This window comes from the organism of the source record quoted next, unplaced genomic scaffold (assembly GCF_019419815.1).
Source record: "Pyrus x bretschneideri cultivar Hongxiangsu unplaced genomic scaffold, Pyrus_bretschneideri_v1 Contig17, whole genome shotgun sequence".
Lineage (NCBI taxonomy): Eukaryota > Viridiplantae > Streptophyta > Magnoliopsida > Rosales > Rosaceae > Pyrus > Pyrus x bretschneideri.
The window spans coordinates 4,767,021-4,839,109 of NW_025999468.1; the positions used below are offsets into that span (position 1 = coordinate 4,767,021).

At 37.5% G+C, this 72,089-nt stretch overlaps 2 protein-coding genes and 1 non-coding gene across 6 annotated transcripts; all 3 read right to left on the reverse strand.

Annotated features, from left to right (window-relative positions):
• Positions 1-39,671: 39,671 nt before the first annotated feature.
• Positions 39,672-39,755, reverse strand: TRNAL-CAA. The gene has a single exon. It is a non-coding gene; the product is annotated as a tRNA-Leu (tRNA).
• A 4,892-nt stretch (positions 39,756-44,647) lies between these two features.
• On the reverse strand, positions 44,648-46,901 carry LOC103928204 (protein DETOXIFICATION 48-like). The gene is made up of 2 exons (XM_009337213.3): positions 46,574-46,901; positions 44,648-46,351 (listed from the first exon to the last, which is right to left on the reverse strand). Exons 1-2 carry the CDS (start codon positions 46,730-46,732, stop codon positions 44,867-44,869), a joined length of 1,644 nt encoding a protein of 547 aa, XP_009335488.2. The 5' UTR covers positions 46,733-46,901; the 3' UTR covers positions 44,648-44,866.
• Positions 46,902-50,114: 3,213 nt separating this feature from the next.
• On the reverse strand, positions 50,115-57,297 carry LOC103928205 (sucrose transport protein SUC4). Of its 4 annotated transcripts, none has more exons than XM_048581545.1 (6): positions 56,742-57,297; positions 55,443-56,188; positions 54,870-54,933; positions 54,732-54,775; positions 53,621-53,780; positions 50,115-50,629 (listed from the first exon to the last, which is right to left on the reverse strand). In XM_048581545.1, exons 1-5 carry the CDS (start codon positions 57,226-57,228, stop codon positions 53,622-53,624), a joined length of 1,500 nt encoding a protein of 499 aa, XP_048437502.1. In that variant the 5' UTR covers positions 57,229-57,297; the 3' UTR covers positions 50,115-50,629; position 53,621. The 4 variants fall into 4 exon arrangements, with proteins under 4 accessions (XP_048437502.1, XP_048437503.1, XP_048437501.1 ...); XM_048581546.1 differs by having other exon boundaries at positions 50,115-50,633; XM_048581544.1 differs by having other exon boundaries at positions 50,115-50,638.
• Between the last annotated feature and the right edge of the window lie 14,792 nt (positions 57,298-72,089).

The window sequence follows — 72,089 nt, forward strand, 5'->3', positions numbered from 1 at the left end:
AATAGGATACCTCGAGAATTCTCGTTGTCATTTATTCTCAATGTTAAACAAATATAAAAAACATAAAAAGGAGGAAAATGGAATCAAATATATTGTATGACGAGTTGTTGTTTGACAGACATTAAAGCCGTTCTTTTGCATGCCTTGCTTTGGCTAGAGCAGAAGGTCTTCATTCCTCAATACTCGTTATCACAAAGGCATGCATCAATGCACGTAGTGGCCACCAACTGCATCGTATATTCACTCGTCTGTCACCATGGAAGAGATAAGGGCCACCATTACCAAATACCAACTCCAATGCATTGCACCCCCCCCCCCCCCTCTCTCTCTCTCTCTCTCTCTCTCTCTCTCTCTCTTCTATCTTTCTGTTTATGGGAGCTAGTGTGGTTTTGACAAGACGTTTATAGGGAAGGGAAAAGGTTCGATGCAAAATATGGCATCGGCCAATTTGCCACATTTAGTCATGCTTCTGCCCTCTATGGCTGGAAACTTAAGCGAATTATATTTCTTTAATTAATCTTTTTTTATACCAAGTTTTTGGTGTTATTTTTTTTTAGATTAATTCTTTTGGTGTAACGAAAACCCTACCACTAATTCACTAATTGGGGCGGTATGATTTTGGCATGTTTGTCAAGTCTTTTTAAAACTTCTTTTGGCACGTAATGTGATGCCATTGGTGGTGGACGACGTACTTAAGTTAACTAAAGTAGTCACAGATGCCACGCACGTGTCAAATGTGCAACGGTGGACGACACGTGGCATGAATTTGTTCGAGTGTTGATTTTATTGAGGAACACCATAAAAGCTTCATTGAAGATAAATATTAGTTTAAGGAAAGCACAACTAATATTAAACAATCACTTAATCCTTCTGTTTTGTCCATTGCTAACTTATAATTTATGCGGTAAACTTAACTCGAGAGAAGGGTCTGCGTTCCATTTGGACTGAGAGTCACTCATCCTTGGTTGTTCTATTTATTTTTGCTTCTTATTATCGTGTTCCTTTTCGTTTGAAGGTTCATTGGCTGAATTGTCAAGCTTTGCTCTCTTCTATGTACATCAGAGCTACACATATTTTTTGCGAAGGTAATCATGTGGTTTATTGTTTGGCAAACTTGGAGTGGACCATCTTGAAGTTTATTGGTGGGACTCTTGTCCTTCTTATGCTATTGCTGTGTATCATCATAATCTTAATTTTTCTTCGCCCCCAATTTTTTATTTTTAGGGGATTAAGTTTTTTTCCGTTTAAGATGTTATCCTTCTTATTTGTTATTTATATTGTATAATCTTACGAGGAGGGATATATATTGAATTTTCACTTTTACTCTCACGCATCAAGGAGGTGGGATTAAATCAATTTTAGAATAAAATATAATTTTTGTAGCTTCTATATGTGTGGATTCCACCTTTAACTTCAGTGTTATACCTAAAATAAAAATGTTTAAACTAGATTCTTCAGCATCTCCTTATTCATTATATAGGTTACAACTTTAATGCAACCAACATGAGATAATAGGAATATGAAAAAATGATAAAATTAATATATAGTCTACAATAAATATGAGTGTTGCTTAATTATTTGGAGCATTACTTTAGAAAAAAAAAATTAAAATAAGTGGTAGTTTTTATACATTAACGAAAAACTTCTTTCTTGCTGCAATTATCGGCTCTTAAAAAATGTCATCAAGCATTATTTTTGCATGACAAATTAGTTTTTTTTTTTCTTAGAGAAAATATGTAACAGCCCATCTTTAATTTTATGATATTATTAATTTTAAAAGAGTGAATTGACAAAAATACCCCTAGAGGCAAGATTGTTGACCTTTTTTGACCAGTAATGTATGGTGAGACGTATGAAACATTCTTTTAGCATATCTTTGTAATACTTGACGGCGCAATCTCATGGACTCAAGTAGAACCAAATTCAAAGTCTTAGTTACACTTCCTTTTAGAAGAAATAAATTTGAAATTTGCATTTTTCTACCTATTGCTATAATTGAGTGGTGAGCCCCACTTTTAATTTTTATATGGGATTGGAAATCCAAATTGTGATTTCCCTCTCTGAATGTTGCAGACTTTTCTTGTTTTTTTAATCATCATATTCATTTCTTTTGTTATTTTAACCATCACATCCATTTCTTTTGTTTTCTTTAATCTCCACTTCCCCATCTTTTCTATTCTCTTCTCTCTTTCAGGCACTATCCCTCACTCAATCTCTGTCATTATCACTCATTTGCCTCAACACTCTAACTCCCGTACTTTCTCTCTCTTTTCACTCTATCTCTGTAAATACAGAGACCCGCCATCACCACTACACCTCTGGCGAGCTTCACTGAACCACCACTTTAAGGCCATTACTTGTCATCATTTTCAAAACTCAAATTGAAGGGGATCAAACTCCCTCACATCTCCCTTGGACTCCTTACCTCTTTCACTCACTATGTGCTCACTACACAGAAGTAGCCATGGCGATCGCCGACGCCCTGTTTCACGACCACCATCATCCTTGTCTCCAACCACCACGTCCCTCTCCTCTGTCACTCTCCCTCTATCTCAATCTTTTGTCCTCCTCACTTTCTATGTGCTCATGGTGTAAAGGCACCGAAATCATCGTCGACGTCATGTCCTCCGGCAACTCCTCGTCGTTTTCGATGAAGGTAAGTTTTGAAAACCGCCCAAATCTTCGTGGATCGTATTTTACCATACATTTCTAGTGTTTCTTAAGGATTTTGGTGACATATGAATAGAGAGATACCTCAAGGAGTCTTCCCCAGTTTTTTCAATGGTGTATGCCATAAGTTACAGGCCTGTTCAGGCCAACTCCGACCATGGCTGACTTAGGGAAAGGTATAATCCTAAACTACTCTCATTTATCTTCATTTAATTTGGTAGGAAAAGTATGAAAAATGGTTAAGTTTTGAGCTCGTTTAGAGCTCTGGAATTCCTAGATTCCGGCAACTGAACCTGCGACAGGGACCAATCGACCCGAATAGAGAAAAAAAGAAGAGAAGAAAGCCCAAACCGGGAACTGGCCCAAGCCCACAACCTATTTAACCTAACCCGGATCCGATCCGTGTCCATTTAAGATTTTGGAGGGAATATTCTGTTAACCTCCTAGTTAACTTTAACAGAATATTTCATATGAGAATGGAATATTCCGTTAAGTTAACTGTGACTATTAGTTGACTTTTGTTGACTTTTTTAAAATTTTCTCAGAAACCTTCCTAGGCTAATTTCAAGGTCCTGAGTCCGTTTTTGAAATCCATTTAGTGAAATTACTAGGTTTTGATGTATTTGACCGCCAGGCCGTTTGGCTTTACTTTTTTAGGGTTGATTGTTGACTTTTCGTTGACCTTTTACAAAAATTGCCCAAGACCCCTCTTAATGTATTTGGACGCTCTGATTTCGAATTCGCACTCCGTTTTCCCAAATTTAGTCATTTAAGTTAAGTTTTACTAATGGGTCCCAATATTATGCTTAGGTGCGATTGCTATTGGAGACTCCGGCTTTCCCAGCTCGAATGGATGTGACATCGCATGTACCTATGAGTGGGTATTTTCGTTTTTAAGTATATGCGTGTATATGTGATTTTTCCCAACAACTGCTTTTATATATTATGATGTGATTGTAGACATCGAAATTTCAATGAAATAAATGTTAACTAAGGTATTAAAATTACAACATTTATTTATTTCACCTACATCACACACTCATTTCACCTACAACTTCCATTTACTTCACCAACCTCACACACTTACTTCACCCTACCAACTCCATTTACTTCACCTACCAACTCTATTTACTTCACCTACAACATCCACTTACTTCACCCACCAACTCCATTTACTTCACCCTACCAACTCCATTTACTTCACCAACCTCACACACTTACTTCACCCTACCAACTCCATTTACTTCACCCTACCAACTCCATTTACTTCACCCTACCAACTCCATTTACTTCACCCTACCAACTCCATTTACTTCACCTACAACATCCACTCACTTCACCAAAAAAATGGATGGTGGTGATTCACTCTCAAAGCCTATAAATAGGCTTCTCCATCAAGAGGAAGAAACACCAATTCACAAATACATTTCTCTACTCCCAAAATGGAAGAGAATACTCCCCACACATCCAAAATCCTTGAAGCTTTGAAACTTTAAAGCTCTCAAGCATCCAACCCCCAAATTCCCAAGAATCCCGAAGAATGGAGAAAGCACTATTCATTCTTCGTCAAATCCTCTTTCAAGATCAAGCCCCGACGGCCCTTGAAGAACTTCCACCAACTCAAGATTAAGCCCAAAAGCCCTTGAAGAAATCCACACAACCATTATTCAAGATTAAGCCCCAACGGCCCTTGAAGAACTCCCACCAACTCAAGATCAAGCCCCGACGGCCCTTGAAGAAAGTGTTCATCATTCATCATCCGTTCATCCTAAGATCAAGTCCCAACGACCCTTTGGATCAACAACACCATCCAATCGTTCTTCAAGATTAAGCCCAAAAGCCCTTGAAGATCCGCTCATCCATCAACATTCAAGATCAAGCCCTGAAGGCCCTTGAAGAACTTCCACCAACTCAAGATCAAGCCCTGCCGGCCCTTGAAGAAAGTGTTCATCACATGTTCATCCGAAGATCAAGCCCCAACGGCCCTTTGGATCAACAGCACAAACAAATCCACACATCCAATCGTTCTTCAAGATTAAGCCCAAAAGCCCTTGAAGATCCGCTCATCCATCAACCTTCAAGATCAAGCCCAAAAGCCCTTGAAGAAATCCACACAACCATTATTCAAGATCAAGCCCCAACGGCCCTTGAAGAAAGTGTTCATCATTCATCATCCGTTCATCCTAAGATCAAGCCCCAACGGCCATTTGGATCAACAACCTCAACAAACCCACACACCAAAACCTTGAAGCCTTAAAGTTCTAAAGCTCTCAAGAAAATCCCGAAGGATCAAGAAAGCACTCTTCGTTCTTTGTCAAATCCTCCTTCAAGATCAAGCCCCGACGGCCCTTGAAGAAAGTGTTCATCACCTGTTCATCCGAAGATCAAGCCCCAACGACCCTTTGGATCAACAACACAAACAAATCCACACATCCAATCGTTCTTCAAGATTAAGCCCAAAAGCCCTTGAAGAAATCCACACAACCATTATTCAAGATCAAGCCCCGACGGCCCTTGAAGAAAGTGTTCATCATTCATCATCCGTTCATCCTAAGATCAAGCCCCAACGACCCTTTGGATCAACAACCTCAACAAACCCACACACCAAAACCTTGAAGCCTTAAAGTTCTAAAGCTCTCAAGAAAATCCCGAAGGATCAAGAAAGCACTCTTCGTTCTTCGTCAAATCCTCCTTCAAGATCAAGCCCCAATGGCCCTTGAAGAACTCCCACCAACTCAAGATCAAGCCCCGACGGCCCCTTGAAGAAAGTGTTCATCATTCATCATTCGTTCATCCTAAGATCAAGCCCCAACGGCCCTTTGGATCAACAACCTCAACAAACCTATACACTCATTCTGCAAGATCAAGCGCAACGCCCCTTGAAGATTCATTCATCATCCGTTCATCCTAAGATCAAGCCCCAACGGCCCTTTGGATCAACGACCTCAACAAACCTATACACCCATTCTTCAAGAACAAGCCCAACCCCCCTTGAAGATCCGTTCACCCAAGATCAAGCCCCAACGGCCCTTGGATCAACAAACAAATCCACACATCTATTCTTCAAGATCAAGCCTAAAAGCCCTTGAAGAAAACCAACTGTTCATTCAAGATTAAGCATCGACGGCCCTTGAAGAAAATCAACCGTTCTTCAAGATCAAGCCCAAAAGCCCTTGAAGATCCGCTCATCCATCAACCTTCAAGATCAAGCCCCGAAGGCCCTTGAAGAAACTTCCATCAACCTTCAAGATTAAAGCCACGAAGGCCCTTGAAGAAACTTACAACTGTTCATCCAAGATCAAGCCTCAACGGCCCTTGGATCAACAAATCTACATCTTACGGAGATCGAATCAGAGGACCAAATTTGAGAGATTGTAACCCCAAAATCATTAAACACAAAAATATTATTTTGTACACGTATTCCTGTCTCTTGTTTTTTTCAGGAATCTTTCGTGCTCACAGTGATATGCCATGTTTAGCTTTACAAATAAACTTTGTGTATACTTTATATATATAATATTATTTGTGAGTATAAACTTGTGGCATGACATCCTTGCGTTTTATCTGCTCATTATTACATGTTTGCACAGTGTCTCTTAGTTATTTGTACTGTCCTCGGCCAGGGACCAGCTTCACGTGTAGTTCACATGCACCGTTTACATTCACTTTGGATCTAGAGTTAGGCGTTAGCCTGTCTTTTTGTGTGATGTTTTGGACTCATATATGATGCGACTAGCGCGGCTCATGTGATGTAGTACTAGAATGTAAAACCTACACCCAGCTTGTTCCATAGTTTGAATATCTCTGCAATGGACTTATGTGCCTACATAAATTAATGAGCATTGATTTCTTATAATAATGAATTGAGACTTGATGCTGAGATACCTTGTTGTTGTGCCTACATCCTTTAGCTCACTTGTCTTGCAGGGTACCTATTACATATTATTATTATAATATTTTTGGGAAACCATATACTTGTTTTACCGCGAGAGGTTACACTTTTCGAAAATGTTTTACAAAACTTTATTTTTTTCAGGCCCACTCACCCCTTATTTTTCGCCCCTTCAGGATTTTAGTAGCAGAGGTTTCTTAACAATGAGGATTGTTGGTAAAATTTGTTATGCAAGAGACTTCTCTCAGTATAAATCTCTTTACTCTTCTTTTACTGCAATTTATCTCTGCTCTGACATCACTTGTGTGATATGGGTTCAATCCCGCTCATATGCGCACTCTAAATTAGTCACTTTTAGGTTTTAATTTATTCACATTTTTCACATCACTACATTTTATGGCTTCGTCACCTTCCAAGTGTCGGCCAGGATATCACGATTCGGGTGTCTACGTGGACATTCCGGATTAGGGTGCGTCAGTTTGGTATCAAAGCATAGGTTAGGCAACATCGTAATCATCACACATGTGATGTAAGCAATCTCGGTTCTTGAATTCTAACCTTATAATTATGCCAGCTCATCGAACACGAGATGTAACAGCTTTTCATGCCTTTGGGCCAACTTGGAATGACTATCGCTGACATTTTTTTGACGACTTATTGACCTTCTAGAAGAACACTTTGGTGACCACCACTAGACTTTACGTGAAAAACCTCTTTGCTAAAGAAATACCTAAAATGAAGATGTTTTTTTTTTTACCCTGAAGCAGGGTAGACGTATCGATAATTGTGTACCACTGAAAATTTATCGATCAATCACAACTACAATCCAACCATCGTTACCAACCCTTATTTGTTGGGAAACCGCAAGTGCTTTCATCCTTGGCAATCTTTATTTTTGGTGCCACCTCCTAAAATTTCCTCGAGGTTTTGCTTCACCTCAAAGTTTCTAAAAATGTCCCAAGTGACTATGTTAATGCTGAAGAGGTTGTACTCAATGGAAGAACATCTGGGGGGACAGCCATATTTGGTCCCCAACAACGTCAATTTTTCAAACATATCAGTTATGATTTCAGATCTTCATGAGGAAGATCAAATTTCGATAATTCCCATTCTTGAGCTTAAAGCAGTTTCACAAACACTAGTTTCCATAATTACATACCAAAGGCAGTAGTCAGTGTTCCCAAAAGCGACAAAATCACCTTACAGGCAGCCTTCCTAGAAATCTTACTCATTCTTCCGACCATGCCCTAGGTAGTAGCCAACCTAGGTGATGTTAATTGCCACCAGAACGAGATTGGCTTGTATCCGGGAGTTGTGAACTAGTATCCAGGCAGTATGGTTTCTTTATATTAAAAATACAATGCAGTATATGAGTATCATACCATTGCCAAGACACCGGTTCACGATTCCATGGAGACAAACATTACTAGAATACCATAGAGACATTAGGTAATGGCACAACCGATATACACACATATCAAGACAAGCAGGGCCAACGGAACCACAATCATGGAAACTTAGGTAACCCAACACCTCTTCAACCAATCACTTCCATAGACAAACATTAGAATTGATGCACAAGCTAAATTTCCCACTGTTAGTACGATTTAAGTTTTGAGAAAGTTGTGTGACTTATTAGTGTGTATTGTGGAGAAAGAAAGTAGTATAGTAGATTTTGAGGATGTATACCTCTGACGTCATTTCCAAAATTACCTGAGATATCACTAAATTATGAAGTGAAGTACATAATCGATTCATTTTTCTAATATCACATCTATTCTTCTTTCATCTTATCGAACGACTTCTTTAACCTTGAGGAACCTAGTTGTAAAAGCTTATTGACTAGGAATTTACAAAACCAAACACTTTATCTAGGGAACCTCAAATCTAACCGTAAAGGCGAAAGACTGAACCTTAGGATCAAACCTAGATTTTAGCAACTTAGTTGGGTGGCGATTAAAACAGTTAACCCATACTTCGAATTAATGGTCTCTCTGACCAACTTTTAGAGCTGAGTTTCTACCCTAACCTGACAAATTTGTAGTAGTCTTGTCGACGACTTTCTCAACTACTCGAGCAAGGAGATCAAATTTTCTAAACATCGACAATCAGCTTTATACCAAATTCCTCAAATGGTAGCTTTGTTTAGATTGGTATTCTTCTTAGGAGACGTGATCTCAGCAGACGACCTTCTTGTCAATTTCCAAAAAGGTTGCAAATGTAGAAAATTGGACATTCTCACAAATCGTTGTGAAATATAAGACATCCTTGGCCTTGTTGATTTTATCAGCAGTTTGTTAGTGACTTTTCAACGGTGGCGTTTTTCCTTCCATGTTGGCCAAGCAAAATCAGTTTAGTTGAGACGTGGAATATGATTAAAGTTGTGACAACTGAGGTGTTGTCTATTTTCTACCCTTGTTCGTACACTTTTCAATAACATCGATAATTTAAAAATCCATGATGACGTTTCTTTGAATGATTTGGCTGCGTACCAATGCAGCATGACGAAGTATCGCTTATGCTTCCCAACGGTTGGAATGGTACGAAATGAACCATCTTACTCATGACATAGAGTCAACAGTTATCATCTTTACTTGAAAACCGGATGACATTTCTTTGTGGAGAAACATGTCCAAAATCTTTACCAACCTCGCAAACTTCTCAAATACATCTTCCTTTGAAAGAAACTAAATTTCTAACAGCGATGATAGAAGAACTAGATCAACGCCTATGATTGCACCATCATGTACCACCCTAATTGTCCAAACGTAATTACCGATTACCGCAACAAAAGACATACCTACTATTGAACATTTTAACCTGTCCTATCCCATTTTAGCTAGAATTCACGAGTATTATTATGACGTTACTTACAAATCCTTAAGAAATCGTTCGAGTGGTTATAATCACTTACTGTATTTGAATAGAAATGGGAAATTTCACCATAAGCTCCCAGTACGAGGTACCTTGTAAATGTGGAGACCATGATGATGTTTCAATGATTATCGACCAACTTGACAAGTCATCTTACTTTCCGTTGGTCCAGGGGGACTACATTTTAGACCATTTGGTGAAATTCCTTATTCTTTAATTTTTCAGATTTTCTGGCATTTCGATTAACATCTACTTTGACCGTGATCCCATATTCACCTCTTGTGTTGGAAGATATTCCAATCAACTTTAGGCACGTGTCTACCTTACTGGATTTTTTGTATTATTTCCCTAGAAGACAGATTGTCTAGGAAAATTGCTCGGACCTTGAAATTTTAGTTAAGACCATCAATTCCTCAATCACCTGCTAAACGAATCTTTACCGTTGGTGACTGAATATTCTGGAAGCTACCATTATAGCGAGATGTTAATGCAATCGAGTTATCTTGTACTCTAGATTTGATGGACTAGTTTTGACCCTCAAATTCTTGAGTGTTCTTTTAGCCTTCTCGTCATAGTTTTTCGCTAAATCCGAGATAAATTCATAATGATCTTCTTGTTGAGGCATGCATGAACCATATTGTTCGACTACATGGTGTGTATGTCACTACCGTATCTCACTGTGATGCGCATTTCACTTCCAAGTCTTAGGAAGTCTTCTTGTAAGACATGGGTACTAAGTTGTTATCCAATACCACATTTACCCTCAGACTAATGGCCAGTCTGAACGAACTATCTAGATTTCTGTGGACATGTTGTGTTTTATTCGTTCTGTAAGTTTAGCATGATTATGACTGACACCTATCCCTATTAGAGTTGCATGTAACTACGTTTACAACTTTCAGTTTTGGGAATGGCACCGTTTGAGACATTGTATAGAGTCTATGCACAGTACATGATTGAAATAATAGTATTGCGAACAGGTGTTCGAATGATTGAGATTACAATTTAGGAAATTGTATGCTATTGGCGTTGTCGCCTGAGTGGGTAATACGTGAGCGCAATCAAGGCTTTGATCAGATGATGTATATGTGTTTCCTAATGAGGGGCAAGATGGTAATATTGCACCCTCAGGAATTCTTTACTCACTTATCGGGACAACAGTGAGTTATCGATATTACGGGCTCCAGATTGTAGTGTCGATAACTTATTCGTCAGATTCGTTGAGCAAGTGGACAAGTAGGCCCATCTACGTTAGTATTTTTATTTAATCATTTAGTTATTTATTTATGGTTTAGGCTTAACCTGAAGGTACTGCACACTTATTCTCGGAGTACATGACGTTACGAGTACCTAGGTGAAATTTTTCCATGTTCAGTTTTGATTTTAGTATAACCATTTTAATTTTACATTATTATATACATATTTGGAGTTATGTTACTTTATACCTATTTTTTATTTTATGTTTTTATAAAGGTACTATTTTATAGTTTTGTACTGAATGAGAAGGAAGTATTGGTTTGGAGGCACGAAAGAAGAATCAGCGAAATCTGTGGAGCCAAAAATAATCACAAGGCGACATGTGGAATTTTGGATAGAAGAGGGCCAAAATACCCTTGAGACATACCGGGATTCCTACGCGCGAGCAGCGGGCAATTATCCCTCAACCAAGTCAAAAGTGTCTAAAATAGGTAACAAATTCAAAACTATTTCATCCACCCTCATCCTATATTCTCCACAAGGTAATTATTCCATAACTCCCAAAACATTTCTTTTAAATTATGTTAATTAGTTAATTAATGGATTTATTACCTAATTAATCTATTAATGGCTAATTAACTACAAATTACACCCAAAAAATACCACAAATGGCCGGTCCATATTCTCCTAATAAGGTCGGCCATATCCCTATAAATAGTTCTCCGTTCTCTCTAAAAACGATTCCAAGTCTCATGCAAAACTCTACAAAATTCTCCAAACACTCTTCCCTCAAAATTCTAACTTTGGCATTGGAGGTCCTTCAGCCAAAGCCCCCCCTAGTTCATCGTGGGCGCGTGAGGCTTTTTGGCCTTGACCAAAGGTGTGATTGGTTTTTTAGGGGCAATTTTGTCCAAGAAGGAAAAGGCGGAAATTTGCATCCACAAATTGATGCTTTCATTGAGAGTTGAGTCTCATACTCGTAGAAGACTCTCGCATCCAAGGTTTTCTATTTTCTTGTCCATTTGTAGATTTCTCGTACGTTCTTATTATTAGAATTTTTTATTTGCAAAAATTCTTTGATAAAACGTAAAAGAGAAGTATAATGGTTAGAAATTTAGAAAATTCAACAAATGAAAATTTCAACACTTAAGAGATGGGACCACGGAGATCCATGAGGTTAAATGTCACAATAAGTGGAGCGGCACCACCACCGCGGTGAGGTCCATGGTGTCACCACCATGGCTCGAGTCGTGCCATCCAAGGCGGCTCATGGCACTAAGGCCACGGCCCAAGCCATGTCACTCCACGCCCAACGCGTGGCCAAGCCAAGCCCAAACCTCGCACCCGCGTGCATCATACGTCAAGCAGCCCACTCCCGTGGCCTATCCTGCTCCAGCCGAGCAGCCCACTCTTGTGGCCCAGCCTACTCTAGCCTAGTAGCCTGCTCCCATGGCCCAACCTGCTCCCGTGGCATTCCAAGCAGCCCAAATCGCCCCAAAACTATCTCAACCATTCAGACCAACCATTGAGCCAGGGGCATTTTCACCACGTTTCTTCGCAGATTTGACATTTCCCAATTTAAATCTCGTGCCTGGAGCCTACCATACTTCCACTGCTCAAGGAGGCATATTCCTTGTAAGCTCGTCTAATCCAAACGGCGAACAACACTTGTCTCGACAAGTCATAGAGTTGACGAGTGCCCTTGCACAACAGACAACTTTGGTGAATCAACTCTTGCAACGCACCAAGATCCAACGTGCACTGGACGAGGTGTCCCGAAGAAAGATAAGGGCAGACAAATCTCTCTACTAGCGTCCCGACAAGTAGCCACTTGACTAGTTATGAACTGAGCTTTCTAACGGAGTACACTCCCAACTGGACCCCCGAAATAGCGTATACTCTCGTTTTAGCACGTGGATGAGCGTGCACTCTTAGTTAGGCCCACAGACAAACATACACTCAAGGTTGAGGCCACACTCCGATAATCAACATGAGCAACCTTCCAGGCGAAGTGTTCATTCACAGCAAGGCCCACAAGGAGCATTATTCACCTCACATCAAAGTAGGCAACACAGCGGATAGAGAGAAGCAGTCAATCAATCCAGCTCAAGTTCAACCAGCATCCTGGGGGTTATCCGCTTGCCTGCTAGGAACATACCACACCCACCGCAGCCGTGGAATAGACGAGCCGAACACATGGAAGAGCAGCCTAGACCAGCAGGTCATGACCGGGGGCAGCCGAGAGCTCTGCCACCCCTAACAAAAACAAATTCAGGAAGAAGTAGAAAGGCTCATGACCGAGCGATTACACAATTTCCCACGCAATGAAGCCATTAACAAGGTGCTCCGATGAGTCATAACCAACATAAGCGAGTTATCTTTCAATGACAAGATTGAGCAGACGGGACTACCCTATATAGATTGCTGGATATAAAGACTACTGATAGGAGCATATTTATGCGCCTTAGTTAGCTAGTTCTTATGCATTTTTTGTTATGTTTTATTCGTTAAAGTAGTCTTTTAAGCTACTTTCATGTGTTTTCAGGTTTAAAGGACATATTACATGAAATGATGCAATTGGGAGCTTTTGGAGCAAAACTGAGCTGGAATGTGGTGTATGCAAATGGAGCACGAGGAATGAACGAGGTTGAAGGTCAAAGGAGCTTAAGAAATGAAGAAATGAAAGTGAAGAGCAAGGAAGTCGGAATTGGTAACCAAAGTTTCTAAAGTTGGAAGTTTCTATTCTTGGAGGTTTCCATTGTCGTGAGTTTCTATTCTTGGCTTTGGGCTTTTAGATGACCTAAACCCTAACCTTAGCCCATTTTAGAGCCATTGCCATGGGCTTTAGCCCAAGTCCTTTCCCTTGCCATGCAAGGGGAGGCATTTTAGGCCCAAATCCATGCATTAAGCCCTTCACCCTAATTGGCCCAAATCCATGCATTAAGCCCTTCACCCTAATTCTTCCTCCTAATTAGTGCATCCCACCATTCCATTCCATAATTTCCATTAGTGCATCCCACCATTCCATTTCATAATTTCCATTAGTGCATCCCACCATTCCATTCACACTTAAATGCCCATTATCCCATTTTTTTTAGCTTTTAATTCCACACCATCCCATTATCCTTTACATCCACTAAACCATGCATCCACATTCACCTAAATAAACCCTAAATTACATCCACTAAACCATCCATCCACCATAATTCCCACCATCCACACCTTTTCCCATCCACCAAATACCTTAAACAAACATCCATTAACACCCATTCTCTTCCTATAAATACCCATTCATTCCATTCACCAAATCATCTCATTCTCCATTGTAATACACAAACACTTCCCCTTCTCCATCTTCTCCATTTCCACTCCATTCCACACTTCCATCCCCCCAACCAACCTATCCTTAAACCTTGTGCTACAACAACGAGGAAGAGAAGAGTGCCTAAACGTTCATACAATTCAAGTTTGAGTTGTTGGAATGTTTAGGTGTTTCTTTGATTTCAAAGTTTCATTTTAATTCTCTTTGTTTTATGGAAGAGAAGAGTGCCTAAACGTTCATACAATTCAAGTTTTGAGTTGTTGGAATTTTTAGGTGTTTCTTTGATTTCAAAGGTATGAGGAACTAATCCCCCTTTAGCTAGGGGGTGATTCGAAACTATGTTTATATTTGCAATATGAATTGATTAACTTTCGTTGGAATTTCATAAGTTGTGGATTCAATTTGTTTAACCGTTTGATTGATAACTTATTTATGAATGTTTATTAAGAATGCACGCTTAATTTTCATGCATAAATATGATGCTAGAATATAAGTGATTTTCACCTAATCGTTATGAACTTATATTCACAAGTAGTGGAGGTTGCTTATAAACAATCGCGTTAAATGAATTCTTGGCACGAGTTTCATGCTCATCATAGTAACGAATGCCTCGTCAACACTTATAGTTTTCATAATACTTAATGATCTTTGATTGTATCTTTATTGTGCTGTTCACGTAAAGGACTTTTGGAGAATGTTGTGAATTGCGTTGCGCAAACCCATCCAATTCATTAACTTAAGGAAAACTTGACGGTTAATTTAAGCGGACCTAATTAATCCGGAGTGTTGAGTTTCATAATTTATCGAAAGACCAACTGAGAATCAATCTTGTATACAAGTATAACATGTGTGGAGAAGAACCCCTTAGCTAGCATTCATTCCATATTTCATCACATTCATATTTAAATTCTACCTTTAAATTACAATTTGTGCATTTAATTTATTTTCGTCAAAATCTCAATCCCCCTTTACTTTAGTGTCCAATTTAGTTAGAAAGTGTCTTAGTTTGTGTTTATAAGTGTTTTGTATTCTTTGAGTCTTTTGATTTTTTTTAGTGTTTTAATGTTTGTTTTACATTTTTGAGTCAGTTTCCAAGTGATTTAGTAATCCCTCCTAATCCCCGGTTTAGAACGATCCCTACTTATACTTATACTACAATTGACAAAAAGAGGGTTTAATTTGTGTGCTTACTTAGTTCGCATCAAATTTTGGCGCCGTTGCCGGGGATTAGCAACTTTGCTAATCTCTTGGATTGTTGTATTTTCTTTTGTTTTTATTTTATTCTAGATTCTTAATCTTGTTTTGTTTCTTGTTTTAGGTACTAGTTTATGACTCGGAGTTCTCATCCGATTCGTGAACCTATCTCGGTCTTTGACGCCGATTTCGAGCGAGAATTGAGACGAAAGAGAAAGAACCCAGAACCTAGCGAATCAAGTGAAAGCTCCGAGTCCGTTGCTGAATCTGAAGAAGAGAAACCCAGGAGAACAGAGGGTGAAGTAGACATGGCAGCAGACAACCGAACAATCAAAGAACTTTCCGCTTCGGGATTGGACAATGCCGCACCCCTATGTATTCAATATCCTAGGGCGGCTCTAGGCAAGACCGATGAGTTCGAATTGAAGTCAAGCTTGCTGCATCATATTCCTAAGTACCATGGGCTGTCCATGGAAGATCCAAACAAGCATTTGAAGGAGTTTGAAGTTGTATGCTCAAGCATGACACCCATTAATGTTGATGGGAATATTTTGAAGATGAAAGCTTTTCCATTCTCTCTTGTGGAAAAGGCTAAGGATTGGCTTTATGAATTGGCACCCGGGACAGTGACTTCTTGGGAAAGCATGAAGAGAGCGTTCTTGGAGAAGTTTTTCCCTACTTCAAGAGTCATTCTCTTGAGGAAGAAAATTAGCGGAATCCAACAAAGTCAAGGAGAATCTTTTCCGGCATACTATGAGCGTTTTAAAGCCCTTGTTGCATCATGTCCTCAACATCAAATGAAGGAGGAGCTTCTTCTTCAATACTTCTATGAGGGCCTTCTTCCCATTGAAAGGCAAATGCTCGATGCTTCGGCGGGAGGTGCATTGGTGGATAAAACTCCTATGGCAGCCAAGACCCTAATTGCAAACCGTGCTCTAAATGCACAACAATATGAAGGACTTGGACAAAGAGACCCCCCACGGCAACACCAAGTCAATGAGGTAAGTGCCATAACCGAACTTCAAAATCAAATGGCTAACCTTACTACGTTGCTTTCTCAGGTGGTGGAAGGTCCAAAAGTCAAAACCGTAGCTTCTTGTGGAGTATGCTCCATGCAAGGACACCCTACGGACACGTGCCCACAATTGATCGAGAATGGAGGGTGGGAGACACTCAATGCCGTGGGATATGGCAACCAATACCAATCACGTGGTGATCCGTTTTCTAATACTTACAATCCCGGTTGGCGTGATCATCCGAATTTCAAATGGCGAGATCCCCAACAAGGTCAACAACAAAGCGGATTTAGGCCAAACCCCCCTGGTTTTTATTCCAAGCCGTATGCACCCCAACAATCCCAACAACCTTCGACATCATCTCATTCAGGTACGTCCTTGGAAAGTAATCAAGCGATGCAATTACTAACCTCTATTTCGCAGGGGTTGCAAAATCAAAACAACCGGATAGAAAATAACGAGAAGGAGATGATGGATATGAAGAAACAAATAGGGCAGATTTCTGAGTTCCTTGGACAGATTAGAGATAAAGGAAAGCTTCCTAGCTCAACCACAGTCAATCCAAAGGGAGGATTCGAATCTGCCAAGGCCATCACCCTAAGGGGTGGAAAAGAAGTTGGGACCGAGCCAAACAATCCCAAATCTGCCCAGGAAGTAGATGAAGAGACGACACAACCTAAGGAAATGTCTAGCTCACCCACGGAAAGAGTGAAAAACCCAATGCCGCAGGCCCCCAATCACCCTAACTCGGCCAAATCAGGTAATTTAAGTTCAAATTCATGTACTTCACGTCCTAATCTGCCCAATGTACCTTTTCCTCGCAGGTTCATGCAAGAAAAAAAGGAAGAAAGCGAGAAGGACATTCTTGAAACGTTCCGGAAGGTGCAAGTGAACATACCACTTCTCGATGCAATCAAACAGGTTCCAAAGTATGCTAAATTCCTCAAGGACCTATGCAATACAAAGAGAAGAAGGGCAAACAAAGAGGTAGTGAAGGTAAGCGAGAATGTGTCCGCTGTTTTGCAACGTAAACTACCTACCAAGTGCAAAGACCCCGGTAGTTTCACGATTCCTTGTTTGATTGGACATAATCGTTTTGAACATGCCATGCTTGATTTAGGTGCATCCATAAATGTCATGCCTTATTCCATTTATGCATCAATGAACCTTGGTGAGTTAAAATAAGATGGCGTTATAATTCAATTGGCCGATCGTTCTAACGCTTATCCCAAGGGAGTCCTTGAGGATGTTTTAGTGCAGGTCAATCACCTTATTTTCCCCGCAGATTTCTATGTTTTAGACATGGAGGATTCAAGCCATGCTCCATCATTGCCAATCTTGCTAGGCCGTCCCTTCATGAAAACAGCAAGAACAAAGATTGATGTGTATACGGGAACAATGACCATGGAGTTTGATGGGGACATTATTCATTTTAATCTTTCTGAAACCATTAAACATCCAATTGAGGACCATTCTTGTTTTGCTATTGATATTGTTGATTCTTTGGCACAGGTGCATTTGGATCAAATGAACGAAGATGCACTTGAGGTAGCCTTAGTCCACGGCATAGGAACAAGAAATAAGTGTGAGGGAGTCTTGGCAACCCACGGCATGCAATCTGACCATATTGCCGTACCCCCTTGTGATGAAGTACTTGAAATGGTCGCTGCCCTCGAGTCATTGCCCTTCCACTCTGGTAAGTCTCCAATCTCACTTTTAGATTCGGTTTTGACTAACAAGTTACTTCCATCAACTGTGCAGCCACCTACACTTGAGTTAAAGCCATTACCTAGTCACTTGAAGTATGTGTTCTTGGGCCAAGATCAAACGCTACCCGTCATCATTTCAAACTTACTCACGGCTCAAGAAGAAGACAAGTTGATAAGGGTGTTAAAAGAGCACAAATCTGCCATTGGATGGACTTTGGCGGATATCAAAGGCATTAGTCCCACCACGTGCATGCATCGCATCCTTTTGGAGGAGGAAGCCAAGCCATCTCGTGAAGCTCAACGTCGCCTTAATCCACCTATGATGGAAGTAGTGAAAAAGGAGGTTATAAAATTACTTGATTGTGGTGTTATATATCCTATTTCTGATAGTCGTTGGGTGTCACCTGTGCAGGTTGTTCCAAAGAAGTCTGGCGTCACAGTGGTGAAGAATGAAGAACAAGAGCTTGTCCCCACTCGTGTTGTGACTGGTTGGCGTGTTTGCATTGATTACAGGAAGTTAAATGCCATGACAAGGAAGGATCACTTTCCATTACCATTCCTCGACCAAATGTTGGAAAGGTTAGCCGGTCATGAATTTTATTGCTTTCTTGATGGATATTCCGGTTATAATCAAATTGTCATAGCGCCGGATGATCAAGAAAAGACCACCTTTACTTGTCCATTTGGTACTTTCGCATATCGTCGTATGCCATTTGGTTTATGCAATGCACCGGCCACTTTCCAACGATGCATGGTAAGTATCTTCTCTGATTATGTTGAAAAGATAATTGAAGTATTTATGGACGATTTTAGTGTGTTTGGAGACTCATTTGATGCTTGTTTGCATAATCTCACTTTAATCTTGAAAAGATGCATGGAAACTAACCTTGTTTTGAATTGGGAAAAATGTCATTTTATGGTTAAACAAGGTATAGTTTTGGGTCATATCATCTCAGAAAAAGGGATTGAAGTTGATAAGTCTAAAATAGATCTTGTACGTCACTTACCCTCTCCTACTTCGGTTAGAGAGGTCCGTTCTTTTCTTGGCCATGCAGGATTCTATAGGCGATTTATCAAAGATTTCTCAAAAGTTGCACAACCTCTTTGCCGCCTCCTACAAAAAGACGTGGCATTTGAATTCACTAAGGAGTGCACGGCATCATTCAACCAACTCAAGGAGTTGTTGACCACGGCACCCATTATTGTTCCCCCAGAATGGAGCCTCCCGTTCGAGCTTATGTGTGATGCGTCCGATTATGCTTTAAGGGCTGTTTTGGGACAAAGAAAGGACAAGAGGCCGCATGTCATCTACTATGCCTCACGGATGTTGAACGATGCCCAGTTGAACTACTCCACTACGGAGAAAGAACTTCTTGCCGTTGTCTTTGCATTAGATAAGTTCCGATCTTACTTACTTGGTACTAAAGTTGTTATTTTTACTGATCATGCAGCTCTCAAATATTTGCTCACGAAAAAGGAAGCTAAGCCTAGATTGATTCGATGGATGTTGCTTCTACAAGAGTTTGACATTGAGATTCGGGATAAGAAGGGCGTGGAGAATGTGGTGGCTGACCACCTAAGCCGAATGGTGCATGAGGAAGCAATGCCAATTTCTGAAACCTTTCCCGATGAACAATTAATGTCTATCCAGGTAAGTGAGCCTTGGTACGCAGATTTGGTGAACTTTTTGGTGTCTAAACATACCCCTAGCACACTTAATAGGAATCAATGTGATAAGCTTAGAAAGGATGCTAGGTTTTATGTTTGGGATGACCCATACCTTTGGAAATTTTGTCCCGATCAGATTGTCCGACGTTGTGTGAATGAATCTGAGTTTCAATCTATTTTAACATTTTGTCATTCATATGCATGTGGGGGACATTTTGGCACCCAACGCACTGCCCTTAAAGTCTTAGAATGTGGGTTTTATTGGCCAACCATCTTTAGGGATGCTAGGACGTTTTGCCTTACATGTGATCGGTGTCAAAGAATGGGTAATATAAATGCTAAGGATCAAATGCCACAAACCCCTATACTTTCTGTTGAAATATTTGATGTGTGGGGCATTGATTTTATGGGTCCTTTTCCTTCATCACATGGTTTTCTCTATATCTTGTTGGCGGTGGATTATGTTTCCAAATGGGTGGAAGCAAAAGCCACCCGTACTAACGATTCCAAGGTAGTTGCAGATTTTGTGAAGTCTAACATTTTTGCTAGGTTCGGAATGCCTCGAGTTCTTATAAGTGATGGAGGCTCACATTTCTGTAATCGTACAATTGAGGCCTTGCTCAAGAAGTACAACGTTACACATAGGGTGTCCACACCCTATCATCCTCAAACAAGCGGGCAAGCCGAGGTGTCTAATCGGGAGATAAAACAAATTCTTGAGAAGACAGTGGGTCCAACAAGAAAAGATTGGAGCTTAAGGCTAGAAGATGCATTGTGGGCTTATAGGACCGCCTACAAAACACCCATAGGAATGTCCCCCTTTCGGCTTGTTTATGGCAAGCCATGTCACTTACCTGTGGAGTTGGAGCACAAGGCTCATTGGGCCGTGAGGAAGTTCAACATGGATGTAGATGCAGCGGGAATTCATCGTAAGCTTCAATTGAATGAACTTGAGGAGATACGGAATGAAGCTTATGAGAATGCTCGCCTTTACAAGGAAAAGACGAAGGCCTTTCATGATAAGATGATTCGCACCAAGTCCTTCTCTGTTGGACAGAAAGTGTTGTTGTTTAATTCTCGTCTTCGTCTATTTCCGGGTAAGTTACGTTCACGTTGGATTGGACCCTTTGTTATTACTAACGTTTTTCCTCATGGTGCAGTCCAAGTTCGTAGCTTCAAAACAGGTCAAGAGTTTAAGGTGAACGGGCATCGTCTGAAGGCCTATTATGAGAACTTTGTGGAGCACACCGTGGATGACACCCCCTTGGGTACCGTAGGCTCCAATTTGGAGTAAATGGATTCTTCGTCCGGCTGCAAGACGTAAAAGAAAGCGCTACTTGGGAGGCAACCCAATACAGTGAATAAAGCTTGTTTATTAATTTCCGAGTGTTTAAAAAAAAAAAAAAAATGGCAGAAAGATGAAGCCTCACTGCAATCACCAAGGAGAAGATGGAATTTACACTCCACAACCAGATTTGCATCTCTAAAACTCTTCTCTTTGTTAGATACATTCTGCCATGTTTAGTATGTTTAGTTGCTGTTTTATATGTTTGGTGTGTTTTAAGCTTAAAACATTGAGGACAATGTTTGATTTAAGTGTGGGGGGGTAACTAAGTATGTTGATGCAAAATTTGTTGGATTTTATCACCCATAACTTCAAGTGTTGTTCCTTGCTGTTTTAAAATGTTTTTAAACTGTTTTAGTGTGTTTTGACTTAAAAATTCGAAAATCCCATAAAAATTTGAAAAATTGTTTTGAAAAACCCAAAAAGAGTTGTTTTAAAGTTGTTTTTGTGTGTTTGTGTCGTAGGTCACCTTCCAACGCAATGATGAGGATTTGGTTTTTAATTGCATGATGGTTAAAGAAAGTTACAAACATGGATGGACGTTTGATATACTCTTTGGTTTATGCTTGGTTGTAGTTAAAGTTCACGAATTCACATGCAATCACAAAGAAAAAAATTAGTTTTTATAACATGCTTGAAGGAATGAGCTCAAACTAACACTACATCCCTGTGAGACTTGAGCTTAAACGTTTATTTGGAGAGTTAAAATCTGTGTATTCTTTGTTTTCTAAAGTCGTTGCATGATCTCATTATTCTTTGATTGGTTGCTACTTAGAAGGCGTTTCATCACTTAGTTCCAAATGCTAGAACTCATGCCCATTTCATTCAAAGCATGTCATTGATTTGCATAACACGTATTCAAGATGAAGTTGTGTAGTGAACACCATAGCCAAATTGCCATATTTCCCTTTTCATTTGTTTTATAGGATTTAACCCCGTTGAGCCTTGTGTAGCCTACTTTCTTTGTTAACCCACATTATCTTCACCTAGCCTAGATTAGGACCATCCGTACCCTTGTTCTTGAAGCATAGTAAGCATGAATGAATTCCCTTTGATTAATGTGTGCAGAAAATAAGTGTGGGGGAAAGTGTATTCATGTGAGTTTTTGTGCCATAGGCACGGTAAGAAAAAGAAAAAAAAAAAAAAAAAAAAAAAAAAAAAAGAAAAAGAAAAAGAAAAGAAAAAATTGGAAAAAGAGTTGAAAATAGTTGAAAAGTATTGGTTGTTGAAGTAAGGGCCCAAAACAATGAATTAGGTCCTAAGAGTTGTTTGAATCTCCCCTATTTGTTTAAAAAGTTGATTTCTGCATTCTAAGGGAATTCTAGGTCTTAATTTCATTACTTTACTTATTATTGCTTAAAGAATGTTTGTTATTCCTTACCTTCCCTTGTTAGCCAAAACCCCAAGCCCCGTTACAACCCTTGACTTCTATCTTGAGTGTTGTGCATTTCAAATGTGGAGTTTGAATTTGGTATGAGCATATGGTGTCACTGGTTCTCGCATCTAAGTAGTAGCATCCCATTCATGAGATCATATCCATACACGTTTAATTACTCCCGAAATTGCTTTCCTTGTATAACGTATGTGAGTACTAGTCTTTCATGTTTACATCAATCTTCTCACATATAACTAGTGTAGGGTGTGTAGTCAGAAAATTTGAGTGAAAATTGAGTGCATAACGAGTGAGGAATTGAGGGAATTCTCTAAGGCATGTTACTACATTCAAAATATGTTTTAATTGATTAAATGCGAACTAGTGAATGGTGACTATGATTAAGTATGTGCTTGAGGGAAAGGAAGACTAAAAGCCATGTGAGTAATGAATTTTGACATGTCATGTTTCATTGGAAATCCCTGAGGCGAACGTTGGAAGGTTTAGTTTTTGGTTTTGGTTAGTTTGTTTCGTTTTGTTTTCTTTCTTTTGTTTGTTTTGCTCGAGGACTAGCAAAAGCTAAGTGTGGGGGAATTTGATAGGAGCATATTTATGCGCCTTAGTTAGCTAGTTCTTATGCATTTTTTGTTATGTTTTATTCGTTAAAGTAGTCTTTTAAGCTACTTTCATGTGTTTTCAGGTTTAAAGGACATATTACATGAAATGATGCAATTGGGAGCTTTTGGAGCAAAACTGAGCTGGAATGTGGTGTATGCAAATGGAGCACGAGGAATGAACGAGGTTGAAGGTCAAAGGAGCTTAAGAAATGAAGAAATGAAAGTGAAGAGCAAGGAAGTCGGAATTGGTAACCAAAGTTTCTAAAGTTGGAAGTTTCTATTCTTGGAGGTTTCCATTGTCGTGAGTTTCTATTCTTGGCTTTGGGCTTTTAGATGACCTAAACCCTAACCTTAGCCCATTTTAGAGCCATTGCCATGGGCTTTAGCCCAAGTCCTTTCCCTTGCCATGCAAGGGGAGGCATTTTAGGCCCAAATCCATGCATTAAGCCCTTCACCCTAATTGGCCCAAATCCATGCATTAAGCCCTTCACCCTAATTCTTCCTCCTAATTAGTGCATCCCACCATTCCATTCCATAATTTCCATTAGTGCATCCCACCATTCCATTTCATAATTTCCATTAGTGCATCCCACCATTCCATTCACACTTAAATGCCCATTATCCCATTTTTTTTAGCTTTTAATTCCACACCATCCCATTATCCTTTACATCCACTAAACCATGCATCCACATTCACCTAAATAAACCCTAAATTACATCCACTAAACCATCCATCCACCATAATTCCCACCATCCACACCTTTTCCCATCCACCAAATACCTTAAACAAACATCCATTAACACCCATTCTCTTCCTATAAATACCCATTCATTCCATTCACCAAATCATCTCATTCTCCATTGTAATACACAAACACTTCCCCTTCTCCATCTTCTCCATTTCCACTCCATTCCACACTTCCATCCCCCCAACCAACCTATCCTTAAACCTTGTGCTACAACAACGAGGAAGAGAAGAGTGCCTAAACGTTCATACAATTCAAGTTTGAGTTGTTGGAATGTTTAGGTGTTTCTTTGATTTCAAAGTTTCATTTTAATTCTCTTTGTTTTATGGAAGAGAAGAGTGCCTAAACGTTCATACAATTCAAGTTTTGAGTTGTTGGAATTTTTAGGTGTTTCTTTGATTTCAAAGGTATGAGGAACTAATCCCCCTTTAGCTAGGGGGTGATTCGAAACTATGTTTATATTTGCAATATGAATTGATTAACTTTCGTTGGAATTTCATAAGTTGTGGATTCAATTTGTTTAACCGTTTGATTGATAACTTATTTATGAATGTTTATTAAGAATGCACGCTTAATTTTCATGCATAAATATGATGCTAGAATATAAGTGATTTTCACCTAATCGTTATGAACTTATATTCACAAGTAGTGGAGGTTGCTTATAAACAATCGCGTTAAATGAATTCTTGGCACGAGTTTCATGCTCATCATAGTAACGAATGCCTCGTCAACACTTATAGTTTTCATAATACTTAATGATCTTTGATTGTATCTTTATTGTGCTGTTCACGTAAAGGACTTTTGGAGAATGTTGTGAATTGCGTTGCGCAAACCCATCCAATTCATTAACTTAAGGAAAACTTGACGGTTAATTTAAGCGGACCTAATTAATCCGGAGTGTTGAGTTTCATAATTTATCGAAAGACCAACTGAGAATCAATCTTGTATACAAGTATAACATGTGTGGAGAAGAACCCCTTAGCTAGCATTCATTCCATATTTCATCACATTCATATTTAAATTCTACCTTTAAATTACAATTTGTGCATTTAATTTATTTTCGTCAAAATCTCAATCCCCCTTTACTTTAGTGTCCAATTTAGTTAGAAAGTGTCTTAGTTTGTGTTTATAAGTGTTTTGTATTCTTTGAGTCTTTTGATTTTTTTTAGTGTTTTAATGTTTGTTTTACATTTTTGAGTCAGTTTCCAAGTGATTTAGTAATCCCTCCTAATCCCCGGTTTAGAACGATCCCTACTTATACTTATACTACAATTGACAAAAAGAGGGTTTAATTTGTGTGCTTACTTAGTTCGCATCAACTACTTCTGTTCCGACAAATGTAGCAACTCAGCCTAATAACACGCAGGGGTAAACAAGTACCAGAAGGACACTCCAACCCAACTACCAAGAACCGATGACATGCTAAAGATTATTTCGATTGTCCCAGCAGTCCAGTTTTCCTCAGCTGTACTCACAACAATGATTTCCATGCTCTTCAGTGCGAGAGGATAAACTAATTGCTCTCCAGTGCGATAGGGTAAACCAATTCCCCAATACCCAAAAAGGTTTGCTCTCTAATGCGAAAAGATAAACTAATTGCTCTCTAGTGTGAGAGGTTAAACCAATTTCCCGACACCTAAAAGGGTCTACTCTCTAGTGCGAGAGGATAAACTAATTGATCTCCAGTGCGAGAGGGTAAACCAATTCCTCGACACCCAAAAGGGTTTGCTCTCCAGCACGAGAGGATAAACTAGTTGCTCTCCAATGCAAGAGGGTAAACCAATTTCCCGACACCCAAAAGGGTCTGCTCTCCAGTGTAAGAGGATAAACTAATTGCTCTCCAGTGCAAGATGATAAACCAATTCTCCGACACCCAAAAGGGTCTACTCTCCAGTGTGAGAGGATTAACTAATTGCTCTCCAGTGCGAGAGAGTAAACCAATTCTACTACACCCATATGGTTCTGTTCTCCAACACGAGAGGATAAACTAATTGTTCTCCAATGCGAGAAGGTAAATCAATTCCCCGACACCCATATGGGTTTGCTCTCCAGTGCGAGAGGATAAACTAATTGCTCTCCAGTGCGAGAGGTTAAGCTAATTGCTCTCCAATGTGATAGGGTAAACTAAATCCCCGACACCCATCTGGGTAAGCTCTCCAATGTGAGAATGCCACATAGCTTAAAAGATCAAATGCTTGAATATCAACTAGGCAATAAATGGTTAGGAGGCAGCAACCACTTTTACACTTAACAGTTCGCTCATCCAACACTTCATCTTCAGTAACTCCATCCTTGACTGTTCTATCTACAGCAACTGAGAAATCAAACTCAAGCAGTTTCCTCATTTTTTGCAAATAACCCAAACGTGGCAGCCCAAACCATTGCCCACGCCACGCCACTTCCTCGGCCCATGCCGAGCCAATCCTTGGCTTCAATCAAGCCGAGAAGCACAAGCAATAGCCCTTGCCAAACCACCTCATAGGCCCATGCTAAGCCGACTCTTAGCCCCTACCAGCCGACGTGTCGCACCACCCTAACGGCTACCCCGCTACAGCACTATCCAAGAAGAAGACGAGAAAAATGAAATTTACATCAAAGCGGCATGGAGAAAACGAAGAAAGCAATGAAAGATGATCCTTTGCACAAGCAAGATGTAGAAGATTGCTAGAGGAGAGGAAACAAATATCCTCTAAGCTCTTTCTTTCTTGTAAGGTAGAATAAATCGTTATTCAAAGTTGATTTAATAACCCACTTAAGGTGGACATAAATAGGCTTTGAGAGAAATTTATTTCCCTTTCCTAGAAGGATCTAATTTCCTATTAAATAGGGAATCTACATCAAAATGGGAAGCAATCCAAAGTTTCCTAAAGAAAGAAAATCTCTACACATGTTGTCATTTTCTGCGAGCAACCCAATAGGTGTGGGGGCATTTGTGGAGCCAAAAATAATCACAAGGCGACACGTGGATTTTTGGATAGAAGAGGACAAAAATACCCTTGAGGCATACCAGGATTCCTACACACGAACAACTGACAATCATCCCTCAACCAAGTCAAAAGTGCCCAAAATAAGCAACAAATTCAAAACTATTTCATCCACCCTCATCCTATATTCTCCACAAGGTAATTATTCCATAACCCCCAAAACATTTCTTTTAAATTATGTTAATTAGTCAATTAATGGATTTATTACCTAATTAATCTATTATTGGCTAATTAACTACAAATTACACCCAAAAAATACCACAAATGGCTGGTCCCTATTCTCCTAATAGGGTCGGCCATATCCCTATAAATAGCTCTCCATTCTCTCCAAAAAAGAAGACTTCCAAGTCTCTTGCAAAACTCTACAAAATTCTCCAAACACTCTTCCCTCAAAATTCTAACTTTGGCATTGGAGGTTCTTCGACTAAAGGCCCCCACCCCCCCCCCCCCCCAAAAAAAAAAAATTGTGGGCGCGCGAGGTTTTTTGGCCTTAACCAAAGGTGTGATTTGTTTTGTAGGTGCAATTTTGTCCAAGAAAGAGAAGGCGGAAATTTGCATCCACATAATCCGATGGCGACGAAATGGCATTCTCTTTTATGCAACCTCTCTAACTTGATTTCTTATTTATATATTTTCTTTTTATCTTGAGTATTTTATGTATAGCAACTTATATCATATTTCGGGAATGAAATCTTTTACAGTGGGTAGATTGTAACAGCTCATCCCTAATTTTACGATTTTATTAATTTTAAAAGAGTGAATTGACAAAAATGCCCCTAGAAGCGAGATAGTTGACCAGCGTATAGTGAGACGTATGAAACATTCTTTTAGCGTATCCTTGTAGTACTCAATGGCATGAACTCGGAGACACAAGCAGAACCGAATTCAGAGTCTTGGTTATACTTCCTTTTAGAAGAAATAAATTTAAAATTTGCATCTTTCTACCTATTGCTATAATTGAGTGGTGGGACCCACGTTTAATTTTTATATGGGATTGGAAATCCAAAACGTGAATTCCCTCTCTGAATGTTGCAGACTTTTCTTGTTTGTATAATCATCATATTCATTTTTTTGTTATTTTAACCATTGCATCCATTTCTTGTTTTCTTTAATCTCCATTTTCCCTATTTTTCTATTCTCTTCTCTCTGTCAGGTACTATCCCTCACTCAATCTTTGTCATTATCACTCATTTGCCTCAACACTCTAACTTCCGCATTCTCTCTTTTCACTCTCTTTTTCTCTTTGTAAACACAGAGAACTGCTATCACCACCACACCTCTGGTGAGCTTCACTGAACTGCCACCTTAAGGTCACTACCTGTCATCTTTTCCAAAAATCAAATTCAAAAGGATCAGACTCCCTTACATCTCCCTTGGACTCCCTAGCTCTCTCACTCACTCTGTGTTCACTGCACAGAAGCAGTCATGGTGTCGACGCTCTATTTCACAACCATCATCGTCCTTGTCTCCAACCACCATGTCTGTCTCCCTTATTAATTTCTATGTATCTCAATCTTCTGTCTCCCTCACTTTCTCTGTGCTCACAGCGCAGAGGCACCAAAATCATCGCTAACACCATGTCCTCCGGCAACTCCTCGTCGTTTCCGATGAAGGTAAGTTTTGAAAACCACCCAAATCTTCGTCGATTGTGTTTTACTATATGTTTCTAGTGTTTCTTAAAGATTTTGGTGACATTTGAACACAGAGATACCTCGGAGAGTCTTCCCCAGTTTTTCCGATGGTGTATGTCATGAGTTGCAAGCCTTTTCAGGCCAACTTTAGCCATGGCTGACTCAGGGAAAGCTATAATCCTAAACTACTCTTGTTTATCTTCATTTTGGTAAGAATAATGTGAGAAATGGTTGAGTTTTAAGCTCTGGAATAGCTGCCCAGATTCCGACGATCGGACCCACTACAAGGACAAGGTCGACCCGACCGGCTGAAGCCCACGACCCATTTACCTTAACTCGATTCCGACCTGGGACCATTTCATATTTGAGAAAGAATATTCCCTTGGAATATTCTATTAATCCCCTAGTTACTTTAACAGAATATTCCATCTGATGTGATATGCCATGTTTAGCTTTACAAATAGACTTTTTGTTGGAAATGTGCCCTAAAACCAATCATATGATGATACTTTATGGACATTTCACATGTTAAACTAATCTAGTTTAATATTAAGGGCAAACATTATTGTTTGAGCCGTCTCATATAAATGTTATATGCTTAAACGATAAGTCCAAATCTAAAGAAGTTAGATTCATGAGACCATTCTTTCGTTGACACATCCTAAACGTTCCTGATCATAGGATTGTCAATTGGGCATTGACAGTCCGTTAAGATCAGTACGTGCTATGTCTTCTCTCAGGGAAAGTGACTAGTCTCGAGTCATTGGTGTGTGTGACATCAAGACAAGTACGTAGGTGCTCAATAGAGAATGAGTTCACTGAACATGATCAACGAAGAGTTCTCATATTCATGTCACATGAGAACTCATGGTTGGGATAATGCAAATTAGTCTTTTGACCTGAGGCATCACAGTTGTCTTGTGGTTAGGTCCTTAATCTTTGATTATGTCAAAGTCACTCCATCAGGAGGGTGTCCATGGCATCGTTGGGGTTAAGCCACTTAGCCATGGAGGCAAGTGAATGCGCAACAAGGGATCTCTAACCTTCAAACTGTTTGAGGGAGAATACTCTATGATATGATTAAGAATCTTTGGCCAAAGTATGAATGAGATTTAGGAATGTGTTCCAAATCACATTCAAGGTAATCATATAAGCACAAGACTCACATTGGATAGTAGACATGAATAAACTATCAAACCAAACAATGTGGTCAAGAGTATTGTATTAGAGAAAGACCGTATTGCATTTGTAATCCTAAAACTGAATAGGTTCTCCACCTCTTCTGATTAGCTTGGGTAACCATGACATGCTGCTAGGCGTCAACCATGGTTTGTGGAAGCCCTAAAAGTGTATTATCACTAACGGGAGAATTGAAAGTAAGTTTCAATTCACAATCGATTAGAAAGAGTTTTAATCGCCCACTGCCTCGCTAAAAGGAACCTAATGGATCGTTCACCGAGTAAGGTAGAGTTTGAAGAAACAACGGAGATGAGTAAGAATAATTAAATGGTTTAATTATTTATCTAAGGCTAGGATTAATTAATATGTTAATTAATCAAACGAATAAGTTCGTTAAAGACCTCGGGTTAGTTTTGGGCCGCAAGGCCCAATGGGATTTGAATGTCAAGCCCATTAACTCAAGTTGTATGACAACTTGAATAAACAAAGGGCTTGAAAGCCCAATAAATTCTATAGGCTTGCCATGTTAGAAGAATAGGGCTTTTGGTCCATTAGGTCACTTATTTGAAGGGACTATATAAAGGACTTTATAGCCTAAAATTTACATATGGTAATTTTGGGGAAAGGATGAGAACACAAGCTCTCCTTTCTCTCTAAAATTTAGGCCACTTGGAGGGATCATCTAGCAATCAAACTCCTCCAAGGTCACTCATTTCTTCTTCATTATGCCTTGGTGATGAATAATTAGAGGTTCTCAATTTTGGGAACTTGGAGAAACCTTTTCATCCATCCAAATCCATGGATCTAAGATGCAAGGAACGAAGGCCCTCTCTTTGGGTGATTAGCCTTTGCTTATGCAAAGAGGAATCTACAAAGGTATTGATTTCTCAACTCACTTTGTTTTGAGTTGAGTCTTGGTTCATCTATCTACTAGGCTTTGAATTTCATGGGTAAATGTTTTGTTTTTAAGTGCATACAAGCATGATTCCGCCTTTAATTGTTAATTGCATGCTATTGATGTTGCTTAAATGAACATGTTTTTCACAAATCTTCCTTCAAGTGGTATCAAGAGCCTAAGTCTAGTAGTTGGTGAATCCTTTTGGGTTTTGTAGTTCATAGTTTGTGATTTGAATGTTGTAATTGTTACAAGCTTTATTCTTGCTTCTTTGAATGTAAATTTTGTTAGAAAATTTGCCATCTCAAATGTTGTAGATGTAGTTCATATGAGCATGAATTTTGGAGCTAAAATTTGGTGCCATGTTTATGGGGAAATTCGGCCAAATCCAAAGGGTGGATTTTTTGGGTTCTTGTTTGACTTGTTAAAAGTGTTTTAAAGTGACTTTTGGAACACCTATGTACCCTAGTATGGTTGTATGTTATTTCCCTTAAGTTTGAGTGGTTTTGGTATGTTTTTGGGTGAAGAATGTTCATGGAGCTCTTATGGGTTTTCATGAATGTTCTTCATTGTTCTTGATATGTTCTTGCCAAGAACAAAAGGTTTGGTGTTTTGATTCAAAGTTTTGATTTATTTCATAAAGTTTTTGTTTTGAAATATTTCTAATGTTTAAATATATTAGATATTTGTTTTGAAAAATTAAAGAAATTTTAGTGGGTAGGTATGTAATGATTTATTCCATTACACACATCCCACTTACAAAAACTTTGAAATTTTTTTTATTACTTTGCTTCAAAATCAGCCACCCTACTCAATTAGGGTCCTTGTGGGGCTTTTGTGCAATTATATAAAGTTTTGATACTTTTGTGTATTTGCATTTTGACCCAAAAGTTTACGTTTTTACGTAAAGGTCCAAAATCACTAAAAGGACAAATTGTTTTGCTCCTTTAATGAAGTTTTATTTTTTGTGGAAATTTTTGGGTTCTAGTTGTAATTACATGAAGTAGTGGACTTTTGTGTTTTTACAAAGTGACCCCAAAAGTTTAAGTTTTTGCAAAATAGCCCAAAAGTTGAGGTTAATTGCACTATGGCCCAAACAAGTTGAGGTCATAGCATTTTGGCCCAAATTAGGTAGAGAACAAAAATTGTTTTGTCTCTTTAAATGAGAATTGGATTTTCATTTCATTTAGCTCCATCTAAATCAATTCTATGGATACAAAAACCAAATGAAAATGTTGCATTCAAGTTTAATTAGTTAAAGCGTTAATTAATTAAAGAAATGGTGATTATGAACCTTAGCCTACGATAATTGAGCTATGTGAATGGCCGTTTCAAATTTGTTTGAACCATGGGAATGAGTAGATTAAATTTTGGTTGTAATTTGATATGATCAATTGTTGTAAAAGAGCATAAGCTCTTCTTTACTTTAAAGTAATTAGATTTGATCAATTGTTGTAAAAGAGCATAAGGTCTTATTTACTTTGAAGTACTCCTTTCTTGTTTTATTCGATATGCATGAAATTGGAGTAGTTGGGTCCAACGCCCAATAAGACAACACGCCTTAATGTGATTAAACGCGTAACTAAAATCAATCTCCATCCCTAGACCGAGATTCAACACTAGGCTCGTGTTGAATCGAATCAAAGGTTCATAGTCATCCTAAGGCCCTAAGGCAACTATATAGTCCATCAATGAATGCAAATCTTATGTTAGTAGTACCATATAGTCTTGCTTTAAAAACCGTTTTAAAAGCATAGTGGGAGTATTATATACTACTAAATCAATCATATGGACCAATAGTTGTAATAGGACCAAAATGTTTTAATTGGATTAAAATGTATGTTTATATGTGATGAGACCTAAAAACCCTCAACCAAATCAATATTAAGTTGGTAAGCGAGAGATGCTTTGAATATCTCTTCGTGGCCTTCCACCGTGGTAGGCTCCAATCGTTTGTGACCTGTACACCGGCTTCACCCTATCATGGGGGAGTACAAAGTGCATGCTTACACTCAGGAGGAGTCTATACGCATATGATGAGGTGAGTGTAGGCAACGAGGATAGCCGATATCATATCATTGTGAGGCTATTCTTGATACCCCTTCATGAACTAAGCATGGTGGGAATAACTTAACTAAGTGCAATGGCGCCGATATCATATCATTGTGAGGCAACATTCTCTAGAGGCCAAATAAGATGGGTACTTGCAAGAGATGCAAATGAGTAAGCGTACTCTCTCATTATTATTAATGCTAGCCGATATCGTATCATCGTGAGGTGGGCTTGGTAATAGTGAGCCTCCCATACCCTACTAAGAGTTTCCTCCAAAACTCTTGAATTCCGATGAGGGATATGGAATTTGCCAAAAATAGTGGGTGGTGCTATTTGATTTAAAGACCCGAATCAAATGGCTTAAAATCAATCAATTTATATTCGTTATGTATTTGTTTACCAATATATTTGCAAACGCTATCCAAAACTTGACAAAGAAAAGCCAAATGCTTTAATTTCCGGACTTAGTTCTACAATCCCATAGATTGTCTTTAATGGCTTGTAGATGTAACTAAGTAGTCTCATCCTCACAATCTTCCTATTGATAATGTATCATTGGAAGAATATGTTAGATAAGTCTAACATGAGAAGGACAACACTTTTAACGTCATAATTCTTCAAATACAAATTGTTGTATGAAGAAATAAGAGTTGCTTTGAACAACCCTTAATCAACACAAACTTTAATGCTTGTTTCTTTGTTACATAAACAAGGAACTTTTGAAGTAAGCACAAGGGCATGGACGCTTTATGTGCCATGATTCTTCACTTACAAATTGTTGTATGAAGAAATGAGAGTTGCCTTGAACAACTCTTGAAAGTTTGTAATTATGTTTAGAACATAATGGTTGGTTGACAAAAATAGTCCATCAACATGGACTTATGATGATTTTGAATCATTGAGTGTTGAAGTGTTAAACCACTTAACAAGACGGAAACTAGGCAAGGACTTCACCTTTGTGTCCCTATCCTAATGGTTCACTAAGTTTATTGTAAACTATATAGTGAACAATAACCGCACGCTCTCCAAATCGTTTGATGTGTATAACACATTTGAAATGAGTTTCAAGAGAGATAGTGGGAGTTTAGGGACCATGACTATTGTAATCAAAAGGGAAGTCAAATGAAGAAGGCAAAATAACTCCAAGGGAACAAACTTTCTTTATGAAAGGATGGACATTGGAAGGGGTATTTGCAAGAAATGTCTTGCAAGTGTCAAGAACACACCTTTCGAAGGTGTTGTAAAATGTTCTTGAATAATTCAAAACAGTTGGTTCTTCTACTTGAATACATGATTCTGTATTAGCAACTATGTTTTACAATCGTTGTAAAAGTGTGGCTAATAAGAAGTAGAAGATAAATGAGAGAAGAGAAAGTACTTCACATTCGAAACGTGAATCAAATATAGATCTCTGCAAAAGCGGATTGTACTTACTTCCTCATATGAACTGCCAAAGAAATTGGAAAATACTAAAGATTGTCTTGACATTCCAATTTTAAGGAACTTAAATCCGTCACTATAGTAGAGATGGATAAATGTTTTGTTTGACAAAACATTGTTCTTTATTAATCAATAATTAGATTATTGTAATTTAATTGGTTGTCTCTATAGTAGAGATGATGTGGTAGTGTTAACTGTTTAAGAATATAACGATGCTTAAAACCCAAAAGGTTGCAAGGTAGTGACTAATCCAACTGAGTTGTGATACCTCTAAAACATAAGTTACGAGTTGGTCATAGATGGATGCTTTGGATCGTTAGATCCGGATCCAATACCTTCTTGTTAAAATTGTATAGAGGCGAAATGTTCGAATCTTTATTCTTTGGGAAAGAAGAAAGAATCACAAAGTTGTTGAGGTTAATTCACTTAGATGTTAGTGGCACTTGTCCACAACATAATACTACTCATGTTGTATGACATTCACCGAAGATCACTCTCGGTTGGACTATAGTTTATTTTGAATAAACACAAGTCCGAATACTTTGCAAAAGGTTTCAAAGAATTCAAGAAATGTAAGTAGATGAGTAAGACGTCTAAAGTATTTACCTCCTTAGATTTGATCCAAGGTAAAAATAACACTTTAGATTAATTTCCTTGAAAAATATCAAGGAAAGTAGCATCGTAAGATAATGAATTTCTCCATTAGGAGAAGAATGAACAAGAATAAGATTTAGTTCGTTGGACATTATCAATTACCCAAATATATATGATATATACTTCTAAGACAACCTAGTTCCTATACCACAAGCTCCAAGGTAGTCCAGAAGGATTTATAAACCGTCTCAGATGAATGGTTTGGACATAATATGGGTTTTCGAAACCATTATTAAGATAGTCTTGATAATATATGTCTAAAACTATAAATCACAAGACAGGTTAGTTGTAGAGATCCATCCATCATGGATCTTAGCAAGCTAGTGGGAGCTATAAGCGTCTTATGAGAAAAGATCAATTGTTTGATTTCTCATAAAGATGTAAATGAATCTTTTGTTTACTAGGTTTACAAAAGATTAGTGGGAGTTGATCATATTCCTAAATTTGAATATATATACATGATATATATTAATTTTGAAAATGAAAGGAATTCTTCATCGTTAAAGTTATGACTTTAAACATTCTATAATGATAGAATGTATATGGGAGACATAGTCTATATACATAGGATGGAAATCTATAATGATAGATTTCAAGATATAATTGGATTATATCAATCCCTAAAATAGACGAGAGATGCTAGGAAGTTTCTCATATGATGATAAACTTCAATTAGAATGACAATTCTAGTGAGATTAGGAAGTTGTTCTTCTCAAAGGGAATGTACCCTTTGACTCCCAAAGAAATAATGCGTAAATAGAATCCTTTATGCATACGCAGAAAGGTGATTTATGTATTTCATATTGTATGAAAACATTGATATAAGTTGTACCTAGAACGGTACAAGATGATATCAGTGCAAGCCCAGGATCAGAACCATGGCAACTGTCAAGTGAATCCTTAGGTATTTAAGAAATACTAAGGATGGATTCCTCAAGAATGAGGAAGAATTAGAGTAACGTAATGGAAGCGTAAATGTATTAGATTATGAATCTAATCCATCATAGAATATCTCTTCATTATGAATGAAGTGATAATGAGATATCTCTTTATTATGACTAAAGAGATATTTGGGTGGAAACGTTAAAAGTAATGACTTTAATGTGTTCCATCATGTATGCAAAATATATTGCCATATAGAAGCTTACAACATTGTTGTTTGGATGGGAAAGTTCATTCATGAACTCTCCATTCGGTTCCAACCAGAAAGTGTATGACATTAATGGGGCGATAGCTCAAGCCAGGGAATCAAGGTCTCATCAAGGTCTGAACTCAAATGAGAGACTGAACCACATGATTGAGAATCATGTATAATGGTGACGTCGTTATTCTTAAGGTTGCTTCTATGGATAACATATAGATATCCATTGTCTAGGCCTACTACTCAGCCATTTATGAAATGACTACAGAAGAGGTATCATCACTGATGACTAAGCTGATTGGCTCTAGTGCAAGTGGGAGATTGTTGGAAATGTGTCCAAAAACCAATCATATGATGATACTTTATGGACATTTCACATGTTAAACTAATCTAGTTTAATATTAAGGGCAACCATTATTGTTTGAGCCGTCTCATATAAATGTTATATGCTTAAACGATAAGTCCAAGGAATATGTGATTGGAAGAATGCGATCTAAAGAAATTAGATTCATGAGACCATTCTTTCGTTGACACATCCTAAACGTTCCTGATCATAGGATTGTCAATTGGGCATTGACAGTCCGTTAAGATCAGTACGTGCTATGTCTTCTCTCAGGGAGAGTGACTAGTCTCGAGTCATTGGTGTGTGTGACATCAAGACAAGTACGTAGGTGCTCAATAGAGAATGAGTTCACTGAACATGATCAACGAAGAGTTCTCATATTCATGTCACATGAGAACTCATGGTTGGGATAATGCAAATTAGTCTTTTGACCTGAGGCATCACAGTTGTCTTATGGTTAGGTCCTTAATCTTTGATTATGTCAAAGTCACTCCATCAGGAGGGTGTCCATGGCATCGTTGGGGTTAAGCCACTTAGCCATGGAGGCAAGTGAATGCGCAACAAAGGATCTCTAACCTTCAAACTGTTTGAGGGAGAATACTCTATGATATGATTAAGAATCTTTGGCCAAAGTATGAATGAGATTTAGGAATGTGTTCCAAATCACATTCAAGGTAATCATATAAGCACAAGACTCACATTGGATAGTAGACATGAATAAACTATCAAACCAAACAATGTGGTCAAGAGTATTGTATTAGAGAAAGACCGTATTGCATTTGTAATCCTAAAACTGAATAGGTTCTCCACCTCTTCTGATTAGCTTGGGTAACCATGACATGCTGCTAGGCGTCAACCATGGTTTGTGGAAGCCCTAAAAGTGTATTATCACTAACGGGAGAATTGAAAGTAAGTTTCAATTCACAATCGATTAGAAAGAGTTTTAATCGCCCACTGCCTCGCTAAAAGGAACCTAATGGATCGTTCACCGAGTAAGGTAGAGTTTGAAGAAACAACGGAGATGAGTAAGAATAATTAAATGGTTTAATTATTTATCTAAGGCTAGGATTAATTAATATGTTAATTAATCAAACGAATAAGTTCGTTAAAGACCTCGGGTTAGTTTTGGGCCGCAAGGCCCAATGGGATTTGAATTTCAAGCCCATTAACTCAAGTTGTATGACAACTTGAATAAACAAAGGGCTTGAAAGCCCAATAAACCCTATAGGCTTGCCATGTTAGAAGAATAGGGCTTTTGGTCCATTAGGTCACTTATTTGAAGGGACTATATAAAGGACTTTATAGCCTAAAATTTACATATGGTAATTTTGGGGAAAGGATGAGAACACAAGCTCTCCTTTCTCTCTAAAATTTAGGCCACCTTGGAGGGATCATCTAGCAATCAAACTCCTCCAAGGTCACTCATTTCTTCTTCATATGCCTTGGTGATGAATAATTAGAGGTTCTCAATTTTGGGAACTTGGAGAAACCTTTTCATCCATCCAAATCCATGGATCTAAGATGCAAGGAATGAAGGCCCTCTCTTTGGGTGATTAGTCTTTGCTTATGCAAAGAGGAATCTACAAAGGTATTGATTTCTCAACTCACTTTGTTTTGAGTTGAGTCTTGGTTCACCTATCTACTAGGCTTTGAATTTCATGGGTAAATGTTTTGTTTTTAAGTGCATACAAGCATGATTCCGCCTTTAATTGTTAATTGCATGCTATTGATGTTGCTTAAATGAACATGTTTTTCACAAATCTTCCTTCACTTTTCATATACTTTATATTTATAATATTATTTGTGAGCATAAACTTGTGGCATGACATCCTTGCGTTTTATCTGCTCATTATTACACATTTGCATGGTGTCTCTTAGTTATTTTACTATCCTGGGCCAAGGACCAACTTAACGTGTAGTTCACATGCACCGTTTACATTCGCTTTGGATCCAAAGTTAAGTGCCAACTTGTCTTTTTGTGTGATGTTTTGGACTCATATGTGATTCGACTAGCGCTGCTCACGTGATGTAGTACTAGAATGTAAAACCTACACCCAACCTGTTCCATTGTTTGAATATCTCTGCAATAGATTTGTGTGCCTATTAATGAGCATTGATTTCTTATAATAATGAATTGAGATCTGATGTTGAGATACCTCATTATTGTGCATACATCCTTTAACTCACTTGTGTTGTAGAGTACCTATTACATACTATTATTATAATATATGTGGGGAACCATATACTTGTTTTACAGTAAGGGGTTGCACTTTTAGAAAATGTTTTACAAAACTTTATTTTTTCAAGCCCACTCACACCTTGTTTTTCGCCTCTTCAGGATTTTAGTGACAGAGGTTTATTGACAATGAGAATTGTTGGGAAAAGATGTTATGTATGAGACTTCTCATTTCGGTATAAATGTCCTTACTCTTCTTTTACTGCAATTTATTTATACTTTGACATCACTTGTGTAATATGGGTTCAATCTCGCTTACATGCGCACTTTAAATTAGTCATCTTTAGGTTTTAATTTATTCACATTTTCCACATCACTACACTTTATGGATTTGTCACCTTCCAGGTGTCGACCAGAGGATATCACAATTCGGGTGTCTACGTGGACATTCCGGGTCAAGGTGTGTCAAAATAAAAGTTCATTAAATGGGAAAAGATCCAATACAAGTTACAATAAACAACCCAGTAAAAATTTTGGGATAGCCAAGAATCCCATGCAACAAGAAAACAAAAACAGAAAAGGAAAACCATAACTCTAATCTATTTCCAGCAGAATGTTACCACTGCCACAACCCCTTCGTCGGTCGCTACAAAAGCATCCGTCATAAGAAATCAACTCTGTATTGAATTCGACAAAGGTATTGCAGCACAAAAAATTTCAATGCACAACAAGAAAAAATCCCCAACCAAATTTTGCTACAAAAACGCCATAACGGAGGAGATTTGCTAGATATGAATAACCATTACACGCCCCTGTAAAAAGAATAAAAAACCAATACAAAAGGGAAAGGGATAGGGCTAAGAGGGCATCTAAAGGGAAATGGATATGCCGCTCTTAACTTCGAGCAAAGACTGAGGAAGGGATGGAATGTGAAACGGAGCAAATGAACAAGGTGGAAGAGGATGTGTCTTGAAGGTTGAATAAGGGTGGTTGTAGGATGGGATTAAGGCTGTCAAGGGAAAAATATGTTGAAAAACACCGAAACGGCAAAGGAAGTCGGGATTAAAGGTCGTGACCTCACAATCCGACATCTATATGCAGTGAAACGGAGGGACACATGCATAACTACTAAGGAGGAAGAGTAATGAAAAAAGGAGTTGTCATCAAGCCAACCAAAATGAGGAGTTGGCCGCGAAGAGCAGGAATTTTGGTTTAGTTTCTGTGTGAGAAAGAAAAAGGAAAGCGAGTAGGGTTTGTACTGTGTAGGTTTTACTAATCATAACCTCAGTTGCCACTTAGTACTATGGTCTAGTGATATTCCACTTCACTTCTAAGTGAGAGGTCTTAAGTTCACCTATTACCACGGATGAATTTGAATCTCATTATGCTAGTCCATTATAAGGTTTAGCTCATCACCTCTTCTTAAAGTAGATAATATCGTTTGTTTAAAACAAAAAAAAAATCACAACCTCAACTCACAATCAACAAATTAGTCATTTATGTCTTTGGAATCTAGGTATAAAGAAAAGAAATTAAAAAAATTAAAACAGCAAATGTCAGAAGTGGGATTTGAACCCACGCCCTCGTTAGAGGACCAGAACTTGAGTCTGGCGCCTTAGACCACTCGGCCATCCTGACCATGCCTTGTTTATTCTATCTTATCCCATATATTAATATTAACATTAGAAGGATGGACGTGAATTCTACTTTCGGTTTGTATACTTTCAAGTACTCGTAGTTCCACTTAGCACAAGAAAAACGAAACACCCCCATATTTTATTGAGATTAATTATCGTATGACGATCAAGTCCCACCAAATTAAAGATCAAAGGCTCGAAATATTCATTGAGATTGATTTCAATATTCAAGTATTGTCTTATTTGAAAACAAAGTCGTATGTAAGATGATGCAAATCGGGTGAATGTTTCTTCATTAATCACTTGAGTTCAAAACCTGTTCCTACTCTCTTTTATTTAAATACTTACAAAAATAATGTTTTAATAAAATCATGGTTGTTGGCTACCAAATATAGATAGAACACTTTTGAAAACTTTACCAAGTTTACGTAGGTGTCTTCCACCAAAAACTCAAAAATTAAAGTTTAATTGGCATATTTTTTTTAAATCCAGAGAACTATCCAATCTTTGGGAGTGATTTTAGATTGGTTATAACCTTTTAAAATATTTCAAATATTTATATAACATTTTTAAAAATAGACATTTGTTAAGCTCACTTGCGTTAAGTGATGTTGGGGACAATTATTAAAGTAGTTTTTTATCCTCAAGTCATTTTTGGTGCTTTCAATTTTCATATTAACGCAGTTTAGTTAAGCAAATTTATGACTTAACTTGGCTAAAAGGAGTCTATTTGAGGAATTATAGAGAGCAACTTTAGTCCACCTTATCATTTAATATTAGAAACATCATCATTTAATGTTGGTAAAGTCCTCATTTAACGTATGTGACCTGACTCAATGTCTAATTTTTAAAACGTTAGGTAGTTATTTGGAATGTTTTAAAAAACTAAGACTAATTTGAAATCACAAAAAAAAAAAAAGTATTTATACGTACTTAACTTTTTTTAAATTCGTATTGCGTTTAAAATAAAGAAAAAGACAGAATTAAATAATTTTGAGCTTGCAACACAATACAACCTGTAATTCTTTGCCACAAATGCATGGTGTTCATGGAGTAATACTAGGATGGCTATATTATTATATCAATTCGATCACAAAGAAGATAAGGAAAGCTGATGAGAGGAGAAGTGGGTTTCAAGCGCTACGTGCTGGAAATTTGAATATGCAAAAGTTAAAAGAGTAAATATAAAAAGGAAATATGGGACATCATTTATTTAACACTTAAGTAACACATAATATGTCACTTAGTACTACTGTCTAGTGATATTACTCTTCACTTGTAAGTGAGAGGTTTTAGGTTCGATTCTCGTCCAGACAAATTTGAACCATGTTATTGCTAGCCCATTTTGAGGCTAAGCTCATCCTCACCCCTTTAGTGTAGAAATATCGTTTGTTCAAAAAAATAAAAAAAAGTAACACATAATATAATTCATGTTTTAGAGTATGTTGTAATATTAATACGTCTATGATGTAATCATTAATGTTCATAATGTAAGTAATCATGTCTAAGTATAATAATTTACCTTGACAATGTAATAGGACGTCTACAACGTATCTGCTAACCTTTTTCTTTTTTTTATAATATATTCGGTATTATGTACATTAAGAGAGAGGAGAGCGGGTTAAACCTTACAATGGACTAGCCATAATAATTTAGTTCGAATTTTCCGTTGGCGGAAATCGAATCTGAGACACTCTTCCTTATAAGTGAAGAGAAATATCATTAGGCTTTAATACTAAGTGATAACTTGTAATCGCAAATACCGACATGTTATAGTAATAACAACATCATTTGTATTTTAAATTATAACCATACTATAGTCACATTACATTGTAAATGTAAAATATTATATTTGGACGTGATTGCATATGTTGACAACATTTAATTAAAAGGTAACGATGCTCTTTTTTTAAAGGGTACTGTAAAATTTCCTACAGTATATCACTACTTAAAATAAGCATCAAATGGTGGCAATGAAGGAGAGTTGCTCAAAGAGATCACTACTGGATATGTTATATATGCTCGTGGTGCTTGCTGTGAAACTAATTTTGTTGCTAATTATATTAGCTCGCTTTGCCTGGCATCTTATGTTTTCCTGATTTCATCGAAATGTTTTGTTTCAATCCAATTCCAATTAATCAATTAACAGTCGTCTATTGTATAAAAAATAATAATAAGAAAATTGGGAAATGCCGAAATGGCCTTTCCCTATATTGTTTCTAAGTTGAAGACATTATATATTTACAAGACATGAATTAAATTATGGAATATACGAAGGAGAAAATTTTTCATGAGAAAAATGGAGGGAAGTTGCTAGGCAGGGTTAAGATAGGTTGTGGGGAGTGGAAACTGCCGTAGGGGAGAAATTTTTAGTTGTGACGGGAATACAAGTGGTACACTACGTGTTTTAATAGAAATTGTGGGAAATTTTATTTTTTAGTTATTAACCTTTTTGCACACATATCCCACCATTTGTTTTGTGACACGTGATGTATCATCCCGTGTACCGGTCACACTGAAAAATCTCTCGCCACGGAGCCACTGTTGCAATTTTTGTCATTTGTAGATTAAATTAGCAAATCAAATGAGGTGTCACCAATAGAAAATGAGCACGTTTATCAACGATTAAGTAATAATCCAATCACCAACTTCCATTTCATTTAGTTTACAAAATTTAATTTACAAATTTAGTTTCCCTAGCATTACTTCATCTAAGAAGTACAGAAGCAATAATAGATGTATTCTTTTTCTTCAATTAGAATCTGGGGCCACTCACACCCCATCCAATGTATTAGGAAGAGATTTTTTTTAGTATATTTAGAACACAGATACGTATGTTATATATTATCATACAAAAAGAGAGAAACACTTGTCAAAAAAATTATTTCCACTTATATAATAAACATATGTCATACCGCTCCTTGTTTCGGGTTTGGGCACATTGAAAGTCTCTCCTTCTATGGATACTTCTCTACCGCCAGTTACTGTCATCATTTTACTCTCTCTCTCTCTCTCTCTCTCTCTCTCTCTCTCTCTCTCTCTCTCTCTCCCTCATGGTGTTAACTTCTGTGTTTTTAGGTTTGGCTTTTGTTTACTTTTCAACTTGGTATAATTGCTTCACGATGCTAGCAAAGTGTGCTGAGTTGAATCCTAGAAGGACAATCACTTATTATATATGGAGAATTTCAAATTGGAAACCCTTTAAAAAAAATCAACAAAAGAAGCTTGTCATAAGCACATAAAATAATATCAAACAAACCAGATGCATGCATGTGAGAAGGATTTTTGCATGCTTGAAACTCCAAGCACTATAACAAGAGGAATTTTGTATCCCAAGACGAGAATTCGAACTAGGCTGCAAATGAACGAGTATATTATTATGGACAACTAGTTTAACTCACATTATGAATGTATGTGTCTTCTTTTTTTATATGCAAGAAGGTGAATTTGAAATTAGGTATAGAAGAAGGAGCAGATAGTTATATTTAGGAAAAATTAGTATCCGGTCCCTAGTTTCTAATATTTATTGACTAAGATCTTATTAATTTTTAGATTTTAATCAAAATCCCTAGCATTAATATATTAATAAATTACATGTAAGTTACATAATTTTTATAATAAAAATTAGTAATTGATTTAGAGTTTTAATACTCACACCCTTATTAAACTCCTAATTAATTTTCAATTCAAACATTTTTCTAAATATAAAAAATAAATTATAATAAGTTTTGAACCCATTAAATTAAATTTTCAAATTTTCAAATTTTCAATCTTATATGTATCCATTCTTAAATATACCAATTTGTTATATGAAAAATGTACCCTTTTTTTAATATAAAATGTACCCATTTTTTATATAAAATTCATTCAATCTTTTCTCTTATCTATTTTTAAACTTATATGGGTACATTCTATTTCGTTTATTTCAGAATGTATCCATGTCGAGTTTAATAGAAGAAATTTAATAATGTTATTAAGCCTAATATCTTCTTTTTTTATTATTGTTTTTGAAGAATGCACCCATGTTTTGGTACAATAATTTTTTGGTTAGGTTAGATGAATGTACCCGTGTGTGTGTATTATACACACACACACACACACAAAATATATTAGAGAGTATTTCATCTTTAAATTTTAATCCCATAAATTATGGGTTTTATTTAAAATCTCATTATATAAATAACTACAAATTTCATTTTTAATTTAATCCCTATATAGAAAGACATTATTACATTAATGTCAGAGACTTCGATAAAAAACTAAAAACCACTAAGATTTTAGTCAAAGAACATTAGTAGTTAGGGACCGCATTCAAAGTGTCCCTTATATTTATGAACCAAACAATCTGTCTATTCTTTTTTTTTTTCCTTACAAACAATAGCGTTAGTAGGTTAAATTTTTTTTTTTTTTTAACAAAGTAGGTTAAATTGTTAAATGTTAAAAAAAATAAAAAATAAAGATTAATAAGGGTCAAATCCACACCACAATGTATATACATTATTACTTTATGCAGCGTCATCTACCTATTTAATTACATCTTTCTGAATATATCTTTGTAAAAGGTATGGCATCTTGCATAAAATTATAAATAATAATGTCTAATTTTCCTTTTTAGACAGCAAGGTTGTCGCCTAATTTGGAATAGACCAAGAAGAAAGGTAGGCACATATCCTCTTTGCCACGGCTCAAAATCAACCGACAACCGGACTACTCTCTCTCTCTCTCTCTCTCTCTCTCTCTCTCTCTCTCTCTCTCTCTCTCTCTCAACACACGCATCCACAAGATCAACACATGGAAAACTGATTAATAATTTAAAGTAGTTTCAGTCTATCATACAATGTTTGATTAATACAACTCGGAGAAGTAAAATACAAAAAAAAAAAGGACATTATATTCAAGAGAGAAAATATAAAAGAAGATTCTTATACAGTAGTTCATGTTGGGGGGAACTCTGATACATAAGTTTTCACATAAAGTTGCTCAAGAAGGGAAATAAAAAATGGGAAGCTAACTAGCTAGGGTGAAACTAAATTAACTTTGATGATTAATTATATATTACTAACTCACATTACTAGTGTTAATTTTGTAGTAGCTGGTGATATGATATGATGATCATACAATAAGAGGGTCTGTTTCAAGCGCTTCTGATGACTTGACAACCTCATCATCTTCCAAGTTGGGATCCTGGTGATCTGAACTTGGTGATGGTCGTGGTGATGATATTGGTAATATTGAAGAAGTTGTAGAGGCAGAAGAAGCTTGGGTGAGATCATTTGCTCTTTTGACCTGAAGATTCCAATCTGTTGTGCAAAGGACATAAAACATGAGCAAAGCACAAGAGCCTTGAGCTGCAAGCAATCCAAGCCACAGCCCTGCAAACCCCATTTTCATCACGAACCCCATCAGCATCGCCACCGGCATTCCCACCAAGTAAAATGACCCCAAGTTTATGTTGGCTCCAATCGTAGGTCTCGCACTTCCCCTCAGAACACCGCAGCCGGTGGTTTGCGGGCAGTTTCCGAGCTCGCACAGCCCTGCTATCGGCAATGCAGTCGCCGTGAGCTTGAGTATCTCGGCGTCATTAGTGAAGAATCTCCCCCATTGGTGCCTCATCAATGTTGTGAACAGCATGGCTAAAAGGCCTAAAGCCACTGAACAACCGAGCGAGACGATCATGGAAATGCGCGCTCGTGAGGGTCGATTAGCGCCCAACTCATTCCCAACTCTCGTGGAGACGCCGAGGCTAAGCGACGAAGGGAACACGTAGACAAGAGAGGTGGTCTGGATAAGTATTCCCATTGAAGAAATGGTGGCTTTCGGGTTGGCTAACAGTCCGCACAGCATTATCATGAACTCATACCACCACCATTCGAGGCAAACGGAGATGCAGGTCGGGATAGCGAGCGCAAGCAAAGATGACCAGCCGCGGAGGCAATCAAAGCTGGGACAAACCCACGAGTCCTTATAAACATTGGAGAAGTACGTGAAGGAGAAGAGCAGGATGAAGAGGTTGAGATTAGTCCAAACCATGGCTATGGCCACTCCGGAAATCCCCATTTGGAATTTAACGACTAGGAGGAAGTTTAGAGGGATGTGGAGGAGGACAGAGATGGCGGAGCAGTAGGTCACTGGCAATGTGATGTTTTGGGTGCGGAGATAAATTCTGAGGGGGTGGAGAAGAGAGAGAAAGAAGAGGTCAGGAGTGGAAAAGAGGATGAAAGTGTGGGCGACGGAGGAAATCTCTTCGTCCTGGCCAAACCAGAGGAGAACTCTTTTCATGTTGAACCACATCAAGGAGATGGGGAGGGAGGTAGAGAGAAGAAGGAGGACGGTTCTCTGAAGGGTTAGGCCAAGGAGCTTCATCTGTTTGGCCCCGTAAGCTTGCCCGCAGATGGGTTCCATTCCCATGGCGAGGCCGGAGATGACAGAGTAGCCGGTGATGTTGGCAAACCCAATTGAGAGAGAGCCGCCGGCGAGCTCAAGCTCACCGAGATATCCTAGAAAAAGCATGGAGATCATGGCTCTTGAGTAGAGAAGTAGGCCTGTCATGGTTGATGGACCTGAGATCTTCCCTATTGCCTTGATTTCTCGTACAGCCTGAAAAAATGAACAAAAAGAAAGAAAGCAAGAACTAACACATGTTAATTAATTGTTTTATCTCTAATCGCCGTCAGGCTGGCGCAGGTCCAAACATTATTAATTAATTTAAAACAAGAACTGTATAGATAAACTTTTTTTTTGTATGATTGTTACTGCTTTTAAATGTTTTTGGTTTTGTTGTACGATGAAAATGATTGTTGGGTTTTTGTTTGTATGTACCTCTGAGAGAGTAGGCCATCTACGGAGCTCTTTATCATCGTCTTCAACAAAAACATCAGAACAGTGAAGGTCGTCGATGGTTTTGTTGGAGGTTTCGATGAAATTGGTTCTGTTGGGAGAAAGAAGTGGGGAGGAAGAAGAAGGCTTTGGGTTGCACATGATTGATTACCTTAATTTGCTAAGATAAAGCTAATGATGTTTTGGATAATATTTTAATGAGCAGGTGTGGGAAGAAATAGAACTAAGGACCCTGTATTTTGTTTTTGGTTGGAGGGATTTGAATGTGAGAAGGGGAAGTTGGGGAGGAGGTTTTATATACACATGGAAGGAGTTGGCCACTATTTTTTCTTTCATGAACGTGTCAATACATCCAAGGAGAACACTCAGAGGGAAAAAGTGTCCTCCCAAAAATGCTTTGAAAGGATTCATTCAGCCAAAAAGATAAAATGGAAAAAAGATAAAAATCGAAAGAAAATTGCTCATGGGGAGGTTGTGTGGGGGCCGAATTTCCATTCTTCCCTAATTTTTAGCCCTCCTCCCTCTCTCTCTCTCTCTGTCTCTAAAAATATTAGGTTAGTCACTTCATTTTGTTTTGCTATTGTATGAAAGTTGGAAAAAGTTTGGGTGGAGAAACTTAAAGAAATAAGGCAAGTGAAAACCCAGAAAAGGTAATTGGTTGCTTTTGACCGCCATGCATACATATATTCTGTTTAGTTTTGATGATAATTGTACCCCCATTTTGGCACTTTGTCAATAGTGGGATTAACTTGGTGTCGATGCATACACGGTTAAACTTTTTGCTTAAGTGGATAATCTTTTTTAAACCCCTCCCCCCAATCTTTAACTTGAATTGGGATCTGGTTTTCTATACCAATAAAGTAAACAAGTTTATCTTTAATTAGGATGCCATTGCCAAGTGGGATTGGTAGCAAAAAAATCCCTTTAATTTGTTGGTTGCTTGCTTGAGAAATGACAAGAGCCTATAAGTTGGTTGTGTATTGTTGTCTTTGAGAATATGGGCAACAACTGCAACTGCTAGCTAACTTGTGGGCAGCAAACATGCTTGCATGTTTGAACTTTTTAGCCATGCATGTTTTGCATCTTGGAACAAAACACATGTAGCAACACCCATTATCAGCAAAACTCTTTGCTGTCTTCAACTATTTGATTAGAACGCATCGACACATGACTAACTAGCTTCTGACTAGTTAGCTCAATTTGAGAGGTGCCAAAGCTTGTATGCAAAACCTGTTCTAGGCCCTCCTACCCCACTCAGGAGGATTTAAAGACATGGGTTTTGAAGTCAATCAAATATTATAACTTGTGGTAGAGTTTGTTTCCCTTCAAAGTGGCTTTGATTTCATGATCCATTTTTTAAGATCCTAATCGCATATGAAAAGTAGTAATCACTTTGGTAAAAAAGATAAACCGTCGTCCTTCTCTAGTGCAACGCTAATTAGGGCTTCGTTTGGTGCAAGGATTGGTGTCTAGTACAGTTATGTCCCTTAAATTCTCACATTTATAAAGTGTACTTGTTTTCTCTATTATGTCGTTTAAGGAGCTTAGTCTCATCATTGTTAAGTTCATCAAGCATGAGACAACACCACTATTCAGTTGATCATGTGCGGTTAAGTTTCACTTCCCAGACAAGACCTGGATGAGTAGGGCCTTTACGGGCCCTTGCTATCACTCTATTGAGAGATGTTGCTCGAACTTTTTTCATGCACTCAAACTCAAGCCAGATAGATGAGGTTGCTGGTTTAGGACGTAAACAAGAAATAGAGACTTGAGACGGGATAAAAGGTATCAACCACCAGAAAGACTGAGCATCAAGATTTGCTTAGTTTGCCGGTAAATTGGGGCATAACCTAATTTAACTAAACAAGCGGGATTTTGGTTTTTGTTTTGGGGAAGGGTTTTGTCCAAGTGAGGAGAATGTGTGGCAAATCTAAACTCATCTTCTGTTGCACCTTTTTCATTATATTTTTTATATGTAACAAATAAATAGATGGATAATTATGTAGGCGGATAGATCATATATGTTGATGGGTATGTTGGAGGTTGGTGTTGTGTGATGGAATGGAATGGGACCACTGAAATGGATTGTAATGGATGAGAGACAGAGAGAGAGAGAGAGAGAGAGAGAGAGACAGAGAGATCGCTCTGTGTGTGGGTTTGGAGAAGAGGCAGGCAGATGGGAGAAAGGGAACACTGAGAGACAATTACGTGCTCAACTTACGACCGTTTAATTTGTATCCTCTTCTCACAACAGAGATGAGTCTGTCTCTCTGTGGGAGAGAGCCTTGGCTCTCTCTCTCTCTCTGCGTCTGTTTCCTGCTCTGCCTCTCTGCCTGCTACCACCAGCCCAAACAAGCAGTGATCGATACTGAGCAAGTAAAACTTTTTCCCACCTCCCATTTTGAGACACAGTTAATTTACAACAAGAAGCCACGTAACAGTATCTCAAGTCAATCATGCACTGACATAAATGTAACTGTTTTGGTATCTCAAATCAACTATGCACTGTCACACGATTTAACTTTCTAATATAACATTGCATGATTGTGTTGGTGTATACAATGACAGAGTGACAACTCCGTCGCATGGAAGTCCATCTCTCCTCTTTGAGTGACTCCAAGAGACGGAGAAACTTGAAGAAAGAAGGAATCAGATTTCATTTGTTGGCTTGCATTGTAGAGATTTTATTGCATCCCAGAAACCCATAACCCCCGCCCATGTCAGATTCTCCATGTGTATCGAGCTCAATGAGTTTTTTTTTTTTTTTCCTGTAGAGAAAGATGAGACTTGAGAGGTGCGTGTCAAAAGCAACAAATCCAATGGACCAAAATGAGTAAAAACTGCAAATTAAAATCCAAAAGGTATGCATAGAGTTGCTCAACTGCAACTTTACCGATCAATCATGCATACAAATATTATATATATATATATATATATATATCTGTGTGTGTATTTTTTTTCTTACAAAATATAGATTTTTGTCACATTCTTCTGTCACACATTTTGTAATCTTTGATATGAAAAATGTAAAGGATTCACGGGTCATTTTTTAGGTGTATTATTCATGCACGAACGGTCATTTAAACACAAAAATGGTTTTCCTTCCAATTGGCAAAAAACCAACCCATTTCGAATTTAGCATCTTAATTGGGAAGTGTGGTCTCATTCACTCTCACCCAAAATGCAAATCCACCAGTTTGTATCAACCCAAGTTGTCGTTATAGTGGGGATTTATACTTTTATACTTACACTCAATCAAGAATTTCAGAATTTTTGTTACCAACAAAAAAAAAAAAAAAAAAAAAAAAGGAATTTCAAAATTTTGGTGGGGCATCAACCACATAAGTGCGCTTTTGGTTACTTAGTGATTAGAAATGTATAGTCACTCACTCGTAGTTGTAGATTTGACGTTAAATATAAAAAAGAATACTACTAGAACGTAATAGTAAGTGTCAAACGCATCATTATAATATTAAATAAAAAGATTAGTGATCACAAAAAATAAAAATAAATAATAAATAAATAAAAAAAAAGACTCTGCTTCACCCATATCATAACAAAATAAATATACAAATTCCAATGCAAGTTTTTGGGGAGAGGATTTTTGCAATGATAGGACTTCTTGGGATTTGACACTAGAAATAAAAAGATTATATTCCTCTTAAAAAAAAACACAGAGAGCTTTTCCCCTGCCTTTCCTGGAAAATCTGACACGCTTAAATCTCTCTCAAAAACAATGTACCACTATACTGTAAAGGCCTTGTGTTCTGCATGCTTAATTCTTTTATTTCCAGAAGCCACTCTGTTCCCCATACCACTCTGCACTCATTAATCTACCTTCATTTTGGACCATAACAACACTTACATCTAAAACTGAACGGATTTTGTCGTCAGCGCGCGAGTGGGCGATTCCCGGCCGTTTGACACACTCACGCGTGAGCAACTAATCCAAATATTCTTCAATAGTGAAACGGATGGCGCCCGAGAGATTTACTTTACTTTTTCCCTCTTTCTTTTCTTTCTAATACTTGTAAAAGCCTGTCCTGTCTAGCAAACAATGCACCGGATGATTAAAAGCAGACAGACAGATAAAAGCAATGAAGGCAAGAATTTATTCCAAGGTCCAGATACAAAGAAGAAAATAAGTTTTAATTTAACTAATAATATTAATGAATTTAAACAAAAAGAACAGGAAAAAAGAGAATAAACAGCAAACCCATCACAAGAAAGAAAACTTCCAACAAAAATAAAATAAAATAAAATCAGAGAGAATAAAAAGGCATTGTCTCCATCAAGGTTTGAATCAGTACATTTCATTTTACCCATATTCATACAACAAAGTCCATGCACAAAACGCATGAGATTCCAATACCTTGTCATCGGACCACCGTCGCCCAATCGAAGCTTCGACCGAAAGTAAAATATGATATTTTCGTGACGAATAATTCTCAAACAGCCGAAACATGTTTCTTTGGTTGGCAGCAAATTAGTGTTGGATTAATTTCGGAATCCACGGCTGAGAGAGGCTGTACCTACTTTTCCATGGCAATTTGCCACAATCCCGCAGATGGGACTGATTTTCGTTCAAGAAATTCTCCACTAATTGTAGACAACTTATCTCGCCGGGCACGAATCGACATCTATTACATCAGCTATTACATCAACATATTTTCGCAGCCAGCGTCCGCGAACAACTAGGAGGTGGATTGTCTGTCTGCCCTCCCATCACCATACTTTCTTTATGCTTGTGTGATCACGGTTAAGCCATGTCAACATTTTATATTAATTTTTTATAGAAATAATAAGACAAAAGGTAATACGAATATAAAATATTGACGTGGCTTAACCGTGACCACACAAACAGGAGTGCATGGAAAGAGTATGGAAATAGGAGGGCAGACAACCCACCTCCGAACAACTATCACTTTATGACAAACTTGTTTCCCACGACACTTCTAAAAACATCAATGTCTAACTTCACCTGTTCTAAGGGGGGTGTAGTCAAACTAAGATTTTAAAGGATTTTAAAAATGATAGATTCTATAAGATTAAAGAGGATTAAGGACTCCAACAAATTCATATGGATTTTAAAGAATTTGAATGGATTGTGGTGGAAGAATTTGAAATCCTAAGGGGGTGAGGTTGGATTCTTTTTAGTCTTGGTTATAGCTCTCAAATCCCACAAAATCCACAACTTATTGAAATCCTCCACAATCTTAATTTTTTTAATACATTTAAATTTGAATGGATTTTAAAATCTTTTAAAATTTTTTAATTAACATCACCCATTCTATATGGATTTCCCATGATCTATTCTAAAGTTGAGGACTGAACTGCTACAGTCACAGGTTTGACCCTTGATTTTGCTTTATTTACAGCACTTCCATCACATTAAGGCTGGGTTGGGGTTTGGGCCGGTCACATTTTGTGCGGTGGGCTTAGTTCATTTCTTGATATAAGCCCAACCCTTAGGGAGTGAAAATGAAGATTTGCTTGGCCACTTTGATCAATTGATTATATCCAACAGAGAATTCATATGGAAAATGCAATCTAGAAAATTCATTCAGGTATAGTGTATAACTTGAAATGCAATCTAGAAGGGTAAATCGAGTGACTTTTTCTTTGTTTTAAGTATTGACAGATGCTATTGAGGAACTATCCACATTAGAACTAATACGAAGTACTTTAAAAAGAGAGAACCATGTTATGCAGTGTGCCTAATCAGTGTACGTATGACACAGTATGTGCGGGTGTGCGTGTGACTGTGTATGTGACTGTGTGTGTGAATGTTGCGCATTGTGTCTAATCAGCGTGTGTAAATATTTAATTAGCTCGCAAAGTTTGCTTGTTCCTGTGAATTTTGATTGTACTAAGCATGTCAAATTGCTATGGATTTGCTGTGTTTGTGAATTTCAGAAATTTGGATCGTTGGAGGGAGCAATTTTGCCGTTGGCTTTTTGAGGTATATTCAGTTACAGTAATTTTGTTACTGTATTGTTGAATTTTTATTAGCAAAGAATTGTGATTTTGTTACCTTTATTTTTGGTTTTTCTCCTCTGTGAAATAGAGAATTGGGCCTCAAATTTTGGGGCATTCTCTAATTTTTGTGATATTTGCTGTGTATTTTGGTGCATGCTCTAACTTTTGTGATGTGAGACCCCTGTAAGCGCCTCTAAACATTGATCATTTGTTTTGTTGGTTAGTCTTAATGCCAATACCTTACCCTAAGCTAGGCATCACAACATCTATGATTCTTTAATTCATTTATAAGAGCATTTTCGTACTGCTGTGCTATCGTTATTGTTTAATACACTGCTTAATTCTAATTTTGATATAAGTTTTCATTAGAATTTAGAACCTTTGTTATGATCAATAATGTATTGTTTTTTTTTTTTTGAAACGAAATGATGTATTGTTTTGGTCAAAGATGTATTGTTATGATCATTAGAATTACGTATACACTTGTGATTTCAATTACCGCTGAATATTTAATATGCATTTGCAATTATTTTGGTAAAGAAATTGAAAAGGAATGTAAAGGCCTATTCCTTTTGCCTTTCATTTTTTCAGTTTTTTCTATTAATGGTTAAGAAGACATGAATCACATGTATGTAAATATTGCAAATCATATATATACATGGAACTTTTAACATGTTTTATATGGTTTAAAAACCCGCAGCATCGCGCGGGCTCCATCGCTAGTGTGATTCTAACATAGGGATTTCACCAAGAGCCCAGCAGAAGATGATCATAAATTTCAAACAGGAATTGAATAAGTTGTAGAAACTCAGATGTATAATTTGCTGAACCGAAGCACTTCACGTGGAAGTTGAGTTCAATATCCATATATTCGCTGGCGGGCCTTTAAATTATTTGAATATCTAAGAGAGAAAAATGGAAAGCAGCAAATTTCCAGAGCAAAAGGAACTTCAACTAATTGAGCTGTGTTCAAATTTTCCCCAACTATTTGAGATTTTACCATCTCGGTGACGAAAAAAAGTAGAGTGAAAAGTAGGTACAACAGAATACCTCATGTGACAGCTCTGGGCTTTTGAGCAGTAGAACGTGGAATAGCCAAGATGGCCACCAGGCCGCTCGCTAAGGATGCAACTCCTGCCACGGCAAAGGCTGGAGCGTTTCCACCACCAAATAGCTGATCCCATGGTCCACTTCCTAGTGATACGACCACCTGTTCTCAAAAAACAAATATTCATGATCAAAACCAGTATAACAAAGACGATAACTGTCATTCACAGAGAAGTCCATGGGAGTTCAATCAATATAACAAAGAAGATAACATGCGATATTATACACTAGTCTACCATACTAAGGGGAGGGAGGAGGGTTTGAACCCGAGACACAATGGGTTGAAGAGGAAGGCCCTAGCCAACAATGCAATCTACCACTTGCAATTATCGAGTAACTGTTATAATAAGGGAAAATAAATACGATTTTTTTTTCAAACCATGCTCTTCAACTCAAGCATCGATGCTTTGCATAAGGGACCAACCCATACCTGAACAGCTGAACCATCACATCCTAGTAGCAGTTTTAAGGGGTTTTGTGAAACAGGGTATTGTTTCTTGGGTTGTGTCAGTAATTCGTCCGAAAATGAGATAGTAGAAAACAATTTCGACTATGTTTCACATGATAGAACAATGGAAAGGTACAGAGCTTAAAATCGATTTTTCGTAATCGACCAAATGGTTAGCGACTACAAGTCCCAGGTGAGGAGATGCTCAACATGAAAAGGTGGCGCTTATTTTCAGAGCTAATAGGCTTGAAGAAGCAAACTCATATGTGTGTGTATACTATACATAGAACATAGAAGGTAGTGCTACGGGAAGAGGAAGACCAAACAACAACTTAGCTAGTGGTAATTAGGAAATATATCAAAACATATGACTTAAAATGAAAATATAACAAATGATAGGACATGACAAAGAATTAGGATGCACATAGACAACCCCACAGTTGGGACAAGGTGCAGGTGAAACATATGTGCATGTATTGCTTCATGTTTGGTTGCTGATTGTAGAAGTGTAAATATAACCTTATACCAGTAACGCATTTCATGTTAATTTAGTTTCTACACAGAAGCGCACACATGCATTGCTAAAAGGAAAATGCGTGTTCTTACCTGCGGGATTACTATTGCCAGATTCAGTACGCCCATTGATAAACCTACAAGAACCAAACATCAATGTAAGAAGTCCTGCAGCTATAACTCCAACGAAAACTTTTTACCCACACCACCTTCTGTAAAAGAAATTCCCACCTTGGCCAAGTCCCAAAGACTCAATTCGAGAAGAAACCAAAGCATACGGAACACTGTATGTGATCTGCAACAAAAATTCTGGTAATTTAAATTCGATTCATAGACCAAGTTCACGCACAAAGCATAGCCATTCCATAATAATTGTGCAGTGAAAGACCTCCAAAAACAACAGATAACTTTCAAATCCATACAAAATGTTCAAAAAAACAAAAGAGAGAGTGATAAATAACACTTTCAAATCCACCCAAAATGTTTCAAAAACAAAAGAGAAAAGTGAAGGTGACTTTTCTTTGAATGAAAAATTATTACTAGATAGGTCAAATTCTTACAGAGGAGATCCCAACTTGACACCCCCATCTGACAGCAGCATATTTTATTCTGAAGTAAATTTTTATATTCTTTTGATGTAAAATTGTCATTATAGTATGCTTGATCAATCATTGGTTACCAAAAGCAAAAGATTCATCGTAAGCACTCTGCTCACAAAATTTAGCCCTGTTTGCCTTCTAACAGTGAAACATACATTGCCAAATAGAAGGCATCCATTGCACTCAACCAGAGATATAAGCTTACCGCCAATGGAACACCAAGAATTGCAAAAATAGCCAGTGCAGCTATCACAATGCCATCTGGAGGTGAATCATGGCCCACAACGCCAATACTTTTGTTCACAAATGTAATAACAAGCATCGCAAGAAAGCAAAGAGTCATGAGAATGCTTGAAATCCCCCACACAAAACCAGCCCCCCATTTCCTGCAAAGCTTCTCCATCAGCACAGAGGTTATACCAAGAACAACCGAATTCAACATCAGACCAAGAGCTCCCATTCTAACACCTGTACTATAATTTATCCCTTCATTTGGCTTGCCACCATATATCTCTCGACCCATCCAATCAGTATCAAAAAGAAGAAATGGAAACCACCCAATCCAGTTTAGAGCAATAACAAGTAGGATTAACCATACAGACCCTGGGAAATATTTAAAAGCCCCAAACAGCTCCCAGAGAAAAGCTTCTTCAATATGACTTGACTGTCCTGGCCCTTCATCAGCAAAGGGTGTAGTTCTGTTACTTGAACCCAGAGGTATTTCCTGAGCTGCTGAAATGCTTATACATGTAGTAATTGCAATGAAGGCAGTGTCGACGAAGAACGCAGACTTGAGGTTTGCACAGTTAACATTGCATGCTGGGGTAATTGAAAATGGAAAAACCTTGAACAAGTAACTGAGTGATCCAATTGCATAGCCAAGAACATTGCCAACCGCCATAAACAGAGAGAAATAAGCGTTTGCCACTCGAGTTCTTCGATAATCCTTTTCTAACAAGAGAGAAATTAAGAAGGAAAATAAAGTGTTACTGGTTTTTATTTTGAAACTTTGAACATCAAGCGCATTTGATATTTTCCGGCAGATTGGCAGCTAAGTGATGTTCCTCAAAAGAACCAACCACACTCCATGCATCAATAATTTCTAGGTTTTCTTAGAGACCTCCGCAAGACTGCAACGAATCAAAATTCTAGCATTTGCAGACATAGTCTCTACACAATATTTGTGCAGGAGGTCATAAGAGTTTCAGCCTCCAGTAGATCATAAGAGACCTAATTTATGATGAGTTTTCAACAGCATTTTTTCACAGAATATAAATACATATTTGAAGTTAAAGTTATAAACTACCGCAAAATTCTTAAAAAAAAATTCCAAAATTGACTAAAATTTGACTAAAGTCAATAGATTGAATAGTCTCTTACTACAGTCTAACGTATTCCTGAGCAATTTAAACCTCGATACCAATTTATTCCCGCACACAGTGTAAATATATTGTTTTATCAAAAAAAGGAAAGTTGGCAAATTTAATAAATGGAAGGTTCATACCAGTGAGATCAGCGAGGAGAGCTCTACAAGGACCCTGAGTCACATTATTGGCCACGTCCAGAATCCAAAACCCGAACACGAATACGGCGATGGCTCTGGGCCTGATGCCGCCTCCTCTGTCGCCGAGCAACCACCCGATATCGGCAGAGAAACCGATTATTAGAACGGAAACGGCGATGCAGGCCGCTCCGACGACGATGAAGGGGCGCCGGCGACCGTATCGGCTTGTGCAGCGGTCACTCATGTGTCCCACAAGGGGCTGGACCACAAGGCCCGATAAGGGTCCACAGAGCCATATGATGCTGGCCCAAGCGTGAGGGATTCCGAGCTCTTGGACGTACGGAGTCAAGAGCGAGAGCTGTAGGGCCCACCCGAATTGGATTCCACACGCGACCGATGCCACTCGGAGGAGCTGCCGGAGTGGGATTCGGGTTCTGACCGCCGGTCGAGCCCTGACCCGGTGCCGGTCTGCTTCTGGAGCTGGCATGGCGACCGGTCCCCCCTCTCTCTCTCTCTCTCTCTCTCTCTAGCACTCTCAAATATATACCTTCCTTCTCTCTTTCCTGTAATCGAAGTTTCTCTCTCTAGAAATGGAAGATGGAGTAAAGAGAGAGACAAGGTGGCGGTTTTTAGTTTGGCCGCGGCAACGTCAGCTGTGAAGTCACAGTGAAAGTGAAGTGGAAGGGTGTGCGAAGACGGAAATGCCCTTGAATTGTGATCAAATTTACGGAGACGACCTGGCAAAAGCAGTCACTATTTGAGTATTTGTCCAATTCAAGGAAAATATGTTCACAATTTTAATCGGAACCAAACATACTTATTTTGGCATGTGGTTTTATCTGCCACTTGTTGAATATGACATAAAGGTTTTTTTTTTTTTTTTTTTGGAACAAACGATATTATATTAAGCGGGTGGTGATGATTTTAAACTCATAATGGATTAGTAATAATATGTTTCAAATTCATTTTTCGTAAGAATCGAACATAAAACATCTTACTTAAGCCTCCGCCTGAACTCCACCTATACGTTAGGCTTCTGCTCGCCATCCAACTAACGCCTAGCACATGCTAAAACTTTGGTATTTATTGAGTTGGGCAAATAGTAGTATTTTTATTATAAACCCTTCATGATTGGAGTTTGGAGTGGCAAATTATGATTGGAAGTGAGGGCAAAGTCGGTGTGGCATTTTGGCATTCGAGAGCTCAACAGTCAAGTGACAAGCAGAAGGTTGCACCGAAAGGCTAAATTGTTTATGTAAACGACACAAAAAAATGTATATAATTTATTCATTTTTTTAGTTTTGATGAATGCAGGCCTGTTGGTTTGATGGGTGTTTGATGGTGTTTGGATGTACTAGGTAAAATGGGTAGTATTTGATGAAAATGATTATAACCGAAACGAATAAAACTCGATCTGTGTCATAGAGGATTAGACCAGCCAGATTACATCTTAAGGGTTAGATTGTCAGACTCATATTGAAGCAAAATTGGTAATTGTTTACAATATTTTAATCTAATTTAAAAGTGACACTCAATTTACTCATAATTCTAGCCTTAACTATATCTACTGAATACATAATGCGTGATTCATCGGTTAACAAAGTATTGTCTCTTGAATGATCTCTATACACTAATTTAAATGTGTCATTTTAAAAATTGTAATAGTTCTTACGTTTTAGTGAATACCCATATATTTTCTCTACTAAAGAGAAGAATAAACCATTTGATCCTTAAACATATGGAATTTTAGAATTACACTTTTTTTATCCATTTAGTACTACTCATCTAAAATTGAGTCCGAAACGAACTCTTTGTCACTTAGTATTACAATTTAGTGCTATTGCTCTTCACCTGTAAGTGAGAGGTCTTGTGTTTATTGCTCTTCACTTGTAAGTGAGAGGTCTTGTGTTTGATTCTCGCCAAAAACGAATTTGAACCACATTATTGATAGCTCATTGTGAGGCTTAGCCCACTCCTCCCCCCTCAGTGTAAATAATATCGTTTGTTCAAATAAAAAAAAAAGAAAGATTGTTTTCTATCATTAATTAGTTGTATACATTGATATATCATTATCTCGTTGTCACTAGAATAATAAACATCGATGTATTGTTAAAACGCTCCCACTAAACATATATATTGATGTTGGGAGTTAGCAGTCCCACATCGGAGAGAGGGAGAAAAGAAGAGTACTTTAAATAGATTACCACATTCTAACTAACACCAAGGTCTTTTGTGATAAAACTCTACATCTGACAAATTAGGCAAGTGGTAAAGTGAGGACGGTATTGGTGTTGTTGGAGTGGGCCCTCAGCCCGTTGACTTGAAAAATTCAACATGGTATCAAAGCCAGAGGACGAGCCCGTACTGCCACATGATTGGGTGGGTCCCCGTTTGGCCCCGCGTGATAGGTGAGCCCCCACATGACTCCACATGATTGTTGATGTGTGGATCTCCACGTGTGACCCATAAAAATAGAATCTTACATGTGAGGGAGTGTTGGAAGTCAACAGTCCCACATCTAACTAACACCAAGACCTTCAACCACTCGACTTGAAAAATTCAACATATATTGATATATCATTGTCTCGGGCCACATATAATTTGATAAATATGTGATACCTGTCCTCAAGGAAGGTTTGAGGGTTTCGGGGTGGGGTTGTTAATGGTCATAAAAATAAAAGTGCATGAGTACTTATTGAACAAGCATGCTTTATGAGATGCCTTGTCCTGTATAAAAACTCCAAGGAGTTGAGTATTATTAGAGAGAGAAAAGGGGAATTAAAAATAGTGGGGTTGACAGGTTCAGGCACAATAAAAATCCTAGGTTGCTTTATTTGTATTTACTATCTAGTACAATTCTCAGCATGTTGATAACGTTGGAAGTTTGTTCATGATGTTGGAAGCTGGTGATAGGTAAGGAATCCGGATCCTCATCGGATTCTTTTTGTACGGATTCTGAAGATTTGTTAATTCTGTTTGTTCATCGTATATTGTGCAGTTAGAAATTATTTTAAATATTTTTATTTAAAATTAAATACAAACAATACTTGACAAAAACTAACTGCATGATGTACGATGAACAGATACGATTTACGGATCCCAGGATCCTCACCAAAAGGATCCGAAGAGGATTCTGTTGGATAGATAGGAATTTCAGACTATAAAGCTATTCCTAATCTAGATTAGGCGTTAAAATTTTAAAATTTAGTCACATATTTTTAACTATTTATCTATACATATGAAGTCAAGTATTTTTTTTTTCTTCAACTAAGGGACCTATAATTCTTACCCCTAATTTATAATTTTGTTAAAAATTTGGTTTTTTTTTTTTTTTTTTTTGCTAATAATTTTTGTACTTGTTTTATTTTACGAACATTTTGATGTAAAATATTCAAATTTCAAAGAAAAAATCGTTGAGAAATTTGATATTTTTTATTTTTATGGATTAGTGAACAAATGTATGTGTATTTATAGATTTTGGGAGGAGTTTTGGTGTTAGGTCTAATTTGGATTAATTAATAATAGCATTTTGACCGTTGGAATTAAATTTGGATCATTAAATCTTTTTTATTACAGTTAAAATTGAATTTGAGTTGTTGAATTTAAAAGAGATGTAGCTGAACGCGCCACACTGTATCAAAATCCAGGAGGCACTACTACCATTAGATGGCAACAACATGCCAATCTAGGTCGTAGAAAGTGTGATGCTGGTGCACTCTCCTGCAATCGATCCCTCCCCTTGTCTGCTTATTCGCGCATTGATGGTCTTCACATGGAGAAAGTTTTAGTTGTGATGGAAACATAAGTGGTACACCACATGTTTTAATAGGAGTGGTGGAAAATTTTATTTTTTAAGTTATTAACTTTTTATCACACATATCCCATCATTTATATAATGACACGTGATGTACCAGCCCGTGTATCAGTCACATTGAAAAATCTCTTATTCACGTGGGCTGGCTATGCTACTAGTCTCACGTGGCGTGGGTCCCTTGGCCCACTTGCAACCTTATCCATGTGGGGTGGGAAGTCATCCCAAATTCCCACCCCTAATCCCAAAATCCCATTTTTCCCACTCCAAAATACATGCCTTGGAGAGGTTTTGGACCCAAAATTTGGGTTTATTTTGTTTCCCACCCTTCCATCGGAGACAGCCTAATATATTGTCTAATTTGTGTTTATATAAAATTAAAAGAAGAAAAAAAAAGTTATCAACTAAAAATCATGAAAACACAAAGAAGTTGATATTACACTTCAAAATCAATTGGCGATAGGAGAAGTAGCTTAACTCAACTCTTATAAGCAAGTGCAATATCTCCTAAATTTTTTAACAAAAGACAGCACTCTGCATCTTCACACTTATTTAAAAACAAACTCAGTTGATCCAATTACCATTTGGGCTACAACTACAACCCAAATTGCAGTATCGGGCTCATTCGGAGACTACAAAATTTGGATGCATCGGCAATTCTTCGTACCTGTATGAATGAACAAAAAGCCTTAGCTTGCCAAATCTTTGTTGCACAAGATGGGCCAAGCCAGGTCGAATTCAATATAATTGGGTTTATGACTTGTAATTTTTCATTGGCCACACCCGCTCAAGCAAAATACCTTTTCATCAAGGATATTAATTATTGCCTTGCAAAAAAATTTCTTACATAAATAATGTCAAGCCATACTCATAAATTATCTCCAACCAAAAGGGCTAAATATGGTCTCCTTAATAATTTATTAGTTTTAAATTTATACTATAAATCTATTGGTTATTTCAATTAAATTACTTTTAGATGTTTTCAAATCTAGCCGTTGACTTTAAATCAATTATTGCAACGAATGAGCTGGGCCCCAAAAAAGGGGCTAAAAGGCTGCTACGTTCAGTCATCATGATGCCCTTTGGCAAAATAATTGTCTGGTAGACTCCATAGAATTATAGCACAACCATAGGTTGGAGATAAATTTTTAGACAAATCAGATTATTTTTTGGTTTTTTGACCTTTAACCCTCTCTATTGAAGATGACCTTAAGTCGCCTTGAAAAGCTAAAAAAATGGCCAAGGACCGTTGTGGGGGTGACTCGAGTTCGGCTCTATTTTTTGGGTCGTCGGCCTTCCTAATCCGATCACAATGCCGGACTTGATTGGGCCGTTTTAAAAATGAATAGGACATGGAACTTGCTTTAGGTTTTGAGTCGGCTAAATTGGACAAAATTGGTGTTAATTTAGGCAAGGGAAAATAAAAAGGAGGTGATATTTAATTAACAAAAATGATTGGAGGATTGAGAATTCATAGGTTAAAAAGGTTATTTGATGCTAGCATATCCCATAAGTGGATGTTTTAGACTTTTTGAATTGTTTAGGATCATTTTAATATTTTGTTGTTTGTGACACATTGGTAATCTTGGATTTTAAGAGGTAGTTTCCCAAGAGTGCCTGCATCTGTCGCTCTGCCCCCCTCTTTTATCTTGACATTAAAAGTATGAGTAGTATCCAATGGTCCTCTAACTAAAGTGTTTGTACCCGAATTTGCATTATTGGCGTATTTAGAGAGGCCATTGAATTTTATATATATTTTTTAGATATTACTATTGAATTTTTGCAATAATTATATGTTGAAAATATTTATGACCATGTAGAAATTAAATTGAATTGGAGGAAGAGATCCGCCTCCGGATCTCTTCCTTCAAAATCCACGGATCAAGTGATCCGAACTCTTGAAATTTAATCTATTGATCTTTAAAATCTGGAGTCCTAAAAGTTATAATAAGTTTTTGTCGTAGGAGAGTCCTATGGCACGTTGTTTTCAAAGAACCGTGTGAGTTTCCATGGATTTTAATCATGGCATATCTTAATCATGCTAATGGGTTTGATGGCTTATGCTTAACCAAGTGTCAATCCGCTTTTGTTTTGAAAAGGCACACGTAGGTTTTTGGACGGTGATGATGATGATGATGCAGTCTGAATTGGATGGTTTGATAATGGGATGGCGATGCGTGGTATTGCAATTGGTTTGGTTTGCATGTAGTTGTTACTATGTCCTCATCTGCAATCTTGACATTAAAAATAGGAAGTTTTAACGAAAACTCGATATATTGATCATTTTAACAAAAAATCACATTTTACATTGAAAAGTCAAATTTGGTACTATTCACTTTACCTTTTATTTTGTCTTTATCGTTAAAACTAAAAATTTTTAAATCTTTTGCATTAATTTTTCTTTAAAAATATGCGTAGTATCCAAAATGCCCACTTAAATTCCTAACCAAGGATAAATCATTGAAGTTGTGGGAACTTCCATAGTCAATGGGATAGCCACCGGTTAACAATCCAATAACTTTCATAGCTTTAATCGATTAAGGGGCTGGAGTACAAAAAGGGCACAGAAATTCTTTTTTCTAAATTTTATTATCAAAATTTTTATATAAAAGGAAAAATAATAATGACAACTTTGTTTGGATACGTTGCAGGTGGAGCAAGGAAACAAAACAATATGGGTGATGCTTTTTCATCCCCACTCACTTTTTAATTGAATTTTAACTTACAAGTTTGTCTAATTGTAAAACGTGGATGAGGATCTTAAAAAATACTAGCATATCACATACAAAGTACGTGTGAGAAATTTTTTTATTTTTGTTTTTGAAATAAAAGGAGAGAGGAAGAGAGTGATAGAGAATGTGAGAGTGTGAAGTTATATATATATATATATATATATATATGTATATATATATATATATATTTATTTTTAATTAGAAATGTTTTAGAATTACATGTAGGTGATGTTTTGAAAAAAAAACAGCAAAATTTGATTATGTGAAATTACATTTATGCCCAATATTTCTTATTCATGTTCTGTTTTAATTAGAGTGTTAAACTAGTAATTTCATATGATTTTAGTTGACAATGAGTGTTTTATTAAGTAGTAGAAATATATAATAATAACTTACAATGGTCGATAAGGATCTTAAAAAATATGTAATAATAATAATAATAATAATAATAATAATAGGTTGAGTGTGAAAAGGTAAAATGAGCTCTAGACTTACATTGAGTTGCTAAAGGAATGAAAAATATGTAAGCATTCACACGGAAAAAATAAATAAATAAAAAATAAAAAATAAAAAACAAAGGATGAGAATAGAAGGAATTTTAGAACGGAAAAGTGTGGATATCCTTTCTAATTAAAAGATAAGAAGTTGACAATTGATAATGATTAAATACTGATGGTAAATATTGAAGTGCGTAACCACATATATATATAGTCACCATTGTGTATAGCATGGATTTTGTCTGATTCTCATTGCTGTTGGATCTAAGCTATATATGGCCCTTAAAGAAAGTCATCATCACTTTTAGGCTTACAGCTTTTGGTTCTTTGGCACTTATTTTTCTAAGTTGTAAACTATATATTAATTCTTCTGTCATTGTTCAAGAATCACAATTTAAATTATTAAATAAGAGTGGTATATGTTGATTAAGCTGTAGAGTCCGTAAATGCACTATAAATAAAGTTGATTAATTAGGTTTAGGATAAACCTTGACTTGACGAGCCTCCATGAAAAGAACTTTCCAGCGGGTACGGGATAAACAAATCCACAACATCATTATTACTTAAGGTAAATTACACAAACTATCTCACTTATGAGTTGAACCATAATTTCATACCTCATGTTATAAACATTATAATATCATACATCAACTTATAAATTCATTGCAATGTCATACCTCTGTTAAATTTTCTGTCAATTTGATTGTTAAATGATGACGTGACAGAAGCAAAGCCCACTCCTTCGTCATCTGGAATAAAAATTTAATTAATTAATAATAAATTATTATTTTTATATAATAATTAAAATTAATTCAAAAATAACTTTCTCCTTGAATGTGGGTCCTATTTCCCTGTCGTCCTCACCTTTCTCCCTTCTCTGTCCAAACCATCTTCTTGTCCATCTCTCCCACTCCACCCCCTCCGCTCCCACTGCAATTAACCCAACCATTAGAACCTCGTCCACATATCCCCCGCCGCTCCCACTGCCATCTTTCCTGTCCATCTTTCCTATCCATCTTTCCCATCCATCTTCCAAGTTCTATGCAATTTCTAAGGTTTCTGATACCTTCATATGGTTTCCATGCCACATCGTCCTACTAGTGCTACACATGTAGCCAATCTATTCAAGTTCAAGTTTGGACCCAAGATTCAATCCTGCCCTAAGATTCATTTGATCCTCCACCTTGCCAGCGAATCACCACCCACCGTTCGTGTAACATCTCACATCGTCCAAGAGAGTGGATCCTATAAGCCTTATATGTATATTTCCATCTCTACCTAGCATGAGGCCTTTTGGGAGCTCACTGGCTTCGGGTTCCGTAGGAACTCTGAAGTTAAGCGAGTTCACACGAGAGCAATCCCAAGATCGGTGACCCATTAGGAAGTTCTCGTGTGAGTTCCCAAAAACAAAACCGTGAAGGTGTGGTCGGGGCCCAAAACGGACAATATCGTGCTACGGTGGAGTCGAGCTCGGGATGTGGTGGGGGCCCGAGCCGGGATGTGACAATTTTGTATCATAGCCGATCCCTAGCTGGATGTGTGCCGACAAGGACATCGGGCCCCTAAGGGGGGTGGATTGTAACATCCCACATCGCCCAGGGGAGTGGATCCTATAAGCCTTATATGTATATTCTCATCTCTACCTAGCACGAGGCATTTTGGGAGCTCAATGGTTTTGGGTTCCGTAGGAACTCCGAAGTTAAGCAAGTTTGCACAAGAGCAATCCTAGGATGGGTGACCCATTGGGAAGTTCTCGTGTGAGTTCCCAAAAACAAAATCATGAGGGCGTGGTCAGGGCCCAAAGTGAACAATATCGTGCTACGGTGGAGTTGAGCCCGGGTGTGGTGGGGGCTGTTGGAAGTATGCCCACAAAGCCACTCATTTGATGTAATAGCTTTTTGGAATACTTGTTGTGTTAAACTTTTATATGTTTAATAGAAGGGCAAAGCTTATTGTTAATCACTATTTATAGTATCTTGTGTTTAAGCAATAAGGGAATCCAAGGAATGTATTTGATCTAAGAGACAAGTGATTTAAGTTAGTTAAATTGACGAGACCTTTCTCTTATGTTCATTCCTAAAACGTTCCTAGCCATAGGATTGCCAATTGGGCATTGACAACCCGCTAAGGTTAGTATGTGTTATGTTGACTCAAGCGTGAGTATGAACTAGTCTCAAGTCATTTGGTGTTGGACACTAAGGCAAACACATAGGTGCTCGAAAGAGTAATCGAGTACACTGAACAACGATCAAACAAGAGTTCGAACATACATGTCATGTGAGAACTCAATAGTTGCAATATGCAAAGTAGTCCTTTGACCTGAGGCATCATTGATGTCTAATGGTTAGGTCCTTGATCTTTGATTATGTCAACGACATTCCATTGGAGTGTCCACGGCATTGTTGGGGTCAAGCTATCTAGTCATGTAGGCATATGAATGTACAACAAGGGATCTCTAACCTTCCATGATGGAAGGAGAATACTCTAAGATATGATTCGAGAGTCTTTGGCCAAAGCATATGAATATGACTAAGGAAGATGTTCCAAATCTTATTCAATTGAATCATATAGAGAAGTATCACATTGGATAGTAGACATGAAACAAACTATCACTTAAACAATGTGATTAAGAGTATTGTATTAGAGAAGGATCGTATTGCATTGTAGTTGTAACTGGATAGGTTCTCCAACCACTTCTACTTAACTTGGGTAACCATGACATGCTGCTAGGCGTCACCCATGGTTTGTGGAAGCCCTAAAGATTAGCAAACACTAATTTAAGGGAGAATTGAAATGTGGTTTCAATTCACAATCGATCGTTAAGAGTAACATCGCCCACTACCTCGCTAATTGGAACCTAATGGATCGTACACCGAGTAAAGATATAAGTGAAGAAATTATATGAAATGGATAAGCAATTAAATGGTTTAATTGAAGAATGGTCAAGATTAATTAAATAGTTAATTAATTATACGAAACGTTCGTATTGGGCGTTTAAGTTAGTTTTGGGCTTCGGGGCACAAAAACGTTTTGGTCCACAAGGCCCATTATGTTTAAGTTGTATGACAACCAAAACAAAATGGGCAATTAAGCCCAATAACAACTAATGGCCAACCATAAGGGTGGAGGGTAGTGAACTTGGCTTAATTGCAAGTTTGCCACTCCATTGTGAGGTGGTATAAAGACATCTTTATAGCCATTTCATCCTTAGGGTTTCTAATTGAATTTGGGTGAAAACAAACTCTCTCATTTTCTTTGAGAACAAATTACCTTAGGTGAGAAACATCTAGCAATCTTTCTTCCCTAAGTCATCCATTTCATCTTCACACAATATCTTTGGTGTGGAGACTTAGAGACACCAAACTTTTGGTGTTTTGGAGAACAAATCCTCAAATCCTCAAAGAAGAAAAGGAGCACTAAAAGGGAGGAAATCACAAGGAAGATTCAAGGAGCAAGGAGGTGACTTGAAGGCCCTCCACTTGGGTGAATCCCTTGTGCAATCAAGGATGAGCTTCAAGGGTAAAGAATCTCTAAATTCTTATTCTCTTTAATTTTGTTAAAGAGTCTTATGGTTCACCATATACTAGGCTTTGAAAGTCATGGGTTTTATGAATTGTTTTTGAATGCATGCCTACTTTAAAGTGTTATTAGTTTGCATATGTATTCAAATGTTCTTACATGTTCTTAGCTAGGACAAAATTTTTCCTTCAGGGGCCCGGGCCGGGATGTGATAGTTCGTCCGCGATTCATGCCAATTAACCCAATTGTGTAGGCGTCCTCTTTGGCTTTCAAGGTGAGAGTTGCCTTCGATGAAGGAAGAGTCGGCACAGGAGATTGGCATGGCAGATCTTTTTCAAGTCACAAGAAATGGGAGTGGGGAACTCACAAGTCTAGGTCCGGTAGACGGGGGAGGAGTAAGGGATTGCGCAGTAGGACTTGGATGTGAGTGGGTTAAAAAACAAAGTTGGACTTGAGGGTTTTTTAAAAGCAGAGCCAGGAAAGCTTGTTGCGGCGGCGAGCAGATAAAGAGGGAGATAGCGGTGGTAGCAATGAGGGAGATGTGGGCAAGGTTCTAATGGTTAGGTTGATTACTATGGGAGTGGAAGGGGTGGAGTGGGAGAGATGGATGGGGAAGATGGTTTGGACGGAGAAGGGAGAAAGGTGAAGACAAAGGGGAAATATATGCCCGACATTTAGGGAGAGAGTTATTTTTTAATTAATTTTAATTATTAAACAAAAAATTAATTATATAAATTTTTTTTTTAATTTCAGTTGGCGAAGAAGTGGGCTCTGCTTTTGCCACGTTATCATTTAATAGCCAAATTAACAGAAAATTTAATGGAGGTATGACATTGTAATGTTTAAAACATGAGGTATAAAATTGTGGTTTGCTTTGTTTTATGTAATTTACCTTATTACTTAATAAGACAAAATAATGTCACTTATTACTATAGTTTAGTGGTATTCAATGGCGGAGCAGCCAGCATAGGGTCATTGGTTGTTCTTGACCCCAACAACTTCAGAAACTCCATGTATATTTGTTTGTATATAAGGCCCACTAAATTACAATATCCTCCTCCTACTTCTTCTATATTCTTATATAATATTTGTTTTCCTTTTATCTCTTCTTGTATGAAATACTTTAGTTGCTTTAACATTACTTCACAATATCCTGCATTCACCCTCGACAAGCCTCTATAAATAATAGTAGTTGTCGATGTATGTTGGCATAAACTTTCTGCATATGTTGACAGGAATTGGCAGGTGCCTACTAGGTGCTTGATGAAATGGCTCAATGAAACTTTTTTTTGTAAATATTATGACTCCATTATTTGAAAATCCAGATTACTCCACTGGTGGTTTTCATCTTCACTTGTAAGTGAAATGTCGTAGGTTCGATTCTTGCCAAAGTTGAATTTGAACCATATTATTGCTAGCCCATTATAAGGTTGAGTCTCTTTTCTTTCCCCTTAGTGCAGATACCATTTGTTAAAAAAATTCAAATAATAATAACAATAATAAATAAGAATATAAAGTTTGGTTTGATGAAGTCCTCTCTCTTCTAGATGGCAGTGTTAATCTGAGACTAAACCTTGCACAAGAATGTCATTCCATGCATGTCCGACTCCGACATTAAACTCAAAAAAAAAACAAAAAAAAAGAAAAGAAACCATATTACAGACTATAATCCAGCATTGGTAGGTTTATGTGTGTTTTTTTTTTACAAGCGATGTTCGAAAAAACCATAGTCAAACACGTGGCTCAAGTACATACATGGTGCACGGGCTGTGGAGCAAAGGCGCAAAAATTGAGTTTTTGTGATATTATTAGTCATCAATAGTGTCAAGGACGTCAAACTTGTCATATTTGATATTATGTACCTTAAAAAATTAAAAAATAAATTAAACCTACCTTAACAGGAAGATCAGAGGGTGCGCCGCCGTTAAGAGTGAAAGCCACAAGAGTAAAGGCCGTCGTGGGTGTCGGCCCCAGACAAATCCACCCTACAGAGGGGGCGACCTGGAAAGGGCTATCTTAACGTGATAACCACAGGGCACCGCCGTTAAGAATGAAAACCACCAGAGTAAGGCCCGCGCGTGGACGCCGACTTCTGAAGGGGTGGGCAATGTTATGATCCCACATCGGCTACACCAGAAATGATGTAATGGTACTTAAGTCCTTGAGGTCCTCCCACCTATTGGACTAGTTTTTTGGGTTGGGCTCTTCCCTTGGGCTTGAGTATCTAACACTTTGTGACTTTCCACTCCATAATGGAGAATGATTTTTTCCCTTCCTAATCTCTCTCTCATTTTCCCCTCTTATTTGAACGGTTACGGTTTAGCCACGTCAACATCTTATATTGATTTTTTTATAGAAACAATAAGACAAAAAACAATATGAGAAGGGGAGGGAAGGGGATGAGAATAGGAGGGGAGATAATCCTCCTCCCTCCATAATAATATGCATCGGGTCGTCATTATTCATAAATCTCATTTTCTTAATTTTTTTTATTTTTTATTTTTATCTCATTGCATTCTTTTTCGGAATCCCCCTTTTTATAGTTTTTGACAGCCTAGCAAATTACCGATAGGACTAGATGTACATGCTCTATTTCCTACTTCTTAGGGCTAGTTTGGTATTGTTGTGCTTTGGAAAAAAACTGTTTCTGCTATGCTGTGAGAATAAGCTCATTTTTGCTGCTTCACGTTTTCAGTTTTTTTTCATCCAAAACTGTGAAAATAAGCTGTTTTTAAGTGTTTACCAAACTCCTTTTTTTAGCTTAGCTTTTTTTGATACGCAATTTTTATAAAAACACCTCAGTACCAAAGCAGTATTTAGTACTCCAATCCACAAGTTATTAGTGATAATATACGTTAAATTAATTTTAAAAAGTGAGATTCAACTCGAGTTCTCAAAAAAAAAAAAAATACATCTACTTCAACCAATGTGGCTATGCCAACATTTATTGTACCTTTTATTGAACTCCAAAAAAATTAATTTCTCCTCTTAGTTATGGGAGAAAATCTAGGAGGATCGTTGTAATTTAGTTTTGAATTTTCTCCGTTTTGGTGCTTGAATTTAGACTAGTATGTAAACTCTAATTTGTTGGAATTTTAACACCTAAACCAATTGCTTTGTCTCTCCCTTTTTAGGTTAACATTATGCTTTCGTCGTTAATCAGCATATTATAAAGCCGAATTTCACACTAGTATCGTGGTGTGCCATATAAAATTTTGGTAATTGGTAAGAATAACTATGTAGTAACCAATGTTTAAAATATCAACATAGATAGGTGGGAAAATCGATATACAAATTTATGGAAATATCGATATCAATTGCCTTTGATGAAAATTATGGAAATGTGCAATGGGATGGACATATCAAGTCATTCAGATTTAATCAAAATTAGAGAAAAAAATTTCAACAAAATTTCAAATGTTCGAAATCTGCAATTGGTTATGGCAAAGTTTATATAATGAATCGGTAATATCGTTGATATTTATTGATTTTCTCGTTAATATAGGCTGAAGTTGCATCCCACCACCATTCCATATCTATCCTTGACTCTTCAACAAAAATTGTAGATATTCATAATTATATGAATCTCTTTAGAGAACTTATGTTCTAGTTTACATTGTAGGATTCACTTGATACGAACTCTCCGTTAACTACTTTTGGCCATAATTTATATTTCAAATTGTAGATAATAGTAAGACCATCTCCCACCTGTTATGCTAAAACCCAAAATTTGACTCTTAGCACCATGCTAAAACTTGGTGGATTCCACAAGTTGGTTAAACAAGTACGTGACATCACGAATGCATACCAAAATTCAACACTTGAACACTTTTAGGCAACAGATGGTCGTCTAACTCATGATAAATTCTTTTATCTGACAATCAGACTACAACGTAGAGGAAAAGAGGCATGATTCTTTGTCTGTTGTCGTATTTTTCAAGCGATCCAAGTTTCAGACGTAATAATTTCTCATAACTTAGATAATGGGACTGCATAATTAGCAAACAGTTCGTATGGAAAATTATGACGGGTAAAACGGATTAAAATCAGCAAACAACTCATTCCCAATTTGGTAGGGATGTTTGAAATTGATGCAGGATAGAACCGAGGGTATCGAGAAGAGGGGGATAGATAACCTGAGATTCACTCAACCAAGGGTAACGTAACTCGCTCACGTCGTTAATCGTGGATTCTCTCACACGATCAAGCCAAATGCTTGATTAGGAAGGAGAAATCACTCACTTCAATTGCACAAGGCAAAATATATTTTAATTCATTCAAATTTGCCATTCAAGGCTTTCTAGTACAATATTTATAAGTGTTTACAAATTAATAGACTTTAAGTTTCCATGACACCCTTGCTACTTCCAAAATAACTTAACAAATTCCCAAATAATTAAAATACAAAACCCTTGTTATTCCAAAGCATATTAATGGTTTCAAATTGTTTTCTTCAAGGCTTGCCTCCTGCATCATTCTCCTCTTCTCAGAAAAAACTCGTCCTCGAGTTTCAGTTGACTTTTGGTTTTCCCTCGATCTTTTGGAATGCCTTTCAAACTTTTCCATAACATTTACAATAGCACAAGAAATATACAAGTGTTCGAAGGCTGGATCCTTATTCTTTCTTCAAATGGATAAGCTCGAAATGGCGCATGACTCCAATGGTGAGCAATGCTTCTCTTCTTCAAAGACTTTCTTCTAACCAAATCATCATGATAAAGAAATTTATCCCACATATAATCATGGATATCAGAGTAAGGAGTTTTTGCCCAATGTGGAAGTTGTGCAT

Coding starts and splice junctions, on each gene's coding strand:
- LOC103928204 (XM_009337213.3), bottom strand. CDS start 46,732: ATGTGCAACCCAAAGCCTTCTTCTTCCTCCCCACTTCTTTCTCCCAAC. Junction 46,352..46,573: donor GATGGCCTACTCTCTCAGAG/GTACATACAAAC, acceptor TCATTTTTTCAG/GCTGTACGAGAAATCAAGGC.
- LOC103928205 (XM_048581545.1), bottom strand. CDS start 57,228: ATGCCAGCTCCAGAAGCAGACCGGCACCGGGTCAGGGCTCGACCGGCG. Junction 56,189..56,741: donor TCTCCTCGCTGATCTCACTG/GTATGAACCTTC, acceptor CTCTCTTGTTAG/AAAAGGATTATCGAAGAACT. Junction 54,934..55,442: donor TTCTTGGTGTTCCATTGGCG/GTAAGCTTATAT, acceptor TTTTTGTTGCAG/ATCACATACAGTGTTCCGTA.